Here is a 72,089-nt window from a genome sequence, read left to right on the forward strand (position 1 = left end):
GCGCGTTTTCAAAAACAACAGTTGATTTCAAAATAACACGACAACAAGCAAAGCTTCCGCAATGAAAGTATTTTCCAAAATTAATCACTTTTCCTAAAAATGACTTAATCAAATCGGTTTCATAGAAATATCCATGACGTTAAGGTGTGGCAATGGCGGTATGCATGTCTAGGATTAGATCCGAAGGGAGCTTGGTACTTAAGCGATCCGATGGACTCACCACCTCTTTTCCGGTTTCCTACGGTGCATGACTTCCATTCACTTTAATCCTTAATGAATTAATCTTTTGAACATCAAGTACGATTTTACGGACTTAGAATGGAATTTTTTAACGTTTTGATGTGGCATGCGGATCCAAGCCATAACTTCGGGCGGGTTTGGGGTGCTACATTTAGTGGTATCGAGCCTAGGTTGCAATAACTCGGCTGTGGAATGGGTTTACAAAAAAAAGATTTTCGAAAGCGAAAATTTTATAAATAATACGAAAAACTCGATTTTCAAAATTTAGATCTTTAGAAGGTGGCATTCCGAATCCCCGGCTCAAGTCTGTAAGTATTCTAAATTTTTCTGAATATTTTTCTGAATTATCTGTCTGTACTGAAACCCTACTAGGATACTCTAGATAGGATGATTCGAAACCATAGGAAAATCGATAAGAGATCAAAGCGTAGCTAGACTTCGATTCTGCAAAAACAAACTTTGAATTACTGTCTGATTCCTAAAACATCTGTAATAAACACTGGAATATTGAATTGATGCATAAAAATTCGTAATCAAGATAAATCGATATAATTACGAGAGCTACTCGGGGAAGAGGCCGTGGTCGAGGCCTAGGTAGTACTCAAGCTGGATCTTCGTCTTCTAAACACATACCCACTGGAGTAGCACGACCACCACCGACGGATGAGAATGGGCCGTATGATAGGGCCGCCGAGGATGATGCCCTGTCACAGGCAATGCTTCGTGTTCTGGAAAGGGTTGCCGGAGCAAGTTCGGGCAACAAAATTCAGGATCTATTTCTGAACGACTTCGGGCTAACGGAGCGGAGATCTTTAGAGGCGTGTTTGGTATAGCCCCGAATGTGGCGGAATATTGGTTGAAGGCCACAGAACGGATTATGGACAACTTGGACTACTCTGAGGAGATTGTGAGTGGGGTATCTGTACTAAGTCCTTTGGGTCACTCGGTTAGAGTAGACAAACTGTATAGGGATGTACCCTTAGAAACTCAAGGTAAGATTTTCCCTAGAGATCTGATGGAGTTACCGTTCGGAGAGTTTGATCTCATTTTGGGAATGGACTGGCTTGTTAAGCATAAAGTGACTCTGGATTGTGTTGCTAAACGAATGGTGTTAAAGACCACAAAGGATGAGGAGGTTATGGTGATAAGTGAGCGAAGGGATTATTTGTCCAATGTGGTGTCGGCATTAAGAGCCGAAAAGTGGATTCGGAAAAGTTGTGAGGCCTAATTGGTATTTGTAAGTCAGTCGGAAGAGGAGGGACTGGCAGTGGATAAGGTTAGGACCGTAAAGGAGTTCCAAGATGTTTTTCCGGAGGAGCTTCCAGGATTGCCTTCGAATCGAGAAGTTGAGTTTAGAATAGACTTGTTACCTGGAATGGCGCCTGTGTCTATCGCACCGTATAGGATGGCACCGAAGGAGTTAGTAGAGTTAAATGCTAAAATTCAAGAGTTGTTGGATAGGGGATTTATTAGGCCAAGCGTGTCTCCATGGGGAGCACCAGTGTTATTCGTGAAAAAGAAGGATGGTACGATGCGGATGTGCATTGATAATCGCCAGTTGAACAAACTGACGATTAAAAATAAGTATCTATTGCCGAGGATTGATGATTTATTTGACCAACTTAGAGGAGTTTCGGTATTTTCCAAGATTGACCTTCGATCTGGATACCATCAGTTAAGGGTCAAGGAGGCAAATATCCAAAAGACGACATTCAGGACTCGGTATGGTCATTACGAGTTTCTGGTTATGCCATTTGGACTAACGAACGCTCCTGCAGCGTTTATGGATCTGATGAATCATGTGTTCCAACCATTTTTAGATCAATTCGTAGTCGTCTTTATTGACGATATCTGGTATATTCAAACGAAACGAAACATGATGAGCATCTTCAGTATAGTGTTTGTAAGTATTAAGGAGAAGGAACTCTTTGCGAAGTTCAGCAAGTGTGAATTTTGGTTGAGGAGGTAACCTTCTTAGGACATGTGGTCTCTGCTGAGGGATTAAGGTGGACTCTCGGAAAAATTGAAGCGATTTTGGAGTGGAAGCCGCCTAGGTCGGCCGTCGAAATACGGAGTTTTCTAGGGTGGCGAGGATACTCTGAAGGTTTGTGGAAGGTTTTTCGTGATGGCGGCACCTCGACGAACACATAAGGAAAGGAGTACCGTTTGTATGGACTAAGAAACAGCAGGAAGCTTTTGAGAAGTTGAAGAAAGTTCGATTGAAGCACTTGTGTTAATTCGGTGAGTCTGGGAATGATTTTATGTGTGCGATGGACGCATCACACGTGGGTTTGGGCTGCGTGTTAATGCAAGAGGGTAAAGTGGTTGCATATGCATCACGATAGCTTAAGCCTCATGAGGGAAACTATTTGACTCATGATTTAGAGTTGGCGGCGATGATATTTGCACTTAAGATTTGGAGACATTACTTGTACGGAGAAAGGTGTATTATATACACGGACCACAAGAGTCTTAAGTATTTGTTGACTCGAAGGAGCTGAACCTTAGGCAAAGGAGATGGATTGAGTTGCTTAAGGATTATGGTATTCGATCGAGTATCACCTGCAAGGCTAATGTGGTAGCCGATGCTCTAAGTTGTAGAGTCAGATCGATCCGAGAGCAATGTTTACTCGTCGAGTCGTATGATGATAGATGTCTCATTGGTGAGTTGCAAGTGAGGCCAACCTGGTGGATCAGATTAAGGAAAAATAGTTGAACGATGAGTCTTTGGTCGCTCGTTTTCAACAAGTTAAGGAAGGGGAAACTTTTGAGTTTGGGAGTCGAAGAGACGATGCAACAAACAATACCCTCATCTGTTTGGATTAGGTAAATTTCGAGGACGAAATTTCTTTAAGGAGAAGCGAGTTATAACGCCCAATTTTAGAATCTGTGAATGTTGGCATAGGTTTAATTATGTTAGTGGGCCTTTAGAAAGCCCAAGCTTAAGATAGAACCCGACAATTTTAGTTAATTTTTGTTCCATAAGAAAAAGGGGGTGAAATTATGAAATAGAACCTATGTGAAAATGTTTGAAAATGCTATAGGCTAAATTGAAGTGGCCAAATAAATAGGAGTGCAAAATAGGAGGATTTGCATGACAAACCTCTCATTTTACATGAAGTGGCCAGCCATCATGTTGTTGTAGACAAAATGTACACTTGATATCCATAATTTATGGTACAAATTGATACAAATTGATACAAATTGATAATAGGTTAGGTAAATGTTCCATGATAATAGGTTAGGTAAATGTTCCATGATAATGGGTTAGGTAAATGTTTCATGATAAGAATTTCATGTCTTTTGTATTAAAGAATTAAATGGATGAAATATGAAGTTTTATTAAAAGAAAAAGGGGTGAAAAGAACAAAGTTTTGTCCATCTTTGTTCATTATAGCTGAAAGTTAGAGAAGAGAAAGGAGAGGAGAAAGCTCTTGAGTATTCGGTCATTAGGAGGAGGAAAATTGAAGGTAAGTTCTTGGTACCTTGCTTCTATTTTGAGGTTCATGAGTTCTTCTTGATTCTACCTTAACTCTTGAAGTATATTTTGATTTTTAGTTGTGTTGTGAGCATTTAGTCATGAATTAAAATGAAGGAAATGGTTGTTGTTTCATCTTCTTTTGATGAAAAATGGAAGATAGGTGAAGTTGAGCCAAACAAATGAACATGCATGTGCCTTAGATGTTAAAGGGAAAAATCAGCTAACATGTTGTGCTTTAAAATGATGAAATGGAGATTATACTTAAGTAAAATCATAGATATGTGATGATTGATTGGTGATATACATGTTTAAATAACAAGCATGCAAGTTAGGTGTGAAAGAGTGATTTGGTGATAAATCTGCTTGGGACAGCAGCAGTAACGTGACTTTGGAAAATCACCATAAATTGTGGGAGATGAGTTAGAAGCTGCATAAATTATGTAATTAAAGCTTGTTGAGTCTAGTTTCAAATGAAATAAACGAGAACATATTTTGAATTCTGTACAATGAGAAATTTGATTCGTAATGAAGAGTGGTCAGATTAGTCAAACAGTGAAACATGGGAAACTTTAAGAAAAACCTGGTATTGATTGGCCGTACCAAAAATTCTGAAAATTTTATGGATAAAAGATATATGAGTCTATTTTCAGGAAAAATTAACAGCACTTGATTTGGAGTTTCGTAGCTCCAGTTATAAATAATTTAGTGACTGTTGCTCAGGAAGACAGCTTGCAGTGAAATTATGATTATGTGGTAAACATTGACAAAAATTTGTTAATGAGTTGCTTATTGTTTTCTTATAAGCTTACTATGATCTGTAGGTGTGGTTGGCCGAATATTGTAAGGGATTAATACGTAGTTCGTATTTGAATAGTTAGATTAACGTGTTAGTAATCCAATTGTAGGCGGTTCGTGTGTGGATCTCGTCAGCATATCGTCGAAAACAGGTGTGTAACTGACACCCTCTCATAGACTAGATTGGCAAAAGCCGAAAAGCCAAAATGCCGAAAAGTCAGTATTTTGGGAATTTTCGAGTGTGCGAATGCTCGTAAGATAGTTGGGTTTGTATATTTGGTAATCTAAAGTAATAAAACTGCGAGACGCGATTTCGTACATTTTGATAATTTGGGCTTAATGGGCCAAAGATCGGGTTTATGGGCCAACGGGCCCAATTTAAGTATATCTTGTGATAAGTGTTCGATAGTACGTAAATAGTTAGGATATGCATGAAAACCCTAAAAGTAGCTAAATTACTATAATACCCCTATGTATGAAAAATTCTTGTTATACCCTAGGTGCAAAATTACCGTTATACCTCTAGGGTTAATTTTGGTGAAAAGCATGACGATCGATTACGTATGATGTATGCCATGATTATATATCATTGTATGGGGACATGGGTTATATTATGGAGGAAGCGTTACGGTGGCTATGCCACAAATATCCGATCTGGTCGCTCTGCCACAAATATCTGATCTGGTGGCTCTGCCACATATATCTGATTCGGTGGCTCGCCACGATTATCTCAGATCTGGTGACTCTGTCACATTATCATTCGGCAGCCATGCTACAAATTACGTGGTGTGTAGCGGTTGGGTGGGTCGAGTTGTCTCCCACACGATGTAAGGTTGGTACGGGGGTGTATACGGTTGGATATGGTTGGGTTTCTGCATAAACATGTAATATTTGTTCTATTCTATTATGGGCCTATGGGCTTTATTCTGAATTCTGTTCTGGGCTAAGGCCAACTTATTCTATTTTTATGGTTTGAGCTGATATAGGCTATGGTTGGGTTAATTTACACCGAGTTTCCCCAAACTCACCCTTTTATTTTCATCCACGCAGAAATCCCCAACCATAGTGGGCTTGGAGTCGTGAGGGAATTGGAGTGGCCACCCGCTCGAAAGTTTGATTTTCTTCTCGTGAACTGGACATCCTTTTATTTACGATTGAAGTTTTGGGTTTTAAATGTAATAAGGCCGCTTAACTATTTTTGATGGTTTTAATATGTATTACTAAGATAGGTAATACTTATTTTAACTCATTGAAATTGGATAGCTTTAGGCGCGTTTTCAAAAACAACAGTTGATTTCAAAATAACACGACAACAAGCAAAGCTTCCGCAATGAAAGTATTTTCCAAAATTAATCACTTTTCCTAAAAATGACTTAATCAAATCGGTTTCCTAGAAATATCCATGACGTTAAGGTGTGGCAATGGCGGTATGCATGTCTAAGATTAGATCTGAAGGGAGCTTGGTACTTAAGCAGTCCGATGGACTCACCACCTCTTTTTCGGTTGCCTACCTGGTGCACAGCTTCCATTCACTTTAATCTTTAATGAATTAATCTTTTGAACATCAAGTACGATTTTCTGGACTTAGAATGGAATTTTTTTTTAACGTTTTTGATGTGGCATGTCGAATCCGGCCATAACTTCTGGGCAGGGTTTGGGGTGCTACAGACACATAGTCCTGACCTGAAGCAGGCCATTGCTTGGCCATGGCCTGACAAAATAGGCCTAGGCCTAGGCATGACACGGGAAGCGAGGAGCGAGATTGAAGCCGATCATTACTTGGCCTAGGCCTGACACGTTGACACCAACCTATCATTCACGGGCTGTCAGAGTTTTAATATTTTTTTTACTTTTTTTCTTCAATTCACGGGCCTATTTTATTTTATTTTTTTTACTTTTTTCCTTTTTTTTCATCCATTTTTATTTCTTATTACTCTATTTATTTATTTTAACTTTTATACTTTTATTTTATTTATTTTACACATTATTTATTAATTTTACACTATTTCATTTCGTAATAAACGAATAAATGAATTATATGTTTTTATTTATTAATAATAAATATTTTTATTTTTCTCATTATTCATTTTATTTTTTAGTAAATTTTATTCTTTAAACTAAAAATAGTGGCTCATAAAAAACTTACAATATAAAGAAATAGATAATATTTTTATTTATACTTTAATTACAAGTTTTACAATAATCATAAAATAATAAAAATCACTCGTCCTATTCGTCGTCTTTCAATCTGACATTAAGAGAAGATTGGCTGTGAATATAAACACAATGTGGGCAAGTTGGTCGGTTCTGGCTGAATGTTCGGTAGACCGTGCATTGTTTGGGTTCGCCCTTTTCCTTGATATCGCTATCATTTCGAATCCTCGTTGACTATGGTCGACCTTTAGAATGTCTACGAAGACTGTAGTCCATCAACATTTCAAAAGCAAGCGGCGGAAATTCCCAGTTCGAGACATTCGATATTATGAGAAATTCGTTCCCCCAAATACGCATTGTGCGTTGCAGCATGTAGACCTCGTCTATGAATTGTTCAACATGTAATTTTGCATGCGCACATACTGCATGAACATGCGTACACGGATATCAAAGATTCTAGAACCACCCGCACTCGTAATACATATTTTGCATATGAACAGCGTACGACCTGGGTGGAGATCCAAGCAACGACCTACGTACTCTTGAACCCAAAATGTCTCCAAGTTGCGCAAATATAGTTCTGCGTTCATCCTCCGAACCCTATTCGCATTTACTTTCATTGCGTTTCGAATGCCCTCAACGTACACGTACCCGTCCTCCATTTGCTTTACTTGTCTCTGCCCTATCCTTGGCATCAATGTTGGCAGACTATAGAATGTTACCGAGAAAATAGCCAAAACTGGAAGATAACGTGTATGCCTCAAGATCGCGTTAATCGCCTCTACGAGGTTGGTCATCATGTAACTATACCAAAACCCATCATTGAAACTTTGACCCCAGTGCCAATTCTCTATTTTACCCAACCACTGTCAATGACGAAGATTTTCGGGTAACAAATTCATTTGAGCTTCAAGCTTCACAAACCTTTGCATTAATCGTCGCGGTTCTAACTCGTACCTTGTGTATGCAATTTCGAACAAATAATTTAAAACAATTAAATAGCTATAAATTTATAAAAAGGAAATTTAGAAATACAAACTTATAAATCTTGAAAAAATACAAATCAATTTTGGAACATTGTTTTTTTACACATTTTCAAAAGTTCTTTACGACATTCTTTATTCTTATACTCTCTTTGGAAGTTTGACACAATGTGTCAGATGCAATAAACAGACCTCCACGAAACCCAGAACATCTTACAGAGTAACTAATCCTTTCGATCTGTCCAATAGAAGGCAAACATTGTCTTGCCTGACATTGTGCCTCCTCAGATTTGACAAAAAAAATTCCAAGACTCGAAGTTTTCACTTTCCACAATGGCAAAAGTGATAGGAAGTACATTCCGATTGTCTTTTTATACAACTGCAATCAGGAGTATTTCCGTATACAACACGTGCAGCCATGTTCCATCCATCTACATCATCAGCTTGTAGTGAGGGAAGGCCCTAACACATGACTCGAACGTCAAAAACAATCAGTGGAAAACTCCTTTACTCAGTTCAATCTCGCTGTTCGAGCCTTTATACAACAATGTTTGCAAATCAGTCACCGTTCTCGACACATATTACTGCATCACGATTATCAACCCTTGAAGTTCGTTGTATGACGTATCCCAATCACTGTACAACTGTTTCATCACAATTTGTTTTTCCCACCAAGCCTTACTGTAGGAAATCTTGTATTTGAACTAAGCTTGCATGTCCATAAGAAGAGTCGATATAGGGATGGTGGGACTATCCTTCACGAATGGGACTTGGCAATTGCATATTATTTTTGCATCTATTTATCGATAGTCTTGCGACCTACGTGTAACACCCCTTACCCATGTTCGACACTGGATAGGATATGAGGCGTTACTGGACATAAACTCACACAATCATACAAAACCGAGGTAAGAATTTCCGTCCAAATTTAAAACTTTTCATTCTCATGCATATCGTCCCTTATGAGGGCCTACAAGGCCCTAAACATACATTGGGTATGGTTTGAGACTAAACTTGAGAACTTTCAGAACTTTTGCGACACTTAGAAAAATTTCTTGTTTTGGAGGGTCACACGCCTGTGTGGCTTGGGACACGCCCTTGTCTTCAGCCCGTGTAACTCACTGTTTATGACATCATCAATAAAATAAGGTTACACAGCCAAGTCACACAACCGTGTCTCTGCCCGTGTGTTTACTACTGGGCATTCTGTTTTACCTAATTAGGGTGCATAGGACACACGACCGGAACACATGCCCATGGGGCAGACCGTGTGTCACACACGGCCTAGACACATACCCGTGTGTCTACCCTGTGGACAACTTTGAGGCTATTTTCCAAGCCTTTTGCCACCATTAGGCACTCACATACTTAAACATATTTCATGGCACACAACATGTCACATTTTGACAATCAATCATTCCTAATCAAGACTAATTCATGCCCATGTGATGTCACTATTTCACATACTCAAATTAACAAGTTTACTTAAGGCATTCCACACCAATTTCATATCTAATCAACATTATTAACCTACTCTCAATTCACACATTTAAACCATGATCATAGCCATACCAATTTTTTCATCATTCATTCATCATACCCATATGCTATATAACACCATCCATCATCATCAAGACTTCGACACATGCATGCATAATTAATTAGGTTTACAACCCAATAATGAATACGAGCCATATCTCATGGCCATATACAAAATGAATCACCAAATCATTATAAGCCAACACATTTGGCCAAATTAATAATGACATAATTAATCAAAAGACAAAGTTCCTATACATGCCATAAACTTAAAATACTTGTGTTCACTTATACCTAAATGATAGCTTGATAGTGTGATGGCATCTCCGGTAGTCTCCAACCCAAGCTAGCTAAATTAACTTATAAGAGATGGGAAAGGAAAGGGAGTAAGCTTCAAAGCTTAGTAAGTTCATATGCAAATAAATAACAACAATTAAAATTCATTTACTTTATCCATCCATAATGATACTATTATTATAATTTGCATTAAATCTCATGATTTCTATTTACTCATTCATAATGCTTACTCTTTTATCTTACAAACACTAATTGCATGTCTTGGCATTAGGTTAGCAACCCTAATCTCCCCCATTATAGCATATCACATTATTAACAAGTTATTTTAGCCCTCTTAACAACATGCACATCATTTACTAGTAATCATAATTTCAACATATAGCTTAACAGTCTTTCACATATCTATAGCTCACTTCTCTCTATGTTTTCATAATAACTTTAATCGACGATTACGCTTCTCTTTCTTCTTCTTCTTTTTTTTTTCATATCCATTGAATCACAACTTGAGTATATACATCGTACTTTATCACAACTCAATTGAGCTTATAAGCCCAACACATGATTATTTTCAAATCTTATCATTCATCCATTCATCATAAAAGTAGATCATTAGTCACAAGGTTATCAAGTATCATAGATACATTTTAAATCATGTCACTTACATAGTGTATCATAAAACTTATGAATATGATTCACTCATTCACTTCTTACTGAGATTTCATCGATTCATAATATCAATATTTATGAGCTTCATGTACATACCTGTACCCTTGCAACATGGTCATACCTTGTCATTCCTTTGACATAATCTTTAGATCACCCGTTGAACCATTTGGAATACTAAAAGATACTCGAAAATTCTTATACACATAGTAAGATGCCAATGCCATATCCCAGATATGGTCTTACATAGGATCACATATTGATGCCAATGCCATGTCCCAGACATGGTCTTAAATGGGATCACATATAGATGCCAATGCCATGTCCCAGACATAGTCTTACATGGGATCACGTATCGATTCCAATGTCATGTCCCAGACATGGTCTTACATGGGATCACATATCAATGCCAATGTCATGTTCCAGACATGGTCTTACATGAGATCACATATAACTCTAATGTCATGACATTTGTATCCTATCTATTCCTAAGGTTCAACCGGTAATTTTACCACATCGAATCTTCATCGAACGTATTCATAGCAATAATTAAACAATTCATGCAATATCATCTATTAAATGCATAATATAAAATTGCATTATTTACACACGAACTTACCTTAACACCAAAAATGGCAAAGAGGGACCTAACCGTCAATTACACGTTTTCCCTCGTTCTAGTCTGGAATTTAGTTTTCTTTGATCTATAATATCACATTTAGCCCACTTATTAGTAACATTATTCAATGTGACCCAAAAATCGTACTATGGAAAAATTATGTTTTTGCCCCTAAAGTTTTACATATTTACACTTTTGCCTCTAGGCTCATAAAATGAAATTTATTCAATTTCTTTAACCTAAAAGCCTAGCCAAATCATTTTCATAACTATAACAGTCTAAAATTTCCATTAAAACACATTTTTACTACATATTTTATAACTTTTATAATTTAGTACTTTTAAGCATTTTCACCAAAAATCACTTAGCAAAAGTTGTTTCTCTAACCATAAATATGTATAATCTACCATTCAACATCAAAATACACAAATTTATAACATGGTTCAAACCCTAGACCTTTATCATAACTCAAATAAATGGAAGAAATAGGTAGATCTTGTTGCGATGATTTCAAAAACGTAAAAATCATTAAAAACGGGGTTAGAACGGACTTACAATTGAGCTTGAAAGCTTGGAAAACCCTAGACATGGTTTATTCATGTAAAATTTAGACAAGGAAGAATATGGACGAGAAATTTTGGCTTTTATTTTTTTTATTAAGTCATTTAATTACTAAATGACCAAAATGCCCCTAACTTAAAAATATTCTATTTCACTTATTTCATGTCCATTTTTGTCCAAAAAATTATCCAATGGTCTAATTACCATTAAGGACCTCCAATTTAAAATTTCCTAACAATTGGACACCTCTAGCTTCTAGAACTCAGGTTTTGCACTTTTTACGATTTAGTCATTTTGAGTAAATTGAGTGCCCAAATGTCAAAATTTTCAAACAAAATTTTCACGAAATCATTTCATAATCATAGACCATAAAGATATAATAAAAATAAATTTTTCCTCGTCGAATTTTTTGTCCCGAAACCACTGTTCCAATCAGGCCCAAAATCGGGCTGTTATAATGCCATAGTCCAACTATGGTCTTCTATGTACTCACATGTACCGCCATAGTCTGACCATGGTCTTACGTTCACAATGCCATAACTCAGTTATGGTCCTTTCACTGAAATGCCATAGCCCAACTATGGTCTTACATTACATACTTTGCCACGGTTCAACCATGGTCTTATTCGTCGATTCATCATCGAACGATCGTACTCATTTCCTACATTCTACTCAATTTGATCTTCCAATTCAATGTTCATTCTATTATAAAGTTCATGGCTCAATAAAAAAGACATAAAAAAAAATATTATGTTATCTCTAATTTAACAATTAAAAATAAGATTCAACCATATGAACATACTAATCACACTTACTTAAAGAAGTATACATAAACACACATTTCATCAATTTGTGTAAGTGTACTTATCATATTCACTTAATCAAATATGTTGGGCAAATAACATCATATGCATTCCATACAAGTATGGATGGCTTATCACAACATAAACCTTCATTTCATTTCACTTTTTCACATTTCTCAACTTGTGGTTATCTTATTTCTCATGAACTTCTATTCATACCTTTCCAAATCTCAACACATCATCAGCACATTTTAATCATCTCAATATCATTTTCAGCATTATTGAAAATAGCTCAGTTGGAAATCATCTCTGTCTTAATAAAATAATTTTGTCAGAGCCGGGAGATATCACACTATCACGTATAGCAATATGGCATGTATAGCTAGTCATATACGCTAGGTTAGTCCAAGAATCGACTAAACCATAGCTAAAATATAGCATCGTAATGGTATGTAAGACCATAGTTGGACTATGACATCAAGTAAACATCGTACTCAAACCCATAAGATGTTCTTTAATTTGATAGATGTTGGTAAGTGAAATTGAAGTTAAAAGTTAGAACTTAATTTGATACTAATATTGAGCTTGAGTAAGTAAGTTCATTGTTTGAAATTATGGATGACAGAAAACATTTGTAAAATAAATAAGTGTGTTAAATTGCTTAAAGTGAACTATGTGATTATGATGATATTACATTAATGATGAATGCTAAGTTATATGTGTGTATTTATGAGAGTCAAGTTAGAGGCTTTACGACCTCACCCCCTGACCGGTGTTGCTTTTATAATGAAAATTCATGAGAATTATGTTGAATAAGTTCACAAGTGTAAAACCAAAGAATACAGTGGTGGAATAATTAGTAATGTATACAGAGGTGAGATTAGTTTGGGAAGTGAAAAAAGTTTTGGAAGAAATATCAGAACGTTTTAAAGATTATATATATTATGCAATGTCACGATTAAAGAAGAAGGTAGTCTCAGCTAATCAACTTAATTAGGTGTGTAGTCCAAGTATGTATTTGTCGAAATCTCTCCCGAATTGATTTTCATTAGTGAGTATAATAATACGGGGTTCGTGATGACAAAATTAGTTAGAGAAATGATAATTGAGTTGTAAAGGTGTTTATGTATAAAAGTTATGGTTGAATAGATTATGATGACCTCTTTTGGGTATTCTATATATTCCTTATTCTCAGAGATATGTGTGTGATTGTTCATTTTTTGATGAAGTTCTTATGTTGTGAGAATGTTAGCTAACTCTAATATTAGTCGAAAGCACTGTTATCCTGGTTGGTTTATGATCAGTATTATTTTATCTATCTCTTTGAGACTCTATTCTAGTATGTTTGGAATAAGAGTTGATGGCGAGAACTTATGTGAGACTATTCTTCTGTATCTATTGGATGATGTTTTGTCTTATATACATATTTAGAAAGTGTATTATCTTTGCTACGATGGAATTCCAGATCTGGTAAGTATTGTTCTCTTCTAGTTTTCTCTGAGAAATTATCCAGATCTTCATTCTTATTTTCTTATGAGTTATGTTCTCAGATTTCTGGTATGGTATCGTATTTTCTTATCATCCTTATTGTGTAAATTATCGGACATGACTTATCTTTAAAGTAAGTTCTTTAGTCTGTGATGGCTATGTTTATTATGATTGTATTTCTGGATTTGATAATAGGAATGTGGTGATTCTGGTATCTGGATTTCTCTGATTTTCGTGAAGAGAATTAACATCGGCAAAGGTATAAGTAGTGAAATCACAAGCTTCAATTTATATGATGAATTTCTTTTCTCAGGTAAGTTAATTATAGTCAGTGCATTTAATTGGGATGTCTTTGTTTCTTTGAGCTAATGTGACTGTAAAGGCCTTTGATTAGCATGATAAGAGAACTTTGAAAGATTGCGTGTTTGAGTTGTTTTTACTAGTCCGATGAAAGGAACATTTTACTATATGTTATTAATCGATAATTGAAATCGACTTAGTTATTTTTGTCAGAGTGAGCTGGCCAGTTGAAATGTGATTTGAATTATATGTATTTAAAGTATCCTCAAGTATAGTAATGAATTTTGTACATTCACGAGTATGTAAACAAGCAGTTTGATTAAAGGACCTATATTCTAGAAAGTATGATATAGAGATATACTTATTGGATTGCTCTAACCGAATGATGTTATTACGAGTTAAAATTGTTTTGATTTAAAAGGTTATCGCATTGAAAGTTGGAATGATCTGTGCATGTTAACAAAGTCGGAAACAGTTGAAAGTATTATTAATCGAAGCTTTAGTTCTGAGTTCAATTTGAACTGAGTAAAGTATTTATGATTTCAGTGATGCACTGTTGAACGAATTAGAATGTGTCTAAATACAAGAATGTAAAGAGATAGTTTGTACTTTCAGACGGTTAATGTCACATTAAAAAGAACTGTTGGACTGGTGATTTAGAGATGACTGCTATTATGTGTTGATAATTGGATGACTTCGTGTGTTCGACAGAAAATCTCACGTGCTTCCTGGTCCAAAAAGTTAGAGTATTGAATGTCCTAGAAAGATCTGAAATTTAAGACAGTGTCAATGGTTTGTGATAATGAAAGATTTCGAGTAAGTTATTAAGTTAATCTCTGAGAAAGCGGTTATAGCTATAGATGCCTAGATGGAAAATATTTGTTTATTTTGTGATTACTGGTTACTTGATTGACCTTATTTGATGATGGTCTAATTCTAGCTATATTAAATGCTAAAGCAAGGTTTTCCTTTCGAAACCGAGAAGCTTAGAAATGTGATAGTGAATGGTAATCTAAATGAGTTCAGAGTGAGTTTACTTCTGATGTTAAATTTAGGTAGGTCATGACTCTTGTTATTATTGTTATTTCAAGATAGAAATTGCGTACAATGATCCAGAGTCTATGCAAAAATTTTTGTACGAAGTTCAGTGGTAGCTCGTTTGTTCATCCTAAAGTAATGAAATGTGCAGTTATATGAAGTAGATATTCTGGTGATTTAGTATTTATCACGATATTTTTGAGTTTATGTCCAGATGTCTATTTGTTAACAAGTAATTCGAAAATCAAGTGTATTCAGGACTAATACGGTCAATGATGGTGTGAGAGTGATAATGAGATAGAGTTACCATAAATTTCGTATCGGGATTGTCATAATCTCCAGAAAGGAAGATGTTACTTGAATTGTGATTGATTGTTTGGCAAAGATCCGTATGATCGTTTCAATATGTATAGAGTTTCTATTTGACAGAACAACTGAGCATATGAATTCCTGAGAGAGTAACTGAGATATTGACGATATGCTCTGGCATTGTGTGTTAAAGTCCAAAGGTTATTGGAAAGAGATATACGAGGTGAATTCGGTTTGTGATTCTGAGAAGTTTTGTAAAAGTGTTTTATGAGAGTTGAAAGCAACTTCTTCTGGTAAGATTTTCGAGGACGAAAATCCCTAAAGGGGGAGAGTTGTAACAGCCCGATTTTGGGCCTAGTCGGAACAGTGCTTTCCGGACAACAAATTCGACGAGAAAAAAATTATTTTTATTATATTTTTATGGTCTATGATTTCTCGAAATGGTTTTGTGAAAATTTCGTTTGAAAATTTTGACGTTTGGGCACTCAATTTACTTAAAAGGACTAAATCGTAAAAAATGAAAAACCTAAGTTCTAGAAGCTAGAGGTGTCAAATTGTTATGAAATTTTAAATTGGAGGTCCTTAAATGGTAATTAGACCATTGGATAATTTTTTGGACAAAAATGGACATGAAATAAGTGAAATAGAATATTTTTAAGTTAGGGATATTTTGGTCATTTAGTAATTAAATGACTTAATAAACAAAATAAAAGCCAAAATTTATTTTCCATATTCTTCCTTGTCTAAATTTTACATGAAGAAACCATGGCTAGGGTTTTTCGAAGCTTCCAAGCTCGATTGTAAGTCCGTTCTAATGTCGTTTTTAATGATTTTTACATTTTTTAAATCCTCGCAATAAGATCTACCTATTTCTACTATTTATTTGAGTTATGATGAAGGTATAGGGTTTGACCATGCTATAAATTTGTGTATTTTGATGTTTAATGATAGATTATGCATGTTTATGATTAGAGAAACAACTTTTGCTAAGTGATTTTCGGTGAAAATGCCTAAAAGGACTAAATTGTAAAAGTTATAAAATATGTATTCAAAGTGTGTTTTAATGGAAACTTTGGGCTGTTATAGTTATGAAATTGATTCAGCTAGGCTTGTAGGTTAAAGAAATTGAATAAATTTCATTTTACGAGCCTAGAGGTAAAAGTGTAAATATGTCAAACTTTAGAGGCAAAAATGTAATGATTTTTGGGTCACATTGAATAATGTTACTAATAAGTGGGCTAAATATGATGTTATAGATAAAAGAAAATGAGATTCGGGACTAGAACGAGGGAAAATGAGTAATTGATGGTTAGGTCCCTCTTTGCCATATTTGGTGTTGAAGTAAGTTCGTGTGTAAATAATGCAACTTTATATTATGCATTTAATATCTAATATTGTATGAATTTTTTAATTATTTTTATGAATACGTTCGATAAAGATTCGATATGGTAAAATTCCCAGTTGAACCTTAGGAATAGATAGGATACAAATGTTATGATATTAGGGTTATGTGTGATCCCATGTAAGACCATGTCTGGGGCATGGCATTGGCATTGATATGTGATCCCATGTAAGACCATGTCTAGGACATGGCATTAGCATCGATAAGTGATCCCATGTAAGACCATGTCTGGGACATGGCATTGGCATCTTACTATGTGTTTGAGAATTCCCGAGTATCCTTTAGTATTCCAAGTGGTTCAACGAGTGATCTAAAGATTATGTCAAAGGAATGACAAGGTATGACCTAGTTGAAAGGGTACAAGTATGTACACGAAGCTCATAAATATTGAGATTATGAATCGATGAAATCTCAGTAAGAAGTGAATGAATGAATCATATTCATGATTTTTATGATACATAATGTAAGTGACATGATTTAAAATGTATCTATGATACTTGATAACCTTGTGACTAATGATCTACTTTTATGATGAATGGATGTATGATAAGATTTGAAAATAATCATGTGTTGGGCTTATGAGCTCAATTGAGTTGTGATAAAATATGATGTATATACTTAAGTTGTGATTCAATGGATATGAAAAAAGAAGAAGAAGAAAGACAAGCGTAATCGTTGATTAAAGTCATTATGAAAACATAGAGAGAAGTGAGCTATAGACATGTGAAAGATTGTTAAGCTATATGTTGAAATTATGATTACTCGTAAATGATGTGCATGTTGTTAAGAGGGTTGAAATAACTTGTTAATAATGTGATATGCTATAATGGGGGGATTAGGGTTGCTGACCTAATGGCAAGACATGCAATTAGTGTTTGTAAGATAAAAGAGTAAGCATTATGAATGAGTAAGTGGAAATCATGAGATTTAATGCAAATTGTAATAATAGTATCCTTATGGATAGATAAAGGAAATGAATGTTAATAGTTGTTATTTATTTGCATATGAACTTACTAAGCTTTGAAGCTTTTGCATATGAACTTACTAAGCTTTGAAGCTTACTCCCTTTCTTTTCCCATCTCTTATAGGTTAATTTAGCGAGCTCGGGTTGCAGACTGCCGGAGATGCCATCACACTATCAAGCTATCATTTAGGTATAAGTGAACACAAGTATTTTAAGTTTATGGCATGTATAGGGACTTTGTCTTTTGATTAATTATGTCATTATTAATTTGGCCAAGTGTGTTGGCTTATAGTGATTTGGTGATTCATTTTGTATATGACCATGAGATATGGTTCATATTGATTATTGGGTTGTAAACCTAATTAATTATGCATGCATGTGTCAAAGTCTTGATGATGATGGATGGTGTTAATTAGCATATGGGTATGATGAATGAATGATGAAAAAATTAGTATGGCTATGATCATGGTTTAAATGTGTGAATTGAGAGTAGGTTAATAATGTTGATTTGATATGAAATTGGTATGGAATGCCTTAAGTAAACTTGTTAATTTGAGTATGTGAAATAGTGACATTACATGGGCATGAATTAGTCTTGATTAGGAATGATTGATTGTCAAAATGTGACATTTTGTGTGCTATGAAATATGTTTAAGTATGTGAGTGCCTAAGGGTGGCAAAAGGCTTGGACAATAGCCTCAAAGTTGTCCACACGGGTAGACACATGGGCATGTGTCTAGGCCGTGTGTGACACACGGTCTGCCCTATGGACGTGTGTTTTGGTTGTGTGTCCCCTGCACCCTAATTAGGTAAAATAGAATGCATAGTAGTAAACACACGGGCAGAGACATGGTCGTGTGTCTCAGCTGTGTGATGGACACGGCCTCAGCATACGGGCGTGTGAGTTGGCCGTGTGACCCTATTGTATTGATGACGTCATAAATAGAGAGTTACACGGGCTGAAGACACGGGCGTGTCCCAAGCCACACGGGTGTGTGTGACCACGTGGCCTACCCATAATAGCGTGTGACCCTCCAAAATAAGAAATTTTTCTAAGTGTCGAAAAAGTTCCGAAAGTTTTCAGCTTAGTCCCGAACCACACCCAATGTATGTTTGGGGCCTCGTGGACTCATATAAGGGACGATATACATGTGAATGAAAAGCTTTAAATTTGGACAAAAATTCCTGCCTCGGTTTTGTATGATTGTGTGAGTTTATGTCTGATAACGCCTAGTATCTTGTCCCGACATCGGACACGGGTAAGGGGTGTTACAATACGAGCAACTGTGCATGTGTGAGAACCTTCTATTTTCATGATTGTCCTCATCTGGGTTCGTTGTACTAATGCAACTTAAACACACCAGTTACAGCCACTTGACGCTTTCCAACATTCTCTGACATATAAAAATTGCGTTAACTTTGTGACTTTATAGTCGACAGACAACTTTAAGCTATACTGCTTTATAACATGTAAGCAATATTTCTTGTTATCGAATTGTTTTCCTATAAACAACTCTTTAGCTTCCTATTCTTCATCCAGTAAGTAAGCCGACATTATATCTGGATATTCATAGAAATCGTGCGCAAGTGATGCATCAAGATCTACATCAGTCATGAAAGCCCCTGGATTATTACAGATAACTATACTGGATCCCTTGTTTCCGGCCAAATAAGGATGTACATCTTTACCCTCCCCCGGGCCTTCATCGCCTATGTCTTCAGAGATGTCATCCAAATCGAGATTACTCAAATATTAAATATCTCGGTCGGACTACTCTTCATGGTCGAACTACTCTTCATTGTTGGACTCTTCCTCACCATCTTCTATGGTGGCCAACACCTCTAGATGGATCTCTAAACGAGGACATGGTATTGGAACATTATACCAACATCCACCGTAGTTTGGATTTTCGGGAGTTTGTAGTGATCGTCCACAACACGGCTGATCTTCCCAACAGACATTAAGATCAAAATCAATTTCAAAATGCTGACTTACTAGAATTATAACTTGAACAGATTCCAATTCTGCTATCTCCGAAAACAACTCAACTGGGCTAGGATTTTCCATCTCCGGGAGGTAATAAATTGCTATCATTGTCCCTAGATTATCATCTTCAAGTTCCATTTTTGAGAACTTGAGCGGATTTGTTGAAATAAAAAAATTGTAAAACAATATCAACATCTGTTTCCAGCAACGAGTAGCTATCTTTGTACTGAACTTCTGCTTCAAATCCGCCAGCAAAACACGTTTGTTGAATCTCATTCCAATTTTTTACTGACTTTGAAAAACACAACCTTCTTCAACTGTATTTATCATCTCTCGATCAAAATGAACTTAAACTAACAGAATTTGGGAATTCATTTTCAACAATTTTGGCTTCCTCAACAAACAAAACATCGGTACTCTTAATATTGGGTTTCAACTGATAAAAGCAAAGAAAAAGCTCAAATGAAATACAAAACAACTCTATATATTGAAGGGATGCTGGTCATTAGTGTCCCAACACCCAATTTTTTTTTAAAATCTGGTACTGGGGTGCCGACCATCTGTGTGCCAGCACCCAAATTTTTTTTTTAAAAAATTGAGTATAAGGTGCCAGCTATCTAGTTCCCCTGACCAAAAAAAAAATGTATCTGATAAAGTGGGGGTCGGTCATTTATGTGCCAACACCCAAAAGATTATATTTTTTTTTTGTAATAATATGGTGCTGGCTATCAAAGTTCCCCAACCCAAAAATATTTATTTTCTGGCAAAGTGGGTGCTACCTATCTATGTGCCAGTACCTAAAAAAACTGGTGCCAACGATCAAAGTCCCCCAACCCAAATTTTTTTTTCAAATATTGGTGTAAAGTATACCGTTATGATACAGTTGAAAAAAATACGAAGGGTGCCGGTCATTTAGGTCCCCCAACCCCAAAAAAATATTTTTTTAACACTTGACACAATTATCAGCGATAATTGGAACAAAATAATGGGTCATTTATGTAATTATTTATTTTTTAAGTCATTTAGATAAAATACCGTATGCTTGTGTACTTTGTCTCTATATGCATTTTAAATATATAATAATGATTATAATTTGTTAAGTTCCTTCGCCATTCAAAATTTATCTTTTTAATTTTAGAAATATGAATTCATGTCGTGGGATAAAAAAATCATAAGTAAAGGATTTCTTTATATATAATTCTTTTCTAAAATGGAAAGGAAAAATTAAAGGAAAAATTTTATTTGAAATAAATTAAGTAAATGGAAAAAGTTAGACTATAATCCAACATACATCTCACTTAAATCCCAAAATAACATAAAATGGAAATGCTGTTAAATCATTTGGATATGAGCATGTATCTAATACGAGTATGGCTAATCTTTTTATGTTCTTTAATGTATTTGGAGAATTCTTGGGTGTAAGTCAAATTTAGGTGTGACTATAGAATATGAGCACGTACTAAACTTTTCAAGTTTTTCATGTATTTAGAGGATCATTGAATGTAATTGTTATGCATAGATATTTACATGCATCAACAAAGAATACATATGAAACCTAATAAGTTAGATCTAATTTATTATATAAAATTAAATTTATGGTAACAATTTAAATCTATTGTGAGAAAGGTTGATGAAGCACACACTATATATTTTCTTAAAGAAATCCGTTGACTCATATCAAACACTGAAAATTATAAAAACATTTCCGAAAAATAAAATTAATCAATCAAATAAACCCTTACTTCTTACCCTAAATCCAAAAAATAATTTGTGATATGTCCTATCACCGACAGATAGCCTAAGATTCTAAATGTCTCCAACAAATTGAATAATGCATTAAGCAATGGATTTGTCAATCATAACACAGAAAATGAAGCCACACATCTTTCAAAAGTTGGGCTTCATGATAGAAAGTATTAGGCCATGCTTCCATCAAAATTGGAGATGTCTTTCTATTATATATAAAATTAAAATTGAAGGATAAATTATAATTTTGGTCCTTATATTATATTTAATTTAAATTTTCAATTTTATATTTGAATTTGAAATATTTGTACTATCTATCTATTATTAATTTTATCTTTCAATCTAAGCTATTAATATCGTTAAAATATCTTTTTATATATATATATATAATTGAAGGTAGAGATTGAATTATTTCGGATTAAACCTTAACACTCATACTTACAATCTAATATTCTTGATTTTAGATAAAAAACTCTTAAAATTTAAAAAATAAATATTTAATTTAAAATTTCAATTTTATATCTTAACTGAAATGTTTCTACTATCTATTATTTTTAATTTTATTTTTCAATCTAAACTATTTATATACTTTCTTCAAAGAAACAATGCTAAAATATTTTATTAGTTAAATAAAGTGAGATTTTTTAAACTCAAAATTCTATTATTTTCTACAAATTCTTCATTTAAAAATCACATTTAATCTTTTTATTTGGATTTATTATTATTTATGCGAAGAGCAATGGTTAAACCCTTGTTGGCATTTACAAAATCAGTGTCGAAATTATGTGGTTGCCATCTTCTTTCTCAATTTGTAATTTGTAAAAAAAAAAAAAAAATATTTGTAGTACAAAAAAACTAATATTTTTTCATGCACTTCACCAATTTGCAGTACAAAATTAAGTGAAAGGCAGCATGCTTAGAATAGAGCACGAATATTATCAAGAGAAACGAGACTGTTGCTAAATTGAGATATCAACAGTAATGGTAACCCAACCTATGAGATTAATGATCAAATGAATTAAGTTCATATGGGTAATAACAATGATTTGCTAAGCACTATAAAGTTATATCCTTCGTATGGGTAATAACAAACCATCAGGTACAAAACCAACATTTTTTGTGTCAATGCATTGTGATTGCCAATCAACAAAAACTTTGAGTGTTAAAAATAAACATATTCTTTTGAGACATGATGTGATAAAACAATTGAAAAAAGATAGAGCCATATTAATTGATTTTGTGAAGTTGAAAGTGAATTTGATCGACTCTCTTACTCTGCCTTTAGGGAGAAATTTAATAAAATTAATAAATAAAACATCAAGGGTAATAAGACTATTGCCAAATTGAAATATCAATGGTGATGATAACCCAATCTATAAGATTGATGGTCCCATAAACTAGATTCATATGAGTAATAACAAATCATTAGTTGAATTGTTGAGCACTATAAAATCATGTCCTTCTCGGGACACCCCACATCCAACCCGATTGTTGGGTTCAAGTATGTGACACCACATTCATTGTCAAAGCAACTCAAATTAGTTTTCATTCAATTTCTCGTAAGAATACCATTCAATAATCAACTCATTAATCAACACATTAGAAACATTTTTAAACGAGTTCTAAGTGTTTGGGGATGCTCAGGACCAAGTTCAAGTCATCGAGGGTCAACACAAGTCAAAAATGGGAGGGTCCCTTATCTGACCTAGTTGTATCGGTACAAGTAAGCATTTGTGTTGATACTTTTAGGTGGCACTATTCATTTTTGGCTACTGACTTACTTGTTTAGATGCACCTGACCACTTATACTGAAACAAATTTGCCAGTATTGGAAAAATCCAGTAAAAAAAAAGACAAATATAGCGAAAGTTTACAAATTTTCAAAATCGAGCCATTTACGATATTTATAGCAAAATGAATTTCCCAAAAAGTACTTATGCTTTGAATGAAACGAATTCAAGTTTATCCTGGCTTTGACCTGAACAGCCTTTTCCGTTATCCTCATACCCTAAATTGCGTCAAATGTGGGCTCAAGCAACATGAACTAAACACAAAACAAGAAGCAATATTGTTACTTTCAGTAGGAACGAAATTCTCTCAATAGAAACCGGTAAATATTGTAATTCCCAAAAAATATAATTTATTCTAAGTAAGGTATAGTTTGATAAACCATTGAAAAAAATTAAATCTATTAAAAATTAAACAATAGAGTCTACTCAACAACTTTTCATTTCCCTCGATCTTCTCTCGGCTGATTCAAATCTTGATCTATACTATAATTTAATTCAATTTTTATCAACCATTATCATTCATCAGCTTATGAAACATATAAGTCAGTTCAATTCTATCACTTTAGGTTCCCTTAAACCTAACACATTGAATAGTCGAACCCTTTATAACAAAGTTTATAGACATCTTAAGCTGGTTTCGAAATGTCTTCAGTTTAGTTCTAATATTCGAAACTAACAAATTTCCATTTTACCAAGTGATCCTTTTTGATAACCTCTCTTCTAATCTAATCATTTAACACTAAAATTTCAAGCATTCAACAATGACAATCTCATGAAGTTTTTAATAGTTTTAGAAACAAACACCACTTTTTAGCTAGACTAAAGCATAACAATCTCAAAAACACAAAATCCATGCAAAACAGGCTCGAATTGTCTTACCATGTAAGAGCACAAAACTTGATCCTAGCTTAACAAAGAATAAAAACGATGATGTAAAGGATGAAAGAAAGAAAAAAAAAGAGTTTTCTCATTCTATCCACTATGTTATGGTATAAATATCTAATCTGATTAATAATTAAAAATTAACACTATTATAGGTAATGCCAACACCTATCCGGCCACTATCTATAAAAATGGCTAAATTATCATTTTAGTCTCTAATCAATTAATGTATTATCATTAGTGAATAGAAATTCACAATAGTCAACTTTTTCCTCATTTACTATTTCATCCCTGTACTATGATCAATTCTCTAATCAATCAATTTTTTTGAACTAAAATTTCATATAACACTATATTAAACCAATGATTATTAAATATTAATATCTACAGAATCAATCATCAGAGAACGGGATTTTGTTGCGTTCTTAGTTAAATGTGGGGGTGGTGAGCATGGTTGCTCAACGAATTGAGGGGCTGAGGGGAGGTTTCGATGAGGGAGTGTGATAAGGAAAGGGGTTGAAGCAGGCGGGGCGCGAAAGGGACTACTGTGGGGCTTAGGTCGATGAGGGAAAGCTCGTTGGGTAAGGTTATGGGTGTGGTTGAGGGGCGGTTGGGAAGGAAAGGAAGTGGGGGTGGTTGGACCGGTGAGGAAGAGGTTCGACGGCGACGATGGGGGCTTTGGTAGGGAACTTGGACGAGCGGCAGCTAGGGCAATGTGGTAGTTGGAGCCGAAACTCCTCTATCTCGTTATCAATTCTATTATCAAAACAAGGTTTAAGTCAAGCATTATTTACCCTAAATATGTCAAATTCAGAATGAGTTACCTTGACTATACCATATGGAAAGATGGTCAGTACCGTAAAAGGGGTTTGATCTATTTGTATCAATCTCCAAAGTGGCAATTCGTGGATCCGTTTTGTCTAGCAGTACCTTGTCTCCAACCTTAAATTGGTTTGTTCCATCCACATGCTCATCATGGAGTCGCTTTGGCTCTTCATCGTGCTTTTTCAGTTTCTCCTTGACATGTGTCCGCCATTCATCTAGTTCATCGAGTTGTAGCAGTCGTTCATCGTAAATCATTCTATGTCTGTTGCACTGACTGGAATATGGCTCTATTACCTTTTTTCAAGGGTTTTCCTGCAAAGAAGGTAGAGCCACATGGTCACTCAAATTAACAGAAGATTTAAAACCATCTCGATCACTAGATGTTCTAATAGAATCATGAGCTTCGAAAGTAATTGTTTTGTCACCTAAACGAAGTACTAATTCACCCGCACCAACATCAATAAAGGTTGTCAAAACCATTTTTTTGAAAAATGAGTCGACTTTGATTTTGAAAACGAAAACGAACATAGGAGTCGCCACCAATCCTTTTTGATGAAGTGTGATCGGGTCACCTCTTAAAATGGTTGTTTTTAATAAAGGGTTTGATTTATTAAAATAAAAATTTTGGACTACGAGAATCAGAAAATGGGTTCAAGAGTCGGTTACGTATGAGGAAGGATTAGCACCGTCGATGTGCCCAAAATTGGTACCTAGTTGCTTCATTAGTGTCTTAGTGTCGAAAATTGAAAATTTTGAAGAGATTTAAAATAAGATCTTTTGTTAAAATATCGCTTAATTGAGAACTTTTTAAGAAAATGGCGTATTTCATGCTAATCCAGGAAAATAGAATTATGTCCCGTAAGTTAGGACATAATGTCTTAAATCCCGAAACGAGAATGAATGCTGAAAAATTTATTTTGAAAGATATTTGATTATCTCGGTTCTAGAAAGAAAAAAAAATCATATTCCCTAAGTTAGAACACGATCTTTTCTTGATTCACAAGATTATTTAAAAATTTTAAAACGTTCGTTTGTGCGGATTTATTGAGAAGATCGAAACCTCTTAGTAAGGGAAAGACCTCTCGAATTTTAAAAACACGAAGTATTGCTTATTTTAAGACAAAATTTTATGTATCGAGTGAAGGTTAATGTAATACGATTTGATAGTAAAATGAAAAAGATGAATTACGGAGCTAAGATGCATAACAAAATAATTATTAATGCGTTAATGTGAACGGTAATAACAAGGACAAAAATAAAACGGAATAAAGAAATAAAACAAACAAGTTATAAAGAGAAAATAATAGGTAAAACTAAAAAAAAAGAAAAAAAGAATAATAGAACCTAACAAGAAACCAATAAATAAATAAATACTATGTAAAATAGTTTGAAAATATAATAATAATAATAATAATAATAATAATAATAATAATATTAATATTAACATAAATGATAAGTAATCTAAAGCTTGAAAGGATGTGAGTAAATAAATAATAAAATGATAATAAAAATGTCTAAAAGAAATAATAATAATAATAATAATAATAATAATAATAATAATAATAATACAATAATAATAGAATAAAGAATAATAATACATTAATAATAATAATAATAGTAGTAAAGACAATAATAATAAGAATGATAATAATAATACTACTACTAATAATAGTAATAATAGTAATAATAATAGATTTAATAATAAAATAGCCAAAATAACTAAAAATGACTAAAATTGAACTTAAAATAGAAATTTGGGGCAAATCTGGAATAAAAATAAGGCGAAGGACCGAATTGAAACGCGCGAATAATAAGGAGGGATCAAAAAGGCAATTTTCCCTTCCCCTCCAAAACGCACAGCATCAAGAGGGGCCAAATTGAAAGTCAAAATAGATTATAGGGAAAAATTAAAAAATAAAATAAACTTAATTGCAAAACCATAAAAAAGCGGAAGGGCCAAAAGTGAAATTAGCCCATTAATCAAAAACACGCGGATCCTCCCTAGCGGGTTGGGTCGAATTTGGGTCAGGACCTTAAACGGTGTCATTTTGGCCCCTGAAGCTTAGGCCCAGAACAATGCCATTTTTGCATCATTATAAAAACCAAAAAATTTTAAAAAATTTCATTTTCTCACTTCCTAAAAAAAAAAAAAACTCTCAAATTCTCTCCTCCCCCCTTTCACCTGCGAGCTTCGGCAAGAGCTTCGGCACCGGTAGCCGCCGTCCGTCGCCGTCATCACGGCCATGCACTGTGGTCGGAGCTCAAAAGGTTCCTTTTTTTTGGGCGATTTAAAGGGTAAGCTTCTTTTTCCTTTTTTTTATTTTTATGATATATGTAAAAAGTTTAAAAAAGAGAAATAAAGAAATATATATATATATATATATATATATATATATATATAAGCAATTCGAAAAAGAAAAAAAACAAGAACATAAAATAAAAACTTAACACATTGGGACCTTGTTTTCTTCTTCGAATATTTGTTATTTCTTTTTGTTTGTATCCTTGAATCGTTTTTTTTGTTGTTGTATATTAAAAAATGTCTAGACCATTACAAAAGATTTTAGATGGTTTTATAGCCATTTATAGCTTATTTCTTTAATCTATCTGTCACTTCGGTTGCAGGCAAGTGGGCGGTGGCAGGTGGAGTGGCGGTATGGTAGCTGGCAAAGGCTAGGGTGGCGCCTAGGGTTTCTCTTTGTCTTTTCTATTTTTTGGTATTGTATGTATTGGGCTTGGGTTGTTGGGTTTGGCTGATTGGGCTACTAGGGTTAGATTTAGTTTAGGGTGGGTTTGTAATTAGGTTTAATAGTTTTGGGTTTTGGTTTTTAGGATTGGGTTTAAGTATTTGGGCTGTTTTGGGTTTCGGGTCTATTTGGTTTTTGTTGAGTTGTGGTTTGTTGTTTTATGGGCCTCGGGCTAAATTAGGCTTGTACAATGGTTATAGCAGTTGCTAAAAATGGTCGCCCTAAAGTTAAAGGTACCTCACTACCCTTATCTATATCTAACACAACAACATTAACGAGGAATATGAATTTATGAATTTTACAAGCACATCCTCAATAACATCTCTAGGATATCTAATGGTTCCATCTGCTAATTGAATACTCATCGTAGTTTGCTTGGGTTTCTAGGACCTAGTTGTTTAAACACTAGCCCCTAAATCAGCCAAAGCATTATCAATATTCAAACTACCAATTAAACAAGGAATAGTAAAACTCCCTAGATCTTTCAGTTTGTTGAGTAGTTTGTTTTGTAGTATGGCCGACCAAACTGCATTTAGCTCTATAGTCTACGAATCATCTAACTTCCTTTTGTTTGCTAAAAGCTCCTTTAAAAATTTGACATAATTAGGCATTTGCGAAAGAGTTTCAACAAACGGTAAGTTAATATGTAATTTCTTTACGAGTTTGAGAAATTTACCAAATTGTTCATTCATGTGGTCTCTCTTTGTTGCATTAGGATATGGCACTCGAGGTTTATATTCTTTAACAACTGAATTTTGGTATTTCTGGCTTACCTCAACCTTATCGTTATTTACCACAATTTCTTGCCTTGGTTTTGGTTCAGATTCAACTAAACATTCTTCATCTCACACAGTAATTGCATAAACCTGCTCCTGTAGCACCCCAAACCCGGCCTAGACGTTATGGTCGGATCCGACATGCCACATCAAAGCAATCAAAACATTTTATATTGTTGATCCAGAAAAACTTACTTAGTGTTTTAAAAGATGATTATAGGTTAAAGTGGATGGAAGCTGTGCACCAGGTAGGAAACCGGAAAAGAGGAGGTGAGTCCATCGGACTGCTTAAGTACCAAGCTCCCTTCAGATCCAATCCTAGACATGCACACCGCCATTGCCACACCTTAACGTCATGTATATTTTTAGGACACCAATTTGATTAAGTCTTTTTTAGGAAAAGTGATTAATTTTGGAAAATACTTTCATTGCGGAAGCTTTGCTTGTCATCATGGTATTTTGAAATCAATTGTTGTTTTTGAAAACGCGCCCTAAAGTTTTCCAACTTCAACAGTTAAAATAAGTAATACTTATCTTAGTAACACATATTAACACCATCAAAAATAATTAAGTGGCCTTATTACATTTAAAAACCCAAAACTTCAAACTTAAAAAAAAGGATGTCCAGTTCACCAGAAGAAAATCAAACTTTCAGAATGGGTGGCCACTCCGAATTCCCTCACAGCTCCAAGCCCACTATGGTTGGGGATTACCTGCGTGGATGAAAATAAAAGGGGTGAGTTTGGGGAAACTCAGTGTAAGAAAACCCATTCAAAGCCCAAGTCAGCTCAAGCCTATTGGGCCTAAGCCCATTCAGTAATAAATGGTAATCTGGACGAGCCCTTTTCAGATTATAATAAACCGGGCCTTAGCCCTTATTCAGATAACAAGATGGCCCATAAGCCCATTTCAAAATACATGCAACATCAATAACATATGCAAGCCCATTTGGGAGACTACTCAACCCACCAACCACTACACTCCACCCATACCAGCCCTACACTCCATGTGGGGAATAGCTTAACCCACCCAAATTTAACACTCCAGAGTTGCAAGATTGTTGCTTTCGATTATCGATAAATTGTGGCAAAGCCTCCAAGACATGGACAAGCCACTTTCAGACTTCCTCCGTCAATATCCCAATCTCATGCATCAGATAATAACAACATGGCATGCAGTAAATAACAACAGTCAAACATGCATTTAGGTCGATTTAACCCTAGGGGTATTTCGGTAATTTATCTACTAGGGGTAAAACTGTAAATTTTTCACTTTTAAAGGTATTTCAGTAATTTATCTATTTTAGGGTTTTTCATGCATATTCCTACTTTTCACGTACTAATGTAATCACGCATCGAGGGTTCTTATCGAATTAGGCCCGTTGGCCCATCATTCCAATTTTGGCCCATTAAGCCCAAAAATATCGTAGGGCACAGAAATCATGCACTTTGCAGTCCAAATTTTGCAGTTTACCAAAAACATTAATCGATTTACCTCACGAGCATTCGCACACTCGCAAATCTACAAAATACCGGTTTTCAAAGATTTCGCTTTTCGACTTTTGCCGATCCAGACTAAGAAAGAGGGTGTTAGTTACACACTGCTTTTGCGACGATATCTCGACGAGATCCACACACGAACCGCCTACAATTAGATTACTAACACGTTAATCTAACTATTCAAATACGAACTACGTATTAACCCCTTACAATATTTGGCCAACCACACCTATAGATCACAGTAAGCTTATCAGAAATCAATAAGCAACTCATTAACAAATTTTTGTCAATGTTTACCACATAATCATAATTTCACTGCAAGCTGTCATCCTGAGCAACAGTCACTAAATCATTTATAACTGGAGCTACGAAACTCCAAATCAAGTGCCGTTAATTTTCCCTGAAAATAGACTCATATATCTTATATCCATAAAATTTTCAGAATTTTTGGTTTGGCCAATAAATACCAGATTTTTCTCAAAGTTTCGCATGTTTCACTGTTTGACTAATCTGACCACTCTTCATTACGAATCAAATTTCTCATTGTACAGAATTCAAAATATGTTCTCGTTTATTCCATTTGAAACTAGACTCATTAAGATTTGATTACATAATTTATGCAGCTTCTAACTCATCTCCCACAATTTATGGTGATTTTCCAAAGTCACGTTACTGCTGCTGTCCCAATCAGATTTATTACCAAATCACTCTTTCACACATAACTTGCATGCATGTTTTTTTTTTAAACATGTATATCACCAATCAATCATCACATATCTATGATTTTACTTAAGTATAATATCCATTTCATCATTTTAAAGCACAACATATTAGCCGATGTTTCCCCTTAGCATCTAAGCATATGCATGCTCATTTGTTTGGCTCAACTTCACATATCTTCCATTTTTCATCAAAAGAACATGAAACAACAACCATTTCCTTCATTTTAATTCATGACCAAATGCTCACAACACAACCAAAAACCAAAATATGCTTCAAGAGTTAAGGTAGAATCAAGAAGAACTCATGAACATCAAGATAGAAGCAAACTACCATGAACTTACCTTCAATTTTCTTCCCCAAGTGACCGAACATTCAAGAGCTTTCTCCTCTCCTTTCTCTTCTCTAACTTTAGGCTATGATGAACAAAGATGGACAAAACTTTGTTCTTTTCACCCCTTTTTCTTTTAATAAAATTTCATATTTCATCCATTTAATTCTTTAATACAAAAGACATGAAATTCCAATCATGGAACATTTACCTCACCCATTATCATGGAACATTTACCTAACTCATTATCATGAAACATTTACCTAACCCATTATCATGGAACATTTACCTAACCCATTATCAATTTGTATCAATTTGTACCATAAATTATGGATATCAAGTGCACATTTTGTCTACAACAACATGATGGCTGGCCACTTCATGTAAAATGGGAGGTTTGTCATGCAAATCCTCCTATTTTGCACTCCTATTTATTTGGCCACTTCAATTTAGCCTATAGCATTTTCAAACATTTTCACAAAGGTCCTATTTCATAATTTCACTCACAAATGACAAAATTAAAGTATGAAATTTTGCCAACATTCACAGAATTCCCGAAAATTGGGGCGTTACAACTCTACCCCCCTTAAAGAAATTTCGGCCTCGAAATTTACCTGATCCAAATAGTTGAGGGTATTGTTGACGCATAGTCTCTTCTGATTCCCAAGTAGCTTCTTCCCTTCCATGATTACACCACAGTACTTTTACCAACGGAAAGTACTTCAAAAGGAACTTCTCGGTCATTTGAACCCATGTAGTAATAGAACCTCGTGGTAAAGAGTTCAACCACTATTTGGCTTTGTTCCTCAACGAGAAAGGAAATAACCGTAAGCGAATGGCATCGTCAGTGACACCATTAATCTTGAAAGTATCTCAGATTTCTAGGAAATTGGCTAAAGAAGTATTTAGATCTTCGTCTTGCAAACCATTAAACTGAACAAACTATTGTATCATCTGAATTGTATTCGGCTTCAGTTCGAAATTATTCGTAGCAATAGTGGGTCGCACAATACTCAATTTAACCCCAGTTAGAGTGGGCTTGGCATAATCGTACATAATACGAGGAATAGGATCTCGATTTGCAACAACTGTAAGAGGTAGCAGATTATTCTAATTAGCACTCATCACCTCAGTAATAATAATGTCTTCTTGTTCGTCTACTATGTTTTGTTGACTTTGCCTTAACTTCTCTACGATTTCATGAAGAAAAGACTTTCGATGGCCAACGTCAAATAACAATGGTCCTTACGAGTTTCTTCTTGTCATAAATTAAAAGAACCTGCCATAAGCAAATAAAAGAAAATAAATTAGAATGTAAAAATTAAACTAAAAATAAAAACAAAATGCAATAAAAATAAATGGCTAAATTAATAAAAATCAAGTGTTCCTAATATTTTAATTCCCCGGCAACAGTGCCAAAAATTTAATGGTCACTAAATTAACTATAAATAGGACTAAGGCAAGCGCACTTATCGAATAATAGTATAGCTATGGTTAGTAGGGAATATCATATCCACGGGGACTAAAAGTACTAGTAATTACCGTCTTCTTATTCTTTAACCTACAAATTAGAGTGATTGTGTTTTAATCTAAAATTACTAAACTAATTTAACTAAGAACGCAATAAAGAGTGAAATAGGAAAATAATCGAAGATAACCAATGAGATAGACAATACTCAGGAAAGAATCCACCTAGACTTCACCTATTATTATGATCCTGAATTAAACTATTTATTCACTTGTTACTTGATTAATTGAACAACTAACTCTAGGTTGATTAATTGAAATCTCTAAATTATATTAATATTTCTTTCGAGAAAAAGAACAATTGAATCTAGGTTGATTAATTGAAATCTCTTTCAAATTAAAACCCCTATCGTCGCATTAACTTGATGTATAGATTCCCTTATTAGATTTGACTCTAATCCAATAGATTTATTTCTTCTTCTTTCTAGGATTGCATGCAACTCCACTCAATTATGTTGGATCTACTCTTAAACAAGAATTTTTGCTCCACTGAGTTAAGCACATTAAACATGAATTAATATCCCGGAAATATTAAAACAAGAAATTAGCACACATAATAGAGAATTTAGTTCATAATCCTAAATAAAAACAACTCAAAGTCAGAATAACCACAAGACATAAAGAAACTCTATAAAATTTCAAAAGAAATTAAAGGGAAATCTTCAATATTAATGGAGATCCGCTTCCGAGTTTGTTCCAATGGCGTTTGTAGCACCCCAAACCCGACCTAGAAGTTATGGCCGGATCCGGCATGCCACATCAAAACGTAAAAAAAAAAAAATTCCATTCTAAGTCCAGAAAATCGTACTTGATGTTCAAAAGATTAATTTCATTATAGGTTAAAGTGAATGGAAGTCGTGCACCGTAGGAAACCGTAAAAGAGGTGGTGAGTCCATCGGATCGCTAATACCAAGTTCCTTCGGATCCAATCCTAGACATGCATACCGCCATTGCCACACCTTAACGTCATGGATATTTCTAGAAACCGATTTTTAGGAAAAGTGATTAATTTTGGAAAATACTTTCATTATGGAAGCTTTGCTTGTTGTCGTGTTATTTTGAAATCAACTGTTGTTTTTGAAAACGCGCCTAAAGCTATCCAATTTCAACATTAAATATAAGTATTACCTATCTTAGTAATACATATTAAAACCATAAAATAATTAAGCGGCCTTATTACATTTAAAAGCCCAAAACTTCAAACGTAAATAAAAGGATGTCCAGTTCACGTAAGAAAATCAAACTTTCGAACGGGTGGCCACTCCAATTCCCTCACACTCCAAGCCCACTATGGGTAAGGGATTTCTGCGTGGATGAAAATAAAAGGGTGAGTTTGGGAAACTCGGTGTGTAAGGAAAACCCATTCAAAGCCCAAGTCAGCTCAAGCCTATTGGGCCTAAGCCCATTCAGGTAACAGTGGTACAAGGCCAGAGCCCTTTTCAGATTACAATAAACTGGGCCTTAGCCCCTTATTTAGATAACAGTATGGCCCATAGGCCCATTTCAAAATACATGCAACATCAATAACATATGCAAGCCCATTTGGGTAACAGTGGTATCAAGTGAGCCCTTTTCAGACATAATAACCGGGCCTTAGCCCTTATTCAGATAATGGTATGGCCCATAGGCCCATTTCAAAATACATGCAACATCAATAACATATGCAAGCCCATTTGGGTAATAAGTGGTACTAGGCGAGCCCTTTTCAGATTATAATAAACCGGGCCTTAGCCCTTATTCAGATAACAAGATGGCCCATAGGCCCATTTCAAAATACATGCAACATCAATAACATATGCAAGCCCATTTGGGAGACTACTCAACCCACCAACCACTACACTCCACCGTACCAGCCATACACTCCATGTGGGGAATAGTTCAACCCACCCATTTAACACTCCACAGCTTGACCTTGCTTTGCTCGATTATCAAAGAATTGAGGCAAAGCCTCCAAGACGTGGACAAGCCACTTTCAAGACTTCCTCCGTCAATATCCCAATCCCATGCATCGATAATAACAACATGGCATACAATAAATAACAACAATCAAACATGCATTTAGGTCAATTTAACCCTAGGGTATTTGGTAATTTTGCACCTAGGGGTATAACAAGAATTTTCTATACATAGGGTATTATAGTAATTTAGCTGCTTTTAGGTTTTTCATGCATATTCCTACTTTTCACGTACTAATAGAATCACGCATCGAGGGTTCTTATCGAATTGGGCCCATTGGCCCATCATTCCAATTTTGGCCCATTAAGCCCAAAAATATCGAGGGCACGTAAATCATGCACTTTGCGTCCAAACATTGCAGCTTACCAAAAACATTAATCGATTTACCTCACGAGCATTCGCACACTCGCAAATCTACAAAATACCGGTTTTCGGCATTTCGGCTTTTCGACTTTTGCCGATCTAGACTAAGAAAGAGGGTGTTAGTTACACATTGCTTATGACGATATCTTGACGAGATCCACACACGAACCGCCTACAATTGGATTACTAACACGTTAATCTAACTATTCAAATACAAACTACTATTAACCCCTTACAATATTCGGCCAACCACACCTACAGATCATAGTAAGCTTATAAGAAATCAATAAGCAACTCATTAACAAATTTTTGTCAATGTTTACCACATAATCATAATTTCACCGCAAGTCGTCTTCCGAGCAACAAATACTAAATCATTTATAACTGAGCACGAAACTCCAAATCAAGTTCCGTTAATTTTCCTGAAAATAGACTCATATATCTTCTATCCATAAAATTTTCAGAATTTTGGTTTATCCAATCAATACCAGATTTTTCTCAAAGTTTCCCATGTTTCACTGTTTGACTAATCTGACCACTCTTCATTACGAATCAAATTTCTCATTGTACAGAATTCAAAATATGTTCTTGTTTATTTCATTAGAAACTAGACTCAATAAGCTTTAATTACATAATTTATTCAGCTTCTAATTCATCTCCCACAATTTATGGTGATTTTCCAAAGTCATGTTATCTGCTGCTGTCCCAAGCAGATTTATTACCAAATCACTCTTTCACACATACCTTGCATGCATGTTATTTAAACATGTATATCACCAATCAATCATCTCATATCTATGATTTTACTTAAGTATAATCTCCATTTCATCATTTTAAAGCACAATATGTTAGCTGATTTTTCCTTTAACATCTAAGGCACATGCATGCTCATTTGTTTGGCTCAACTTCATATATCTTCTATTTTTCATCAAAAGAACATGAAACAACAACCATTTCCTTCATTTTAATTCATGACCAAATGCTCACAACACAACTAAAAATTAAAATATACTTCAAGAGTTAAGGTAGAATCAAGAAGAACTCATGAACCTCAAAATAGAAGCAAGGTACCAAGAACTTACCTTCAATTTTCCTCCTCCTAATGACCGAATACTCAAGAGCTTTCTCCTCTCCTTTCTCTTCTCTAACTTTCAGCTATGATGAACAAAGATGGACAAAACTTTGTTCTTTTCACCCCTTTTTCTTTTAATAAAACTTCATATTTCATCCATTTAATTCTTTAATACAAAAGACATGATATTCTTATCATGAAACATTTACCTAACCCATTATCATGAAACATTTACCTAACCCATTATCATGGAACATTTACCTAACCTATTATCATGAAACATTTACCTAACCCATTATCATGGAACATTTACCTAACACATTATCATGAAACATTTACCTAACCTATTATCAATTTGTATCAATTTGTACCATAAATTATGGATATCAAGTGTACATTTTGTCTACATTCAACATGATGGCTGGCCACTTCATGTAAAATGGGAGGTTTGTCATGCAAATCCTCCTATTTTGCACTCTTATTTATTTGGCCACTTCTATTTAGCCTATAGCATTTTCAAACATTTTCACATAGGTCCTATTTCATCATTTCACCCCTTTTTTCTTATGGAACAAAAATTAACTAAAATTGCCAGGTTCTATCTTAAGCTTGGGCTTTCTAGAGGCCCACTAACATAATTAAACCTATGCCAACATTTACAGAATTCCCGAAAATTGGGGCGTTACAACTCTACCCTCCTTAAAGAAATTTCGTCCTCGAAATTTACGTAATCCAAACAGATGAGGGTATTGTTGTTGCATCGTCTCTTTCGCTCCCAAACTCGAAGTTTCCTCCTTAACTTGTTGAAAACGAGCGACCAAAGACTCATCGTTCAACTGCTTTTCCTTAATCGATCCACCCAGTTGGCCTCACTTGTAACTCACCCAAGACTTCCATCATCATATGAGACTCAGACGAGCAAACATTGCTCTCGGATCGATATAGCTTCACGACTTAGAGCATCGGCTACCACATTAGCCTTGCTTGGGTGATACTCGATCGAATAGTCATAATCCTTAAGCAACTCAATCCATCTCCTTTGCCTAAGGTTCAGCTCCTTCGAGTCAACAAATACTTAAGACTCTTATGGTCGTGTATATAATACACATTTCTCGCACAAGTAACGTCTCCAAATCTTAAGTGCAAATATCATCTGCTGCCAACTCTAAATCATGAGTCAAATAGTTTCCCTCATGAGGCTTAAGCTATCGTGATGCATATGCAACCACCTTACCCTCTTGCATTAACACGCAGCCTAAACCCACGTGTGATGCGCCATCATGCACACAATAAAATCCTTCCCGCACTCATTTGAATTAACACAGTGCTTCAATGTAACTTTCTTCAACTTCTCAAAAGCTTCCTCTGTTTCTTAGTCCATACAAACGGTACTCCTTTCCTTATGTGTTTTGTCGAGATGCTGCCATCACGTAAAAACCTTTCACAAACCTTCGTAGTATCCCGCCAATCCTAGGAAACTCCGTATTTCCAACAACGACCTAGGCGGCTTCCACTCCAAAATCGCTTCAATTTTTCGAGGGTCCACCTTAATCCCTCGCAGAGAGACCGCATATCCTAAGAAGGTTACCTCCTCAACCAAAATTCACACTTGCTGAACTTCGCAAAGAGTTCCTTCTCCTTAATACTTACAAAGACTATACGGAGATGCTCATCATGTTTCGTTTCAGCCGAATATACCAGATATCATCAATAAAGACGACTACTAATTGATCCAAAATGATTGGAACACACGATTCATCGATCCATAAACACTGCAGGAGCGTTCATTGGTCCAAATGGCATAACCAGAAACTCGTAATGACTATACCGAGTCCTGAATGTCGTCTTTTGGATATTTGACTCCTTGACCCTCAACTGATGATATCCAGATCGAAGGTCGATCTTGGAAAATACAGAAGCTCCTCTAAGCTGGTCGAATAGATTGTCAATCCTTGGTAGTGGATACTTATTCTTAATCGTCAGTTTGTTCAACTGGCGATAATCAATGCACATCCGCATCGTACCATCCTTCTTTTTCACAACTAGCACTGGTGCTCTCCATGGAGACACGCTTGGCCTAATGAAGTCCCTGTCCAACAACTCTTGAATTTGAGCCTTTAACTCCACTAACTCCTTCGGTGCCATCCTATACGGTGCGATGGACACAGGCGCCATTCCAGGCAACAAGTCTATTCCAAACTCAACTTCTCGATTCGGAGGTAATCCTAGAAGCTCCTCCGAAAAAACATCTTGGAACTCCTTTACGGTCCTAACCTTATCCACTGTCAGTCCCTCCTCTTCCGACTGACTTACAAATACCAATTAGGCCTCACAACCTTTCCGAATCCACTTTTCGGCTCTTAATGCCGACACCACATTGGACAAATAATCCCTTCTCTCACCTACCACCATAACCTCCTCATCCTTTGTAGTTCTTAACACCATTCATTTAGAAGCACAATCCAGAGTCGCCTTATGCTTAACAAGCCAATCCATTCCCAAAATGAGATCAAACTCTCCGAACGGTAACTCCATCAGATCTCCAGGAAAAATCTTACCTTGAGTTTCTAAGGGTACATCCCTATACAGTTTGTCTACCCTAACCGAGTGACCCAAAGGACTTAGTACAGATACCCCACTCACAATCTCCTCAGAGCAGTCCAAGTTGTCCATAATCTGTTCTGTGGCCTCCAACCAATATTCCGCCACATTCGGGGCTATACCAGACACGCCCCTAAAGATCTCCGCTCCGTTGGCCTAGAGTCGTTCAGAAATCGATCCTCGAATTTCGTTGCCCGAACTTGTCCCGATAACCCTTTCCAAAACACGAAGCATTACCTGTGACAGGGCATCATCCTCGGCAAAGCGGTCATGAGACTCTACCTCTGTTGCCGGTGGTACCGGTGCATCCACTGCTGGTATATGTCTCAAAGACGAAGATCTCGCTTGAGCACTTCCTCGGCTCCATCCACGGCCTCTTGTACTCATATCGTATTATCTTGATTACTTAATTTTTATGCATCAATTAATATTCCAAAGTGTTTATTACGATGTTTTATGAATCGATGAAGAGTTCGAGTTTGTTTTTGCAGAATCAAGTCTAGCTACGCTTTCAATCTCTTATCGATTTTCCTATGCTTTCAAGATCATCCTATCTAGAGTGTCCTAGTAGGGTTTGAAGCAGATAGATAATTCAAGAAAATATTCAGAAAAGTTCAGAGTAATACTTACAGACTTGGTAGGAGATTCGGAATGCCACCTTCTAAAGATCTAAATTTTGAAAATCGAGTTTTTCGCATTCTTTATAAAATTTTTGTTTTCGAAGATCTAAATTTTGTAAACCCATTCCACAACCGAGTTGTTGTAACTGGGCTCTGATACCACTAAATGTAGCACCCCAAACCCGACCCAGAAGTTATGGCCGGATCCGGCATGCCACATCAAAACGTAAAAAAAAAAAAATTCCATTCTAAGTCCAGAAAATCGTACTTGATGTTCAAAAGATTAATTTCATTATAGGTTAAAGTGAATGGAAGTCATGCACCGGTAGGAAACCGGAAAAGAGGTGGTGAGTCCATCGGATCGCTTATACCAAGTTCCTTCGGATCCAATCCTAGACATGCATACCGCCATTGCCACACCTTAACGTCATGGATATTTCTAGGAAACCGATTTTTAGGAAAAGTGATTAATTTTGGAAAATACTTTCATTGCGGAAGCTTTGCTTGTTGTCGTGTTATTTTGAAATCAACTGTTGTTTTTGAAAACGCGCCTAAAGCTATCCAATTTCAACATTAAATATAAGTATTACCTATCTTAGTAATACATATTAAAACCATAAAATAATTAAGCGGCCTTATTACATTTAAAAGCCCAAAACTTCAAACGTAAATAAAAGGATGTCCAGTTCACCGAAGAAAATCAAACTTTCGAACGGGTGGCCACTCCAATTCCTCACGACTCCAAGCCCACTATGGGTAAGGGATTTCTGCGTGGATGAAAATAAAAGGGTGAGTTTGGGGAAACTCAGGTGTAAGGAAAACCCATTCAAAGCCCAAGTCACTCAAGCCTATTGGGCCTAAGCCCATTCAGTAATAAAGTGGTACAAGGCGAGCCCTTTTCAGATTACAATAAACCGGGCCTTAGCCCTTATTTAGATAACAGTATGGCCCATAGGCCCATTTCAAAATACATGCAACATCAATAACATATGCAAGCCCATTTGGGTAATAGTGGTATCAAGGTGAGCCCTTTTCAGATTATAATAAACCGGGCCTTAGCCCTTATTCAGATAATGATATGGCCCATAGGCCCATTTCAAAATACATGCAACATCAATAACATATGCAAGCCCATTTGGGTAATAGTGGTACTAGGGCGAGCCCTTTTCAGATAATAAACGGGCCTTAGCCCTTATTCAGATAATGAGATGGCCCATAGGCCCATTTCAAAATACATGCAACATCAATAACATATGCAAGCCCATTTGGGAGACTACTCAACCCACCAACCACTACACTCCACCCGCACCACCATACACTCCATGTGGGGAATAGTTCAACCCACCCAAATTTAACACTCCACAGCTTGCACCTTGCTTTGCTCGATTATCAAAGAATTGAGGCAAAGCCTCCAAGACGTGGACAAGCCACTTTCAGTACTTCCTCCGTCAATATCCCAATCCCATGCATCGATAATAACAACATGGCATGCAGTAAATAACAACAATCAAACATGCATTTAGGTCAATTTAACCCTGGGGAATTTGGTAATTTTGCACCTAGGGGTATAACAAGAATTTTCTATACATAGGGTATTATAGTAATTTAGCTGCTTTTAGGGTTTTTCATGCATATTCTTACTTTTCACGTACTAATGTAATCACGCATCGAGGGTTCTTATCGAATTGGGCCCATTGGCCCATCATTCCAATTTTGGCCCATTAAGCCCAAAAATATCGAGGGCACGTAAATCATGCACTTTGCGGTCCAAACATTGCAGCTTACCAAAAACATTAATCGATTTACCTCACGAGCATTCGCACACTTGCAAATCTACAAAATACCGATTTTCGGCATTTCGCTTTTCGACTTTTGCCGATCTAGACTAAGAAAGAGGGTGTTAGTTACACACATTTGCATTTATATCTCGATTGAGATCCACACACGAACCGCCTACAATTGGATTACTAACACATTAATCTAACTATTCAAATACAAACTACTATTAACCCCTTACAATATTCGGCCAACCACACCTACAGATCATAGTAAGATTATAAGAAATCAATAAGCAACTCATTAACAAATTTTTGTCAATGTTTACCACATAATCATAATTTCACTGCAAGCTGTCTTCCTGAGCAACAGTCACTAAATCATTTATAACTGGAGCTACGAAACTCCAAATCAAGTTCTGTTAATTTTCCCTGAAAATAGACTCATATATCTTCTATCCATAAAATTTTCAGAATTTTTGGTTTATCCAATCAATACCAGATTTTTCTCAAAGTTTCCCATGTTTCACTGTTTGACTAATCTGACCACTCTTCATTACGAATCAAATTTCTCATTGTACAGAATTCAAAATATGTTCTTGTTTATTTCATTAGAAACTAGACTCAATAAGCTTTAATTACATAATTTATTCAGCTTCTAATTCATCTCCCACAATTTATGGTGATTTTCCAAAGTCATGTTACTGCTGCTGTCCCAAGCAGATTTATTACCAAATCACTCTTTCACACATACCTTGCATGCATGTTATTTAAACATGTATATCACCAATCAATCATCTCATATCTATGATTTTACTTAAGTATAATCTCCATTTCATCATTTTAAAGCACAATATGTTAGCTGATTTTTCCCTTTAACATCTAAGGCACATGCATGCTCATTTGTTTGGCTCAACTTCACATATCTTCTATTTTTCATCAAAAGAACATGAAACAACAACCATTTCCTTCATTTTAATTCATGACCAAATGCTCACAACACAACTAAAATCAAAATATACTTCAAGAGTTAAGGTAGAATCAAGAAGAACTCATGAACCTCAAAATAGAAGCAAGGTACCAAGAACTTACCTTCAATTTTCCTCCTCCTAATGACCGAATACTCAAGAGCTTTCTCCTCTCCTTTCTCTTCTCTAACTTTCAGCTATGATGAACAAAGATGGACAAAACTTTGTTCTTTTCACCCCTTTTTCTTTTAATAAAACTTCATATTTCATCCATTTAATTTTTTAATACAAAAGACATGATATTCTTATCATGAAACATTTACCTAACCCATTATCATGAAACATTTACCTAACCCATTATCATGGAACATTTACCTAACCTATTATCATGAAACATTTACCTAACCCATTATCATGGAACATTTACCTAACACATTATCATGTAACATTTTGTCTACATTCAACATGATGGCTGGCCACTTCATGTAAAATGGGAGGTTTGTCATGCAAATCCTCCTATTTTGCACTCCTATTTATTTGGCCACTTCAGTTTAGCCTATAGCATTTTCAAACATTTTCACATAGGTCCTATTTCATCATTTCACCCCCTTTTTCTTATGGAACAAAAATTAACTAAAATTGCCAGGTTCTATCTTAAGCTTGGGCTTTCTAGAGGCCCACTAACATAATTAAACCTATGCCAACATTCACAGAATTCCTGAAAATTGGGGCGTTACAGCGTTCTTCGAGTGTTTTCCTTGATCTTCTCTTATTGCCCCCAAATGTCTTCTTTTAATTGGTATTTATAGACTTTAGAATACCCAGAAAGCCTAAAAATTGGGTTCTTCTAATTGGTATTTATAGACTTTAGAATGCTCCCAAATGTTCTTATAAGTATAGAAACATGAAGTTAAAGGATTAAGAGCGTCAAATTCACCAATTTTCATAATTAATCATCCAAAAATGTATTAAGAATGAGATTAAAATATGTTACTTTTATAGCTTATCAGTTTTTGAAATCGTCATTTTCGGTACTTCCGAAAATAGGCTATTACAAATCCTCTATTTATAATTTTTCTGAAATTCAGCTTTTAAACCGCATTTTTCGACTCCAGCTAAAATTGAGTCATTACGCTTCCTATGGTGTAAATATTGCCAGAACAACAAAGAAAGTAAGGATGAGTAAAACTCTTACTCAAATCCATATCTTTTATAGGTGGTGTATTAATTTGTAGTGTACACTTGATGGATTGACTTATTTGAGTGTGGGTGGAACTGCTTCTATGAGAATTGTGAAAAAATCTCTATAACACTCTTGAAAATCTAAGCACGTATATGGCCTATTAGTGCAGAACTATGCTAAAGAACAAAATTATAAGTATGATGTGATTGAAGAGAATTATAGTTTACATGATTAATTCTTAGTTCATAGAAACTTAAGGTTTCACCAATTGTTCTGTAAATTATATCTTATTTTTCTATTTCTAATTCTAGTTCTAGTTCTAGTTCATAGCCTAAAAGACACTAAAATCAATGCATTATAAGAAAGAAGAAAACATTTAGCTAAAGTTTGTCAATTATTCTTCTAAATTATGGGGGGGATTGTTAAAAATAGAGGGTATTTTCAAAATAACTTATCCCTTGTTAAATGAGTATCTTTAACTTTTTTTTATAAGCCATAATGAGTTCTTGGGCTTGTAAGAACTAGTAGATGGAAGGGGTTGTTCATAAGAGAATTGAGCCCCAAAACTTAGTGTAGTGCAAATCATCGAGTTCTCTTTATATGCGAGAATATGGTGAAGGTCAGTCTTTTTTATTTGATAAACTCTTAAAGCTTTAGTATTGGCATTCGACAGTGGTGAACACGGCCTGGACTGGCTGTGCTAAAACAGGACGAACATTTTCCCAAATCCAAGTGACACACGGGCTGCGAAAACTAGTGCACGGCAGTACGAACCACACGGCTGAGGGACACGAGCGTGCCTGAGGCCGTGGTGAAACTGCACTTCAATTTCCCAAAAATTGGCAGAGGCACAGAATGCGCTAAATCACCATGGTCGTTCGATGTGGCTGTGTAACCCACACAGTCATGAAACACGGGCGTGCCTGAGGCCGAGTCGGAACCTGAACACACACTTTGAAATTTGCAACAAGTAAAAATGGAAAACGGGCATATCCCACGGCTGTGTACAAAAGCCGTGGGCAATCCTGACCACAGAACACAGGCATATTACAACTCACACGGGCATGGGAGAAGCGAACAAAAAAGCACACGGCCGTGCGATACAGCCATGTGTGCCATACGGCCTGGACACACGGGCATGTCCACAGGCCGTGGGTGACATTGACTTAAATCATCAGACCACAAGCACAAATTAAGACACAGGCATGTTGGAAAGCACACGGGCGTGGGAGAAGCGAACGAAAGATCACACAGTCATACGACATGGCTGTATGACATAGCCATGAGTGTCGCAGGCCTGGACATATGGGCGTGGCTAAAAGGCCGTGTGTAATACTGACAAAAAATTTCACAAAAAACATGGGCTAGGAGGGAGACACAAGGGCGTGGGCTACGGTCTTATGGTCTAAATCGGGGTCTGCATGACTGTGGCCCCCTTTTTAATTAAAACCCTAACTCTAAAATCCCCTCATTCCTATTTAAACCCCACTATCCACCCATCACACCCCCCTCACTATTCATCTTCCCTACTCCGACCACCATTTCCCGACGAGCCGCCAGCGACCGACACCCCCACTCTCCCTTCCTTCCTTTATTTTTTTCTTTCTTTCCTTTCCCTTCCACCTTCTTTGCTCACCCCCACAGCCCACGATCCCCTCTCCTTCCTCTTCCCTGACACAAGTTTTGCCCTATGCCCCAACATCAGCCGACCACCACCATTTCCCATCTCCATCGGTTCTTTCACTGTCACATTTAGCTATTTATTTACATATTTATTTCTTTGATATTTTATCTTTATTTCTATTTCAGGCCATTACCTCATATTTCGTAAAATAGATTGTTTCCCATTATTGTTTTTTTATGCTTAAGAATCATTCATTTGCAACATACTGTGATTATTGGAATTTCTCTCTGATAGTTAGTTTACCATTTGAACTTTACATGTTTAAACATTTAACCTTGTTTCGGTGTTGTCTGACATACAGCTTTTTATTTTAACATGGTTCATTGTTCCACTTAGGATTTATTTATTTATTTAGGTTCTTTGATTTCTCTATTTGGTTATTAGGCCAAGAATTCCTATCTATGCGCATATTTTCTTTCCTGCTAGTCCCACTATATGCATTATATTATGATTCATTCTTTGGCATTTTCTGACTTAGTGGGTTCTTGATCCTCATATTTTTTGAATATTCTCAGGGACACAATACCAAATACTCGTGGTAAAAAGTCTGCAGTCCCAGCTTCTAAAAAGCGGAAGGTTCAAGGAGCGACATCCTCAAGTGTGACCACTGAGATACGCCATCCCTTTCTACAGTTTCCACCAGGATCTCACTTTGGAACATTGTTCAACATTTCAGTTGCAGACGGTTATGTCAGAGTCCGACGACCCAAGCACGGTCCAATTCCGTCTTGGCAGTCTAGTGCGTCAATTGAGTGTCCCAGAATAAGGAGTTGCCTTGGGACTTTATACAAAAAAATTTATGGAGGCTGAAAATTTTCCCCATCTCCACCGTCACATTCATTACGCACCTTTTTCATGTTGGGCAGCACTCATTCCTGCTACGGGAATCTTTGACCCCAGCCGCTCCAAGGCATCGGCTCTCTCTCCAGCATTAGGATATCTCCACGCCCTTTTAGCTTACATCTTAACAGGGCAACGAGAGAGCACTGGCGTCGTTAATACTCACGACGCATACTTCTAATAGAGCATGAGGCAAGGGCATGTTTTCAATCTTATGGGGAAAGATAATCCACGACTACCATGTCCTGCTCAACCACGACCATAGCCACCACGACACCGACCACCACGATAACCTCTTCGCTTGGCATTGTGATTATGGAACCCAACCTCTACAACCACCTTCACCTCTGCATAGTTACACATGCACTCCACCTCCAATGTTTATAAATCAGCTTTCGCTATTCCAAGGACGACATCCAAATTCAGGGCAGTTTCGCACCTCCCCCTCTTTCATGATATTATGCTTATACTGTTATTACATATCTTTGTACATTGAGGACAATGTACATCTTAAGTGTGGGGAGGTTATTTATATGATTATCAGAAAATCTCTAAATTTTTATCTCGTTCTCAAACAATTTTCTTATATTACTATTAGAGTGAATTCTGATTGATTTATAATTTTTATTGATATGTTTTGAATTAAATCATAGGTAATTGTGCATTGAGTGTTTAAACTTTAAGACATAAGAGAATCAAGCATGATAAGTTTACTTTTGAGAATTAAAATTGCTAGGTTGTTTCCTTGAATTGAGGTATTATCTTAAAGTTTGAATTTACAAGATTGACATCAAATACCCATAATTTTCGTGAGATTTTGATCCTTTTAAGCATATATCTTTCTTGCTCACTTATTTTATTGGTTATGAGTGTGTCAACATTGATTTATTATTCTAGAACTTGCTCCGATTATGCATGTCAAGACCACACCTTTGATTTGATATACTGAGATGATAAAGGCACTTAGGTTTTAAACTCACTCATTCCATAAAAATCCTACCCACATAATTTACCCTTAGTGAACCCTTTTGAGCCTTAAACACCATTTCTTGATATTCTCCCATTAAATGTTGACCCACAACTTAACCCTTTTTAATTCGTTAAGAATTTCTCCTTTTTTATTGACTCCCTTTTTATCAAGATTTGATTTGATCAGTTACCTAACTATTTTCGTCCATTTCAGTTGCTAAATTATTTATTATTATGTACTTTCTACTTGTTCTTACTCTTAACAAAAAAAAATCGTATATTTTTATTCATATAATTACATATTGTTATAAAGAGCTTGGATAAGTTAAAGTTATTATATTGAGAAAAAGCTCACCTCATTAGCTTTGGATAGTTTTAATTCTGGCACCTGTTTGTAATTTAGTAATTAGCTCTATTCTTCTAAGATTATAATCTCGATTCTAACCCTCTTTTTCAGCCTTTATCCACACCTTTAACCCGAGCCCTATTACAACCCTGTTAAAGACCTTTTGATCTATGTATCATCTCATTATAGTGGTGGAGATTTGATTTTCATGCAAGCCTATGGTAATAACTTTTCATGTTTGACTATTGAGTGCTTAATTTTTTAACCTCAAACACTTTGAGTGATTTGAGTGATCTTTAGTGGGGATATCAACCCTTGTCGATTTGGAATTAAAGGTAATTATTTAGATAAAGAGAGATACCTATGATCTTATGATTAAAAGGCTCAACTTGGATTGTCTGAAACTTTAATGATCTTTTAGTTAAATTCTCAATGTATGGTTATTTGTGAATTATTTCGAAACATTTTTTTTATGAGAATTATAAGTTGAAAAGAATTTATTTTAATTGTGAGTTGAGGATTTTGCTTGAGGACAAGCAAATGCTTAAGTGTGGGGATATTTGATAAACCTTAATAGTAACATATTTTAATCTCATTCTTGGCATATTTTTGGATGTATTATCATAAGATCTAGTGAATTTGATGCTCCTAATCTTTTAATTTCATGTTTTATATCCAGATGAGCATAGGAAAGTGAAAAATGTAAGAAAAAAGCCAAAACGGACAAAATAGGTTTATTTCAGTGCTGCACATGGCCCAGACACTTCTACATGGGTAATCCACACATCCGTGTTAGACACAAGGGCAGACCACACGCTCGTGTGTCATGGCCGTGTAGACTAAAAACCATACCAGGATTGCAAACGGCCTGAGCACCTTCACATGGGCGTGGCACACGATCGTGTCCCTGTCGTCGTGCCCAAGTCTAATTCTATTCGGAAAAGGCTAATTTTGGGCATTCCAAAGTCTATATAAACACCCTAAAAGAGGATTAAGGGGGACGGAGAGAGCAGAAGGCAGAGAATACTCGAAGATAGCCATCGAAATCAGCTCAGAAGCAGGATCTACTTCAAGACTGAAAATCTCCATTCAATTTCCTTAGAAGTTCTTTGGGTTTCTTTATGCTTTGTTGTTTTCCTAATTTTGAGATGCTTTCCCCCATGGTTATGAACTAAACTCCTTAAATACCTAAGGGAGATGAAACCTAAGATAGATCTTATTATTATATGAATTATATGATAAATACTTGTTCTTACTCTTAATTATGAGTTCTTAATTCTTGCTTTAATATTTCAGGATATTAATTCAAGTCTGATGTGCTTATTCAGTGGAGCAAAAGTCCCTGTTTAAGAGTAGATCTAGCATAATTACGCAGAGTTGAATGAAATCCTAGACATAGGACAATGTAAATTTGTCGGATTAGAGTCAAATTTAATAAGGGAATCCATAGATCGTGTTAATGCGACAATAGGGGTTTTAATTAGAAAGAGATTTCAATTAATAAACTTAGAGTTAGCTGTTCTTAGTCTCGAGAGAGATATTAACACAAAACAGGGATTTCTACTGATTAAGTCAAGTGAATAAATCGTCTAATTCAGAAGTAATAGGTAAAGTCTAGGTGGATTCTTCATTGGGTATTGTCTTCTCCATCGGTTTTCCAAAAGTATTCTCCAACTTTTATTTCTTTCGTGTTCTTAGTTAATTAAATAGTTAATTTTAGTTTAAAGACATCCCTTTAATTTTTAGGCTAAATAATAAAAAGATAGTAAGTACTAGTACTTTTAGTCCTTGTGGATACGATATTTTTTTTCTCACCACAACTATACTACTGTTCGATAGGTGTGCTTGCCTTAGTCAAAATTTTTAGTTAGTTTAGCGACCATTAAGTTTTTGACGCAGTTGTCAAGGACTAAGATATTAAAAACACTTGATTTTTATTAGTTTAGTCATTTTTACTTTTATTTCAAATTACTTTTTGCTTTTAGTTTAATTTTTCTTTTCTAATTTTTCTTTTGTTTGGTTCTGATAGGTGTCTCTAGTTTATGACTAAAAGGAACCCGTCAGGACCTTTGCTTTTCGATAGTGAAATAGAGAGTACAGCTCACAGAAACCAAAGAGAAATAAGGCGAAGTCTACAATAAATAGAGGAAGAGTAAGAGGACGTTACAGATTTTACTGAAGAAATGGCTGATAATCAGAATAATCCGCTACCTCCTGTAGTTGCCACAAATCCTGTCAATCAGAATTCTGCTCCCTTGCTATGTATGATTATGCTAAGCAAATTTTAACAGGAACTGAATCGAGTATTGTTTGACCTGGTGTAAAAATTTTCGGGGTATTACATTTCTCTCTCCCTTAAAATAAATTTCATCCTCGAAATTTTCTTGTTTTCTTTTGATTATGAGTTTCATTATTTCTATAGTTCTATAGTTTCTTTCTGTACATAGTTACCCAGTTTATCATTTATATCCATTCTCTATCCTTTCATTTCAAAATTTATTTTCAATTCAATATTTCACATTTGCCTTCCAGAGCTTCTACCAATAGAAATAGAAAATAATATCATATGAATCTTATTATCAAGTGTTCTATCACTTATATTGGCTTGGAAAACCAAAGAAAGATAGAGTAGTACCACTTGTGAATCAATCAGACTTGCGATAATTTCTGTCTATTAGTATATTTATCCAACCTTTTCATATTTTGATTATAGCATCCAAACATTAACAATTGCATATGCCTCTGAGAATATCAGTACATATAAGATACCCATATAAAAACCCAAAAATTTACTATAATATACCCAATTATAACTGCTATTTTCAAATATTTTTGCAATTTATTCACCAATCTATTGACTAGTATAATCATCAATAATTTCACATCATTTACTTCACTCAAAAAAAACTAATTCGGAAGAAATTTTCAGTTAACTATTATGTAAATACCATATTTGAATAAATCGATTTTCCCATAAATAACTTCTTTCTTTAACAGTGATACTGTATATCTCAACTGGTTTAAGAAAAATCCGATATCTCTATTCAAAACCCGTCTTTACTTATTAACTCATTCTCAGTTCCGACTGAACTTTTCACTTTCTGCTTCTGAACTTAATCAATATAAATCTCATGAATTTCATTGCATATAATTGTACTAGTAAAGGGGTATAGATCGTAAAGCCTCATAATTTAATTTTCATGTATTTACTCATATAACATTTATCATTCTCAAGTACTATAAAACATTTATCCATACTTTTACGAGTTCTGCTTCATCATAACTAACATTTTTACTCAGAGATAATCCTTTACCTCGTAACAAAAATTGTTTACTTTTTTTTACTTAGCAGAGGCCCAGTAGACTAGATAGAACACTTCAAATATACGGGACTTATACAGAGGTGCATTATTATGCACTATTAAACAGAGAACACTGAAGTCTATACAGAGAGTACGAATGTGTTGAATGTGCTAATAATTAGAGAGCACTAACGTGCTAGTAACCAAAGAGCATGCTGAGGTGTAACACCCCTTACCCGTACCCGAGGCCGGGATAAGGTACGAGGCGTTACCGGACAAACATACAAACATTAAACTAAAATGCGGGCCATAAAATTTCATTCATATTTCAAAACGTTCATTCACTTACACATTGTCCCTTATTTGAGTCTACGGAGCCCAAAACATACTTTAGAAAGGGTTCGGGACTAAACCGAGAACTTACAAAAATCTTGAAAATTTCATGCTTTAAGGTTCCACATGCCTGTGTCCCAAAGTCATGTTCCATACACGGCTGAGACACATGGTCGTGTCTCTGCCTGTGTGGAATATACCTAGGCTATTTTCCAAGCTTTGGTCAACCTTAATCTCTTACACACTTATACATTTATACCAAGATTATCATCTTACCAAATATCTTCAACTTAATCATCAAGCATTCATATTTAAAGCTAGATCATATCTTTATAAAATACCACAATTCAGATGCGTAGAATAACATGTTTGCCTGAAACATTTCAATTCAACTCCATACCCAACAAGCATTATATTGAGACTAGTCATATATATATATATATATATATATACATATCATGATACATATCATTCTCTTTGCTTTTCTTATAAACACATATCATTTATTTCATTATATCAATATTTCATATACCATAGTTTCTATGTATTCCACATATATTTATTTTCCTCCTCCTCCTCTCCATTCCACATCCTTAATGTATATAGCATTCTTGTAAGTACGATTTCACAATTTACTAATAAATGCTCACATCAAACTGTCCACACGAGTCATAGTAAATTACTTATTTATAATTTGAGCTACAGAGCTCCAAATTAAGATACGTGAATTTCCCTTGAAACTAGACTCACATATCTTTTCACCATAAAATTTTCATAATTTTTGGTTTATCCAATTAGTACAGTTTATTCATTAAATTTTCCCCTATTTCACTTTTTGACAGTTATGACCTCTCTTCACTAAAAATTAATTATCTCACAGTACAGAACTCAGATAATGTTATTGTTGATTTATCTTGAAAATAGACTCACTAGGGATTTTAAAAATATAAGTTTGAGCCTCTAATTATTTTTCTCCAAATTTTTGTGATTTTCCAAAGTCAGAACAGGGGATCACGTAATCATTCTGAACCAGTATCACAAAAACATAAATATCTCAAAATATAGAACTCCTTTGCTTTCTATGTTTCTTTTATATGAAAATAGACTCATTAAGATTTACATTACGTTTGGTTGGCTGTAATGGAATAGGGCTGTAATTGAATAGAGCTGTAATGGAATAGAGCTGTAATAAGTAATTCAACTGTTTGGTTGAATGGAATGGAATAGAACTGTAATAGTATTCTTGTGTTTGGTTGAATGGAATGATGTTGTAATAGCATAAGGAAAAAAACTAAAATGACCAGAATACCCTTAGCAGAATTTTTTTTAAAAATAGATGATTATTGTTATTGTTATTAAATTTTGATAAGATTATTATTGAAAATAATTTAATAAAAATAATAAATAGTTTAACCATATTTTAACATAATTATTATTAAATATAATTTAATAAAAATATAATTTAATAACATTCTTAATATAATTATTATTATATGAATTAAAAATCAAAATATATAATACTATAAAATATATATAATCTACTTTATTATTTTTAAACGCAATACATATTTAATGTGTTAAAATATCATTCTTGAAACAAATAATTTAATTATTCTATAATAAAAACAATTAAATATTAGAAGTAATAAATAACTCATTGCTAAAAAGTAATAAATAACTTGAAAATTATATTTCACATTCAAGCATAATATTCATATATTAACAAAAAGTTACATGATTTCATTAGTATATATGTCATAATCCATATGTTTTAAAATTTTACAACATTAAAAGTTACATCATTGTAATGACATTCTATCATGTCATTATACCATCCAACTATTACAAACAGAAAAAGTTATCAAAATATCAACACAACCATGATTTTTAATGGTCAGCAAGAAATCTTCTGACCCATTCCAATCGCACAGCAGAAGGTAAACTAAAAAAAATGAGCATTTGCGTTGGATGATCTGGAATTTTGCTCAATGCTCGATAGTGTTCATCCTCAGTTAAACCTTCCACTTCACATAATGTTGGATATAATTTCAGAGCACTTTCTTGAATGGTCATTTCTGACTTTTGTTGAATTACCACTTCGGATGCAATACTCTTACTAATTTCAAGGCCAACGGTCCGTATATTTTCCGCCAATAAAGCGGCAGCATCATTAAATGAAGTAGAAAAATCACTTACATCAGAAATCTTTTTTTTCTTCTTTGAAAATGCAGAATCACCTTGGTTTCTAGCTAGTTGCGGTTCTGGTTGAGGTTGTGTAGCTGAAAGATCCATGTCATCTAAAGAAACATCAGCTTCGGATCCATGGAAATCGTTTCTTTCTTCATGAGAATTTGTAGCAGCTACATCTTCAACATTTATTTCTTCAATAATATCAGCAGCTGTTTGAGCATCTTTTCCAGTGGCTCGATCTTTTGCCTAGATGGCAGTAAGTTGGTCATAATAAGGGAAACTCCGATGTCTAAATTGAGCTGCTTCTTTATGACTCTATAAAAATTAGAAATTCATATTAGATATAAGTTTTGTTAAAATAAGATAATAAAGACTTGAAATAATTCTTACACTTATATATGAGTTCCAAACCGCATCTTCAGCAACAACAAGCTGCCTATGCTCATCCCAACCAAAGCCGCTATTGTTTTTTCCACTAAGCATGTCATAAACGATTGACCAATCCATTTTCAATGTCCTAATCCTCGATTCAAGATTAGGTTTAGCCTTCAACATGGCATTGGGTAAAACTTTTTCTATCATTTTTTCTAACTCATTTAAATAGCCGGCTTTGAATCCCGTATCAGCATTAAAGGTTCCAGCATTGTGCAAGTCGACCATACAAGCAACCAACGCAGCATCTTCTTCTGGAACCCATTTCCTTTTGGTTCCTCGAGAACTCTGGGAAGAAACACTTGATTGGGAAAAACCTGACATAATTATCTTAAAAAAAACGCAAATGAAATTATGCATCAAAAGGTCAACACTTTATAAAATTATAACACGTGATGAATCAATAGAAAATAAATTATCATTCAACAAGTCTAGTACAATACAAAAAAAAAAATACAATTCAAACACCACCAAAGTTTCATAAACTAGATATATGAAATAACATAAACAACTTAAACGTTTACTACTATTTTTACCCTAAACCTAACTAATTTCTAGATGCTTGCCATTCGTCGAACATTTGGTTGGCTAGTTCCATCCTCCAAGTAGCCCATGCATCCGACGGATGAATATTTATTATATTCGGTTCATCGTCATCTATCACATTACTAGGTAATCCTTCTCCCAACTCTTCTTTAATAGGATCAAGACTCATATAGGTTCGAATAAAATTATGGAGCAAACAGCATGCAATAATAATTCTATTGTGCACCCTTACAGGATAGAATGATGGACTCCTAAGTATTCCCCATCTAAGTTTTAATAACCCAAAACATCTTTCAATAACATTACGCGCTGAAGCATGTTTCATATTGAAAAATTCTTCCGGAGTACTTGGCTGATAACCCTAACGCCACTCATTCAAATGATATCTTTGTCCTCTAAAAGGCGCAAGAAATCCCTCACAATTTGTGTATCCAGCATCAACTAGATAATAACAACCTATAAAAAGAAACTATTTGTCATGGTTAATTTCCCAAAAAAGTATGATCTTAGAAATTAATTCAAATTCCTTTCATTTTTGCATTTTACCATGAGGAACTTTTAGTCCATGTCTCCTACTTATGGCATCTCGAAGAACTCGTCCATCAGCAACAGAACCTTCCCAACCAGGAAGAACATAAACAAATTGCATATCAGGTGTACAAAAACCTAACATATTTGTTGCTATGTCACCTTTTCGTGTTCGATATCTAGGTTTATCAACAGTTGGAACCCTAATCTTGATGTGGGTTCCATCTAAAGCACCTAAGCAATTCTACATCACATGTATAAAATCTCGAGTTAGAATACTATATTTAATTCCAAATGTACTAAATTATATGCGAGCTATATATAGAACTCACTCCAATACCTTAAACCATTTCCACCTTGGGTCTGTAGAATTAGCTGTAATTGGCTCTGCCTTTTTAAATAACACATCTTGTAAGCGTATGATAGCATTTAAAACATTGTGAAATGATCTGCTAACGGTTTCCCCGGACCTATTAAAGTGATGCTAGATAACTCGATTTTTAAGGTGATGAGAAATAATATGTAAAAACATTGCCACTTGCTCATCAACAAGCATGTTCCTTGACGACTTCAATTCCCCTAAAGTTTGTAACATCTCACATAGTTTAAAAAAGGTAGTTCTATTCATCCTAACTTGTTCAATACACGTCTCGTCACTAGCATATACAAGTCTTTTCACATAATCTCATTTTGCATAAAAATCTAAAATATAGGATCTAATCCTTGGTCTATAAGTATGCAGGCTATGAATGGCACCCAGTGCAACTAAGAACCAATTCGCAACTGTACACATTTGCAACCATATTGTAACAGCAAGACCAATTCTTTTACGCCTCTCATTTTGTACTATTAAAGGTAGACGAGCCATTACTGCAAGATATTAAAGAGTTACATATCTTCAAATCGTAGTAAACGGGTCACATTTCTCCAATACTAATTTCAATAACAGTAAAACAAAATCAAAGAATTTAATTGCCAAAGAACTTACAATGATTCAGTGAATACAAGATGCTCAACTCTGGGTGAGGCAGCAATCAAACAAGCCAAATAAGAAGAGGAAGCAATAACAAACTGTCAAAGAAAAAATGAGCAATACATATTAATAAATAGGATAAGTCTGTTTAAAAATATATTTGCTTATGTATAAGTAAAAAATTTATCAAGCATTTACAAAGAATTTCATGTTTATTTATATAAATACAATTATCCAAATAAATGTTTATTTAAATCACTCAATACTTATACTCCTTCACTTTATAATTGTTAAATCACTTTTAACATTTTACATGTAGTCATTGAAACATTATAAATATTTTACATGTAGTCATTTGAGATTTATAAGCAATATTCTCTATGTATATTTATGGAATTGAAAATTTTATAATAATGATATAAGTAATAAGATAAAGTACATGAGTGTAAACTTTTGAATCATGAAATAAGATCATTATTTTTAGATATTTTATAAATAATATTCCATAACAAAGATATGAAATAATAAAGTACTAATAAAATATATATATATATATATAATTGTTTCACATATATATATTTATAACTCAATTCACAATTTTTAATAAAAATACATTTTAATAAAATTATAATCTTTTGTTTTGTATTTTAATAAATTAACAAGTGTCTTAAAAACTATAACAAAATGTTAAAAAAGAGATGCGACAATTTTTAAAATTGTTTGTGGAATAAAAAAACATATTATTAGTATATCAAATACTAAGTCATTATTTATTTGAGGAAAAAGTATAACAAAAATACATGTAGGAATGTTAATTGAGGAAAAACAAAAGATTGATATGAAGGCATATATGCCAAAATAGTTCTTTCCCTTTCTTTTAAGGTGCAAATTGCAATTTGTTTTATATTTGCCCTTAGCCTTTACATCTATCTTTTATATTTGCCCTTGGCTTTTACATCTATCTCGTCATCTTGATGAAATATCTTAGGAATTCTCATTACTTACATCAATCCTCATAAATGGTAAAATAGATCTTTTATATAATGCCAAAGATCTTGCTTATCAATCTTCTTTCAAACTATCTTTGTTAGCAATATTATTTGATAGTTTATATTTAAAAAGTTGCATTATTCCTCCCAATAATTATGCAAATAATAGATTTATGCAAAACAATACCCAAAACAATACCCAATAATTATTGTACGAAACCTCTCTTGCCCAAAGAAGATATGCAACTTGATCCTTTTCTATCAAGCTCTATGGTCCTTATCTTGAAGTCAATTACGCCAAAGAAAACACAACATTATTAAACCGTCATTGTTCATTCTTAATATCTCGAATTTATACAAATGATTACTTAAGGATTCAAAAAAGGTATCGAATGGATGTTACACCGATCTACAACTCAATAGCAATATGAGAAGCATAAAACAATTCCTCAAGCTAACATGATGTTATACTAATCTACAACTCAATAGCACTTGGTATAAGGATTAAAAAGCATCAGAAAGTTCCAACCATGGATAGAAAGTTTTAAGCATGCAAATATTTTATTTTTAGTACAAGCAAGCAATTATATTTTTAGTACAAGGATTAAAATATTTTATTTTATCATCAACACAACCATGATTTTTTAAAAAAAGTATGGATAAATCAGAAATATCTCAATACAGTATGGCACTTTAGAAAAACTCTTCCAACAAAAACTGCAGTTGACAGTAAAATATTTGGCAAAGCAGAGATTAATATCCCCTGACTCCAGTAATTGTTGAAGAGGTACTCTAAAATTCTGCACCATCTGACCAAAAGTCACACACTTTATAATGGAGAAATGTGAATTGAAGAACAGTTAGATGCCATTCAAAGATGAAATACCAGCACTCCATTAAGTAGAATAGCAACCGCAAATCTAAATAATTTATGATCACTTTCAAAATATGCAAGTAAGCTGCTTGTCTTACATGTTAAAATTAGATTCAACCTTCAACAAAGCATGAACTAAAATCCACAAACCTTCTTATGCCATTGGCAAACCATGATCAAAAGAGTATGATAACCAAGGCTCCTCTGTTATAAATAATGGGGAGGGAAAATCCACAAACATCTAATGTAGGTTTGTTGTTTCAATTCTATAAAATAGGACTCACCTTGGAACCACTAAAATCCCTTTTGGTCAGTTCACCCCCCTGAAAAGAAAAGTGGAAAAGAAAAATTGATTGTAAATTTTCATTCATTAAGCTGCACACATAAAGAGATCAGGGACAAAACAGAACTTTTTAAAAAAAACCAATCGTGTTCAATATGACCCTTGAGGAAATGTTAGGCAGCCCCATACATATTAACAAGCAAAAAAACCCAAATTTACTAACCATTCATAGCCAAAACAATGATGTAAAGACAATAGTAACGGAGGGCTGTGGAAGCTTCTCCATCATTCCATTTTTTACCATACAACAGTCTGATAAGACAATAGGAGTAGCTTGGGTTGTTAGCATCATTGTTAGCATAAATTTCCCTTTTTCTTATGGCAACAATGACAAAAAAAAAATTCAATACTACTAGATGACGTGTCAGATTTAAAAAGGAAAAATATTTATGGAGGTAGACATGACATGAAACATTATAGATTTAATAAACACATGTTTACTAATTTTATAGTTTCATACTTACACAGTTAACATGAGATATAAAACACAAACATGGGCTGTCACGTTTGATGGAGGATGGAAATATACTTAGCAGATGCAATACACGTTAAAAAAATGAAAAAAAAAAAAGAAATGAAGAGGCACTGGTGCTAAAACTACATGTCGGGTGGTGAATCAAGACAAGGACACAAAGGGAACTAGGAGCAGGACATAGAGAAGAAGGTGAAGAAGGGAAGTGATTATGAAAGATGATGGAAGAGAGAACAATATAGTGAGCAACAAAAAAAGGAGACAGAGAAAATATAAACAAGCACTTAACTGATCTATTGTATCTGTAAAAATATGTTCTCAACATTATAAATTACATTGATTTTCACAAGCATTGCATGTACCCATCCACCTTCAAAGCCGTGAAGCATTGGTATTTCATATTGTCTGATATAGCTCCTTTATGTACATCAACAACCATTAGCAATGGCAAATTACAATTTTCCAATTGTCCCAACTGATAAAAACTAAACCTATAATCGAAAAAAATCACCCAAACCAAATCCGACTAATGCTTCCCCCCTAATGCTGCATGCGAAGTACAATGGAGACAAATACATATCCAATCAACAAAAAAAGAACAGTAGCTTGAGTGAGAACTATAAAAAACTGTAAAATCCTTTGAATGACAATTAATTACAATTAACAAATCATAAGCTCTACAAGAACATAAACTCAAAGCCTCGCAAATAGATTTTTCAGTGGTCATCAAGCAGAAAATCTTAATATAAACCACATGGACAATTTAATGGATGCTGGATTTGTTATTAATATTGAAACTCAATCAATTCTCAGATTTTAAATTACATATAGAGCAATGCTGCAGCTTTTTTATAAGTAATTTTACCTTTCACCAAGCTACAAGGCATATCCCTACAAATTAGTATACAAGGCTTATTCAGACCATGTTGTTTAGGGAAAACTGCAAGTAGCCTTAGTAGCAGAACAAGTTGCAAAGACAGTTCAATAAAGGATCTACAACAAAACCCAAAAGGTAAGAAATGTGAGATTGCACAATTAGTATACAAATGGTGTAGCCATATGCAACTTTAACAATTAGTCTATGGATTACACGTTACCAAACAAATTTTCTTTCTCCCCCCAGTAGTTACAAACATTTCATAACTCTATTTCTTTAATCATTTTAAAGGATTAAAAATCAAGAATTTTTACTGTACATAAGTACTCTATTAGGCATTCAATGCATACTCAATTCCACTTCTCATTTCTATAATAAAGGCAAAACAACACATATAATTAGCTTATTTGAAGTTCCATCAATGCATTGAATGAATAATAAAGAGAAAAATAAATTGTCAGTTCCAAAACCCTTAACACATGCAATCAAAGAGTTTTGATTGTAAACTTACCGATTAGTAAAACAAGCTTCAAGGTGAACAGAGAGAAAAACCACCAAGCTGGATGAACAGAGAGGCAGAAATTTAACACTGTCTTATATTATGCCAGCAGCATTAATTTAACACTGGCAAGTGAAAAGAAGAAACACCATGAAAATAAAACCAGTATCAATCTTCAAAACTGAAAAGAAACCTATTATTTCTACTAATTTAACCAAAAAAATTAGAAAAAAAGGAAATCAAAATGGGAGAAGAGTTACCTGAGGGATGACTGCTCACATCGAACCAATCCGATTATTTCTCTTCTCAAGTTTTCACGTCATACGATTCTTAATTGAAGGCCTTGTTGAGGGTTGTTATGGTTTGCCAAAGGGTTGGTGAAGATAAAAGCATGAAAAAGAGGGAGAAGGTTGGAAGGAAATTGGGAGAAGAATGAAAAAAAGAAGAAAACTGCAATAGAGGTGAGAAAGAAATAGAAGGGTAAAGTTGAACTCTGGCCTAAATTTTTCACGCTGAATGCTTATTCCGTGGGGAGACCACCGAATGCTAAACAACATTTTTGCCCTAAATAAGCCTGTAACGAATAGGGCTGTAATAGCTTATTACAACCAACCAAACAATGGTTTAATAATGGGCCCACTGAATTGAGCTGTAATGCATAGGTATTACAGCCAACCAAACATGTTGTTAATTTGATATCTCATTCAGTCTCTGATTCAATTTATACTATTTTTGGTGATTTTTCAAAGTCACATCACTGCTACTGTCCAAAACAGTTTTATTGCTAATTCACTCTTTCACACTTTCTTTGTATTAACCTCATTTTAACATACATATCACAAATCATTTTCACCACATTTCATACATCACAAGTATAGGCCCATGATCACAAGGTCACCATAAAATCATCCTCACGTATAACTTACTTGTTTTTAACCTTACCACATCTCGGTCACTTAATGTACACATCATTCACATAACCAAGTTCCTGCACTTATTCATCACAAAACTCACAAAGCAATACATAGAGAGTCTCCCGTTGAACACTTCGAATCAATCCTCGATACTTGGTGGTTTCAGCACATAGCTCCACCCATCATATAGTTCGGCTCTCTTGTACACATGGTGAACACTTAGTACCACCCATGTGACCTAGCCAGTTTATCTCATAGCTCTCTTGTTCGCATGGTGTCCTTCACCTGGAACCATGCATGCGACCTAGCTACATATATCCCGTAGCTCTCTTGTCTACATGGTGTACACATAGTATCACCCATGCAGCCTAGCTACATCATAATGTCTTGTAGCTCTCTTGTACACATGATGTGCACTCAGCACCATACATGTGACCTAGCTACATACCATCTGTATCATCCAATCTTTCCGAAGGTTCAACCGAGATTTCTCTCTCTTTTCCAACAATTTCACCAATCAAGTAATTATCAACAAACATATTTCCAACATTATTATAAAATATCATAATACAAGTAAAATTGATGTATTACTTACATATAAACTTACATCTCATTTAATATCAATGTAATAACATTAAATTACACATTGCCTTATTAAAAATCATATGAAATTACAATTTCCCATAATATCCATAATCATAGAAATCACATTTATGTATGATAATTCAATGCACTTCATGTACCATAGACATATTTTTAAATCAATTCATAAACTGGGCACCATAAACATTTAATTTAACATAATTCAATTAATTCACTAAATTTAACTTTCAAATATAAATTACAAAGATTATTATTCGTATTATTATCACACCAACTTACATACTTTCAACAGCTCGGCAATCACAGTAAATATATCAATTTTACATTGAAACATGCATAAATTAATGCTTATTATACATATGAACTTACCTCGATACTAAAACGGCCATTTTACTAACTTTCCCAATTTTCGATTTTTCTCTTATTCTAGGTTCAAATTTCATTTTCCGAGATCTAAAACATCATATTTTACTTATTTAATTAATGTACTATTCAAAACAGTCCTTAACTCAAACTTTGGAAAAATTACAATTTTGCCCCTAAACTTTTGCATATTTACACTTTTGCCCCTAGGCTCGGGAATTAAACTTCATCCCTTATTCTTATGTTTTATGACATGCTGATCACTTTTCCCTTCTATGGCAACATCAAATTCTCACTCTAACATATACTTATGACTATTAGGTATTTTTACCGATTAAGCCCTTTTACTCGTTTTCACTCAAAACCGAGTAGCACAAGTTGTCTAACATAATTTAAAACCTCATATTCTATCATAAAACATCAAAATAAACACATTTCACCTATGGGTATTTTTCCAAATATGAACCCTAGCTTAAATTATTGCTAGAATAAGCTTAATCAAATTACTGGAATTCTAAAACCGTAAAGAACTTAAAAAACGAGGTTAGAACAGACTTACTATTGAGCTTGGAAAGCTTTAAAACCCTAGCCATGGCTTCCCCCATGCTAATTTCGGCCTCCATTAAAAATATGAGTCAATTTGGCTTTATTTTCCCTTTTTATTTCTTTTAATTACCAAATGACCAAAATGTCCTTCCTTACTAAACTTTCAAAAATTCCATCCATGTCCAATTTTTTTCCATAACTTAGAAATTGGTAAAATTTCTATTTAAGACCTCCTAATTAATATTTCAAAGCAATTTCATACTAGAAACTTCTAGAATGCAAGTTTTGCAACTTATTCAATTTAGTCCCTAATTTCAAATTGAGCACTTTATGCATAGAATTTCTTCACGAAATTTTCACACAATCATGCAATCATATCATAGACCTCAAAATAATCATAAAATAATTATTTTTATCTCGAATTTTTTGGTCCGGAAACCTCTGTTCCAACTAGACCCAATTTTGGGCTATTACATGAGGTCCCTTAATATCCTAGTAGTTCTAATCTTGTCTACTTGGGAAAATTATTTCATGCACGCATATCACTTTTACACCTTTTGCATAATACATTTACATGCTTTACAATTTAATCCTTGTACCAATAATTCATATACTTATATCTTACGTATCTTCAATACATGTAATATATTTCAAAATCACTATTCATCCATAATTCTCTAATAATCCTTATCATGTACTTCATATATTACTTTTATATATTTTGTAATTTAGTCATCAATTACAATATTTCATTTAGTAATATAATTTGTTTTAATAATACATATAACATAATATTCGTCATCGACATGTATTATAAAACATTTATTCATACCTTTTTTTAGTATCGATTCATCATAATCAACTTTCTACTCTTATACTTGAGTATCGCTTTTAGCATTATCGGAATTAGCTTGGTTGAAAAGCATCTCTTTCTATAAGTAAAACAAATCTCATCAGAGTCGAGAGATATCACACTATCACATATTATATAATGACATGTGTTTTTAGACTTCACACATACTATGTTTGGTTCGAGAACTGACTAAACCGTAGCTCTGATACTACTAAATGTAAACCCCTAACCCGTATCTGTCGTTGAAACAGGGTTTCGAAGCATTACTAGAATTTGCAGATCACCTAAAAAAATTTAAATACTTGCCGATTTAATGCATCATATAAATAAATATATTACCATTCAATCAACAGTTTGGCACTTGTATAAGCATCAAACAGCAACATTGTTAGTATACTAGTACATATTTCATATAAATTCAACATTGATATACTTATTTTCTCAACATGTCACACTTAAGTTTAATAATTGTCTTTACTTACATAATTTCCTTGTATCAACATACCAAAGATAATCATATATGTACATGTCATGAAACATATCTTTCTCTTACCGTTTCTTTATAAGTATATATCATTCATTTCATTATATCAATATTTCATGCTCCATCATTTTCATATATTTTATGTATATTTATTAGGTAATAGCTTATATCAAACTTAACATAAATTATATTCCATGTACTTATACTTATTTCGTTTATCTATCTTCATAATTATTTCATACAACTATTTTGTACATATATTTCCATATGACTAGTTCTTGTAAACATTTCACACCCATTTTATATAACCATTCATCACCTGATACATATTACCTGAATATCAATTGTTCAACATATGTCATAGCGTCTCCCATCCACGATCTTATTTATCTTTGACATGATGTCATAGTATCTTTCAACTATAGTCTTACTCATTTTCTGTCATGTTGCCATGGTATCTTTCAACCATGGTCTTGTTCATTTCATGTCACGTTGCCATGGTATCTTTCAACCATGGTCTTATTCATTTCATGTCACGTTGCCATGGTATCTTTCAACCATGGTCTTATTCATTTTCTATCATGTTGCCATGGTATCTTTCAACCATGGTCTTACACATTTCATATCATGATGCCATGGTATCTTTCAACCATGATCTTACATTTCATATCATGTTGCCATTGTAACAACCCGATTTAGGGCCAAAATGGAATAGTGGTTTCGGAGCCACAAATACGAGATAGAAATAATATTTTTATTATCATTTTAAAGTCTATGGCATGACTTCATGATTGTATGAAAATTTTGTTTAGAAATTTTATCGATAGAAGGTCCAATTTGATATTTAGGACTAAATTGCAAAAGTTGTAAAATGTGTGTTCTAGTTCACAAAGGTACTAAGTACTTGTGAGTAATGGGTTTTTAAAGTGGAGGTCCTTGTATAGTAGTTATACCATTACACTAGTTTGGACAAAAATACCTAAAGGAAGATAAAACATCATAGTTTTTAATGAAGGGTAATTTAGTCATTTGGTAAATAAAATAATAAAATGGGAAAACAAAGCCAAAATTTGGTATCATCCTCATCAAGTTGGCCGAAACTCTCATAGACACCATAGCTAGGGTTTTTCCAAGCTTTCAAGCTCAATAGTAAGTGCATTCAAGCCCCGTTTTTAATGTTCTTTACATTTTTGAAATCCTCGTAGCTCGGTTTACCTATTTCTACCATTATTTTGAGTTAGGGTTTATGTTTAAAAATTTACCCATGAATGATATGCATGTATTTTGATGTTTTATGGTAAAATATGAATGTTTGAGGTTAGGAGAACGATCTTTTCTAAGCGATTTTTAGCGAAAATGAGCAAAACGGTATAATCAATAAAAATACCTAATGCTCATAAGTACATGTTAGAGTGAGAATTTGATGTTGTTATAGAAGAGAAAAATGTTCAGCATGTCATAAAACATAAGAATAAGGGCTGAAATTAAATTTCCGAGCCTAGGGGCAAAATCGTAATTTTGTAAAAGTTAGGGGGTGTAACGCCCCAAAAAAATGGGCTTAGAAAGAATTGGGCTTTGAGTCTGGGTTCGGATAGAAGAAAACCTGAATATTGAGAAGTTTTAAATATTACTAGTGTTTAAAAATATATATATATTGATAAAATATTTATGCTATTACTAATATTTTAATTTTTATGAAAATTATTATCATTATAATTATTAGATACAAATGTATTTATAAAATTATTGTTGTTAATTTAGTGTTTAAATTAACATATTATTAAAAAATTTACTGTATCTATTTTTATTGATTTATGGAAATTATAATTATTATTATTAGGAAAAAATATATATGTATATTATCGTATTTGAAATTTTCATTATTATGGTTATTATTATTATTATTTTAGTTTTTAAATAAATTTAGAAGTATTTAAAGTGTGGGAAAAATTCGATCCAAGACTCTAGCAAAAATTATTACTTTTGCTTCTTTAGGGGATCTGGGCATTAAGGTTTATTAATAAGTTGGGCTAAAATTGGACATAAGGAGGAGTTTGGCCTAGTGGTTAGGCGTGTTAAGCAGTAGGAAGGGAGCAGGGGTTCGATTCCCTGCGTGCACAAATGTGGGTTTTTATTTTAGAAAAACCAAGGGTTGTGCCTTATTAATTGTTCAGGCTAATTCATGTCAGAAGTAAGCATCTAGCCTAGCGGTTAAGTATGCTAGGAGGGCGGAGGAGGTGTTTGGGTTCAAGTCGCGATGCGTGCCAGACATTTGGTTTGTAAATGGGTTGCGATAAAATAAGGTTTAAGAGAAGTCGCAAGCAGAGCCTAAAACAACGAGCGCCTTGGGCGCAGTGGCAGCAGTGTGTTAAAGGGACTGAGAGGGCACGAGTTCGAATCCAGGTGCTAGCGTTATTTCGGTTTGTTTTTAGGTGGACCAAGACTTTAGCAGGTAAGGTTTAAAGTTAATTGCAACTGTCATATATCCAAGAGCAAGCTACGATGCAGTGGCCAGCAGCGTGCTTACGCGTGTGGAAGGCCTAGGTTCGAGCTGTTGAGCGTGCAGATGCCCTTTTTTGCTACATGCGTGTGGGAGAGTAGTAGAGTTGGACCAAAACTCTTCCCAGGTAGCAGGCTGAAGCGGTCAAACGGTGGATAAGGCTATTAGGTGGTTGGATGAATTTCAAATGCTTAACTCATGGAGCAAAGCAAGGGAATTTGAAATTAGAAAGAATTTTTAATAAGCATTAAGTACCGTATTTGTTCTTTTAATTTTGGCTTTTATGAATTATTCCCTTTTTGTTTATCTTTTCTTCATCGATAATAACCGAACCTATCTTCTTCTACTCTTCTTTTCTTTCTTTTCTTTTATCTCATCTCTTCCTTCTTTAATTTCCTTCAAAGCCGAATCTGTACTGTCATCTCCTCTTTTCTATTTTTCTATTTTCTCTTTTTCATTATACTAAAATCCGAAACATTCATACTTTAGTGATTCGGGAATTAATTTTTAGATCTATTTCCTACTTGCGATTAAGATAGATTCACAGTGGATCTAAGATTTGAAAAGTGTTGGAAACGCTTCTAACAAGAACGTCTTTGGTGGTAAGCATTCAGATCTTATTTTTTTCTTTATTTAGTAATTCGAGGATAAGCTGAAAACCCCTAAATACTTTAGGGAGACTATCTATTTTTGCCAAGATTAAAATTAAGTATTTTTCATTTGGTTTTTTTTTATATGTGCGCATCGAAGGCTAGCAATCAAGATCTATTTGGAGGCTAGTAAGATCAACAAGGTTAATCGTGGGGGAGATCTCATTAGCGAATCGTCATAAAATAGGTGTGTTAACGACACCCATTCATAGACTAGATCGGCAAAAGTCGAAAAGCCGAAAAGCTGAAAAGCTGAAAAGCCGGCATTTGTAAACTTGCGAGCGTGCGAGCGCTTGTGAGGTGGTTTGGTTGTTAATTTTGGTAATCGCAAGCAGTATGATTGCAGAGTGCGCAATTTTGTGCACTTCGGTATATTTGGGCTTAATGTGCCGAAAACGAGTTAGTGGGCCAACGGGCCCAATTCTGTAAAAACGCTCGGTAAGTGCTTCTGTTAATATGTTAATGGTTAGAATGTGTATGTAAACTCTAGAATAGTAAATTTTATTAAACTACACCTAAATATGAAAATTACCGTTTTACCCCTAGGCGCAAAATGACCATCATACCCCTAGGGTTAATTTTGACTGAAATGCATGATATTCTGATTATGTTTGTTGTATGCCATGACATGTATATCTGTTGCATGGGGTTGGGTTTTGTTATGGAGGAAGAACCCGTTCTGGTGGTTGTGCCACATATTCTAATATAAGCAGCTTTGCTGCGGATTATAGTTAGTGTCATGGCAGGTGCTAACACTTGTAAGTGTAGGGATGGCGTGGGTGATTTATTCCCACGTGAAGTGTAGGGATGGACGGAGGCAAGTGCAGGGTTGGATGGGGTTATCATGCATTAATCATATGAGACTGTTTTGTTATGGGCCAACTGTATTGAAGTGGGCCCAACTATGTTAATATGGCCAAAGCCCAATATATCTCGACTTGTACTAAGGCTATGGCCTAGATTGATACTGATATGGGCTAAGCCCAATATACTCTGATACTGTAAGGGGCTATGGCCCAGATTAATATTGATATGGGCTAAGGCCCAGTTAACACTAATTTCTGAATAGGGCTTAGGCCCAGTAAAGCTTGAACTGATTTGGGCTCTGGTTGGGATGCTTTACACACTGAGTTTTCCAAACTCACCCCCTTTCTCTTCCATCCTTGCAGGTGAGCCCTAGTTGGTGGACTTGGAGCTGGGCGGGATTCAGAGCGGCCACAAAGATTAAATTTCTGTTTTCTTTAAAATAAGTTTCGCATTTATTATTTTGATTATTTTTATTCTGGTCTAAGTTGTAATAAGGCCGCTCTTTTTATTATTTTTAATATTTTGGGTTATTAAATTGGTTAGCTCTAGGGTGCGTTTTATAAAAGTTACTTATTTTCAAAATATCACGATTACCGAGCAAAGCTTCCGCAACATAAATGTTTTCAATGGAAATAAATATTTTAAATGGACTTAAACTTAATTTGTTGTTCATGGACAAGTAATATGCTTTAAGTGTGGCAATGGATGTGTAACACCCCGAACCCGAGACCGTCGCCGGAGTCGAACACGAGGTGTTAACAGACTTCAAACCACTTATTGAGAATTTTCCAGACAAGCTGCCAATCTGTGTACTAGTCGCTTCAAAAATCATAACTTGAGTTTTACAACTCGAAAATCAGTTTCGTAATTTTTCCTGAAACTAGACTCATATGTCCATCTACAGATTTTTTTCTAGAATTTTTGGTCAAGCCAATTAGTACAGTTTATTAGTTAAAGTCTCCCATGTTACAGGGGTTGACTACACTGACCTTCGTACATTACAACCTAAGTAACTCCCTGTGCAGGACTTCAATACTGATTCTGTTTATTTCTATAGAAAATAGACTCAAATAGGAATTTATACATATATGGTATGACTCCTAATTATCTCAGGTTAATTTATAATGAATTTTCAAAGTCGGAACAGGGAATCCAGAAACTGTTCTGGCCCTATTTCACGAAAACTAAAATATCTCTTAACATACAACTCATATGACCGTCTCGTTTCTTCCATATGAAAATAGATTCATCAAGGTTCATTTACATAATTTATTCACTATTTAATTCCATTCCTACTATTTTTAGTGATTTTTCACATCCACGTCACTGTTGCTGCCAGCATCTCTTTCTAGGGTAGACTTTCTCTAACACATAGTTTCTATGATTCAACCACCCCTTTTTCATATATTGTCCAAAATATAATCATGATGACCCATTCTAATGGCTGGTCATTGCCAAACATTTCCGTGCCTCTTAATGAGCATATACATGCCAAATGATTATAACATTATGCTCAAAACATTTATAAGCCATTTTCGCATGGCTATTCAAAATTTTACATACCAAGTTCAACCAAAACATAATAGCCTATACATGCCGAAATGTACTCCTAGACCAACTACGAAGAAAATACCAAAAGTTGTTGGCCGGTGTGATGACTTCGATGATGGTCCCAAATACGCAAAAAGTTGAGTCCAAGAAACCTAAAATAGGTGACAAACAAACACCGAATGAGTATATAACTCAGTAAGTCATAAGCAATGCACTAACAACCATTAATAACATTATCGCAAGAGGAAACAAAATGGAACGAGGCTAATTACTCCATTCAAACCAAACTATACCATAGTTCCTTAGACCTTTCTATTCAATCACATACCAAGTTACACATTCACATTCCATATACTAATCAATAGGATATTTGAAGCATTTTTACACACCATTTTGTTTTCGTCGCAATCATACATCTACATGACCTTTCACTCATTCCACGATAATTCTTATGCACGAGACTTCAATTTACATTGTCACATAGGTTCAAACTTACCAAGCTCAACCCCAAATATAAACATAGCGCCTATTAGCCATGAACTCAAGGCACTTACCCGATCCGCTGTCCGTGATCAACTCAATAGTGTCGCACACTCAGTGTCAATAGTGATTCAAAAGCATATAGTGAGTCCGCACACTTAGTGCTATATAATCAACTCGCACACTTAGTGCTATATGATCAAACTCGCACACTTAGTGCTGTACAAGTTTTAAACCCGCACACTTAGTGCCATTCTCATGATCACAAATGTTTATACCGCACACTTAGTGCCAAATCAACAACTCAATACATCTCACCTCTTTTCCTTTCATTCAATACTTTCATCACCACATACATACATGTATATAAATTCATCATTCCTTTCGGCATAATTACATAGACATTATGTCTATTCAAATCAATACAAAATATATGCTTAGTGACTTACCTTGTGTTGGGTAAAATAGTCCAAGTCGGCTACTCGATGACCTTCGTCTTTCCCTTGCTTGATTCTCCTTCTTTAACTCCTTGAGCTTAATCTAGGTACAAGTATGGCCAAACCTCCTCCTAAACCTCTTCCAAACCAACATGAAACAAGAATTCCTTCCTTCTTCCTTAGAATTTTCAGCCCAAAGGAAATGAAAAATGATGAACAAAAATTCTTCTTTCTTTCTCCACACTCACGGCAATGGGCATGCATGAGACCATTTTTTCTATTTTTTTTGTTCCTTTCATTATTAAATTCCCATGCTCACTATTTTATTTTTTCTTACATACACCATTGTCCCAACATGTTTTATGACATGTTTTTACCCATAATCTCTTGTCATGGCGGCCACTAGCTATTAGAGGGGAATTTGACATGCAAGTCCTCCCCTTTGACTACATGCACTATTAGGTCCTTATAGATTAGCCTATCACTTTTCAAAAGTGTCACACAAGTCCTACTAACTGAATTCACATGCTATCGGCTAAATCGAAGCCTGAAATTTTCACACATTCATAATTACATATTCTAGACAATAAATATTACGTTCAAACATTTCGGCGACTCGGTTTAGAGGTCCCAAAACCACTTCCCGACTAGGGTCAATTTTGGGCTATCACAACTCTCCCCCACTTAAGAAATTTTCGTCCCCGAAAATCTTACCGGTAAATAGGTTTGGGTAACACTCTTTCATAGAGTTCTCGAGTTCCCAAGTAGCTTCTTCCATCCCGTGTTTGAGCCATAACACTTTTACTAACGGAACCCTTTTGTTTCGCAACTCCTTCACTTCACGAGCTAGGATACGAATCGGTTCTTCTTCATAACTCATATCGGCTTGAATTTCAACCTCTGATGGACTAATTACGTGTGACGGGTCAGATCTATAACGTCGAAGCATCGAAACATGGAAGATGTTGTGAATCTTTTCAAGTTCAGGGGGCAAAATCAAACGATACGCGACTGGACCGATTCGTTCGGATATCTCATATGGCCGATGAACCTCGGACTCAATTTGCCTTTACGGCCAAATCTGAGTATCTTTTTCCAAGGTGAAACTTTAAGAAACACTTTGTCTCCCACCTGATACTCAATGTCTTTTCGTTCCAGATCCGCGTACGACTTCTGACGATCGGAGGCTATCTTGATTTTCACGGATTACTTTTACTTTCATTCAAAGATCTTTAATCAAATCCACTCCAAAAATTTTGCTCTCACCGAGCTCGGTCCAAAACAATGGTGTACGGCATTTACGCCCGTACAAGGCCTCGTAAGGCGCCATCTTAATACTTGATTGAAAACTATTGTTGTGCGAATTCAATCAAAGGTAAATACCGTTCCCATGAACCACCGAACTCGAGGATGCAACATCTCAACATATCCTCAAGTATCTCGAATTATCCGCTCAGATTGACCATCGGTTTGGGGTGAAAGGCGGTCTTGAAATGCAACTTGGTACCCAAAGTTTCTTGCAATTTCTTCCAAAATCGCGAGGTGAACCTCGGATCTCTATCCGACACAATGTAAATCGGTACCCGTGTAATCTCACAATCTGAGAAACGTACAATTCAAACTGTTTATCCAATGAAAAATCCGTGCATACAGGATAAAGTGAGCCGACTTAGTCGATCTATCAACAACAACCCAAATCGCGTCCTTCTTACTAGGCGACAATGGCGGCCGGACACAAAGTCCATTGTGACTCGATCCCATTTCCACTCGGGTATCATGATCGGTTGAAGTAACCTCAAGGCACTTGATGTTCCGCTTTCACTTGTTGACATATTAAACATCTCGAAACAAAGTCGGAGATGTCTTGTTTCATACCATGCCACCAAAACCGACATTTCAAATCGTTGTACAACCCAGACTCCCGGGTGAATTGACATTCGGCTACAATGAGCTTCGTTCGAGAATCATCGAAATGAGTTCTGAATTTCTTGGAACACACAAATGATTTCTGAACCTCAAACAATCATCATCATCAATTTGAAACTCCGATTCCTTGTTCGAAACACACTCAGCCCGTTTTGCAACCAACTCATCGTCAACTTTCTGAGCTTCGCGAATTTGATGAGTCAATAATGGTTTGGCCTTTAATTCGGCTATTAACACATTGTCGGGTAGGATAGACAAGTGTACATTCATAGCTCGTAAAGCAAACAGTGATTTTCGGCTTAAGGCGTCCGCAACTACATTAGCCTTTCCCGGGTGATAATCAATGACAAGCTCATAATCTTTTAACAACTCGAGCCAACGTCTTTGTCGCAAATTTAAGTCTCTTTGAGTCATCAAATATTTGAGACTTTTGTGATCCGAATACACATGGCACTTCTCACCAAATAAGTAATGTCGCCATATCTTTAAGGCGAATACGATGGCAGCCAATTCGAGATCATGGGTCGGATAATTTTTCTCATGTGGCTTTAATTGTCTCGACGCATAGGCCACAACTCGACCTTCTTGCATCAATACGCAACCTAACCCAAGTAGGGAGGCATCACTATAGATGACAAACTCTTTGCCAGATTCGGGCTGTACTAGTACTGGAGCTTCCGTCAAATGAGTTTTCAATTGGTCGAAACTTTTCTGACACTTTTCCGTCCATTCAAACTTGACATCTTTTCAAGCGGTTTCGTCATGGGTGTGGCT

General features: G+C 34.8%; 1 protein-coding gene and 1 long non-coding RNA gene across 2 annotated transcripts; both read right to left on the bottom strand.

Annotated features, from left to right (window-relative positions):
- Positions 1 to 28,858: 28,858 nt before the first annotated feature.
- LOC128291884 (uncharacterized) lies at positions 28,859 to 31,744 on the bottom strand. Its single transcript, XR_008281862.1, has 2 exons — positions 30,953 to 31,744; positions 28,859 to 29,102 (listed from the first exon to the last, which is right to left on the bottom strand). It is a non-coding gene; the product is annotated as an uncharacterized LOC128291884 (long non-coding RNA).
- A 20,561-nt stretch (positions 31,745 to 52,305) lies between these two features.
- LOC108458654 (uncharacterized protein At2g29880-like) lies at positions 52,306 to 53,424 on the bottom strand. Its single transcript, XM_017758059.2, has 2 exons — positions 53,059 to 53,424; positions 52,306 to 52,983 (listed from the first exon to the last, which is right to left on the bottom strand). The coding sequence occupies exons 1-2, from the start codon at positions 53,422 to 53,424 to the stop codon at positions 52,915 to 52,917; spliced, it is 435 nt and encodes a 144-aa protein (XP_017613548.1). The 3' UTR covers positions 52,306 to 52,914.
- Between the last annotated feature and the right edge of the window lie 18,665 nt (positions 53,425 to 72,089).

This window comes from Gossypium arboreum, chromosome 4 (assembly GCF_025698485.1).
Source record: "Gossypium arboreum isolate Shixiya-1 chromosome 4, ASM2569848v2, whole genome shotgun sequence".
NCBI classification, from domain to species: Eukaryota; Viridiplantae; Streptophyta; class Magnoliopsida; order Malvales; family Malvaceae; genus Gossypium; species Gossypium arboreum.

What these genes read in the sequence shown, in the direction of transcription:
- LOC108458654 (XM_017758059.2), bottom strand. Translation starts at nt 53,424, where the DNA reads ATGTCAGGTTTTTCCCAATCAAGTGTTTCTTCCCAGAGTTCTCGAGGA. An exon ending in TTTGGAACTCATATATAAGT is followed by an intron (nt 52,984 to 53,058) that starts GTAAGAATTATT and finishes TAATTTTTATAG; the next exon opens with AGTCATAAAGAAGCAGCTCA.